Below are 72089 nucleotides of genomic sequence, written 5' to 3'. Positions count from 1 at the left end.
CTATTCACACATTCATGACCAAATTTTTATGTCTTTCCACAATCCAAGTGTTACAACTTTCAACCACTCAAACCATATAAAAGGGTCAAAAATATTACCTTAGATGATGGATGAACAACACTCAAGTGGAGCTTCTCTTCTTGCACCCAAAACCCTAACTCACTTCTCTTGAGTTTTCTTGGCTTGGATGAACTTTTAATGGGTTTCATACACTTGATTTCATGAATTTAGTGTAGTTGACCATGGTTTTCCTTTGATTTCTTGTGGGTGAATGATGGAGAAGGTTCTAGATGGATTTTGGAGATAGGAGAGTGGAAAATGAAATGAAATAAAATGAAGGAGGGGTCCTTATATTAGTTCATGAAATCAGTCCCGACCAAGATGTACGGTGCGATCGACGGAGCGTCGATCCGGCCGTCGAAGTCGTTAAATTTCCAGTGAGCAATCTGTCGTTTCTTTTCATTCGATGGTGAGAAGAACGGTTCGTCGAACTGATCGACGGAGCGTCGACCTGTTCGTCAAATGGTCTTCGCTCCAGCTCCATTTTACGGCACAATCGACGAAGCGTCGACTCGTCCGACAGTACAAAGAACGACCGTCGAACCCCCCTTTCGCAGAACTGCAGTGAAGTTTCATTTAACGAGCTTTTCCCCCTTTCCTTCAACTTCTTTGGAATCTTAATTAGAATTATTAAGTGTCCCTTCTTACTTGTAGGGACATCATGTCCACCTTAACTTACGTTAGTCCCTTCACTGCTCAGCAAACCCAGAGCTTCGAGGTGTAACAGGTGTTAGGCACCCCGGTATTAAGGATTCGCTCAATCGCGGTTTACCTACGGGTTCTAATAATATGTTCATATAGATATAAACTGGTTTGTGATAGAAAATAGTTTTGTTTAATACTTCCGCAAATAAATATTTGTCATTTATGCAAAAAATAGCGAGTTTCAAGAATCAAAAGCGGTAGATTTTTGCCAAAAATTGGGCGTTTGGGGTGTCGGACTAGAACACTTAGGCTAATACCCGAAGGCTCTTAGCCTAAGTAGGACCCTACGTAAGTCCACCCAAAATAGTTTTGAAAAAAGTATTTTAAGTATAAAAAATATTTTTTATGCGAAAAATAGTTTTTGTATATAATATATAATTATACCAAGTCATTTATACTAAATTTTTTATATTAGGTTATCCAATTTTATTCCAGCTTTTATCCCATTTTTTATCCGTTTTATACAAGTTTTTATACAAATCTAAGAATATTGAAATCAGTCCAACAATTCTAAAACGGTCCATGTCAGCCCAAGTCCTTACATTTTTAAAATGTCAATTTCAGTCCTTGGGACTTCTAGATTAAATAGATTCGGTCCTTTAAAAATCAAACAATCCGCTTTTTCCAATTTTTGTACCATGCTTATATTAATTAGTTTATGAAATTCTTTTTAGGCAACTCTAATGTGCGGTTTAATAATATGGGTTCCAATATGAAATTTAAAATGCATGTAATGATAACATAAAGAATGAATTGTAAAGTTTAAGGGAGTTGGGCCTACCAAGCCCAACAGAAAAATGTTCATCAAAATTCTAAGTCCATTCCAAATCCCGCTCCAAATGCTTTGCTCGTCCATGATTCGTGTTTCACTTGATCTATACACATTGGTGGGCCTTGTGGAAACCCACCAAGGGTTTTGAGAGGTATGAAATGCAAAGGGTGTGTTCAACATTAGTATACATCCATAATTTAAACTAAGTAAAAAAATAAAGAGGTATAACAATTATTACAAAGCAAAAATGAATTACAATTTGTTGGGCCTAGCCCACTTAATGATCCATGACGTCAAATAATCGGACGGCCAAAATGTGGAATAGGCCCAAAAATAATAGCAGTGACAAGTCAAGTATGGAAACACAAGTGACAGGCCCAATCAATAAACCCAGGCCCTTCTCTTCCTAAAAAATTTCTAAGTTTTAGGAGGTGGTCTTCATGATATACCACTGATTAGGGGTGTACAAAGTAAACTGACAAACCGCACCAAACCGATAAACCGAATCAAACCGAGAAAAAAACTCGACTAGTGGTTTGGTTTGACTTGGTTTGGTGTTGAAAAAAAAACCGACCATAATTGGTTTGGTTTGGTTTGGTTTTAACTAAAAAAAAAGTCAAACCGAACCAAACCAACCCGACATTACATGTATTCTATTTTTTAAAATATTTTATAGATAAAAATATTTATTTGTAATGTAATTTATAAATATTTCTTAAATTTTTTCGTAGTTTTTTTATCTATTATCATATTATTCAAGCTTGAAATTAGAATTTTGAATGTCAATAAGTTTTATATCATATGGATGTTAGTAACTCAAATAAAGTCCAAACCAAAACCAACTCAACACTAATGCTAACAAAAGAAATTCAATTTACTACTAGGAATGACAATAATGTTGGATATCTATTCTTTAGTTTTGCATAATTGATTTAGATAGTGAGAATATATAACTTAAGTTTTCTTTCTTTATCATGTAATTAATACTTATTAACCATACTATTTTACCATGACTTAGTATTTTTAGATTATGGTCATTTTCTTTATGACTTGTTAATTAGCAATGTTTAATTTAACTGATTTTATTAGCTTTTGTTGAATATTTTAATACAATGTTATCACTCTTCTCACATTTTGTGTTATTTTCATAAGAAACGCCTTAATTATATAGTTGTATCTTACTAGGACTAAAGAAATATTTGAAGTAAAAGTAATATATTTTGTATCAAGACTATTCCAAAAAAAAATCCGAAAAACCTGAGAAAACTCGAGGTTGAAAGCTAGAATTTTATTGGTTTGGTTTGGTGGATAAATTTAAAAACCCGACGCAATTGATTTGGTTTGGTGTTTAAAAAATCTAAACCAACCCGGTACATGTACACCCCTACTACTGATATACTCCCCATTTTTCTCAAAATTTTCTAAGTGTTGAAACTCTAACATACATGAGATACTGCCAATATACCCTTCAATCAAAAGAAATTCTAAGTGTCAAGACTGCGTATACAAGATATACCGTTAGTATACTTCCCAAAAATGAAGAGCAAAACCCTTTGAAGGGCATGCCCTTTATATACACTCGCTAATATACTGTATACTCATTTAAATCACCACACACAAATCACATAAAAGCTTCAAGTTTTTTCCCAGAAATCCCCAATATCTCTAAATTGAGTATGCCACTGCCAATTAAGGCTAAACAAACAGACCAAAGCTCTATAAATATGCAATCTCAAAACAAATTATCAATACACTTAGGACAAAGATGCCACAGGAGGACTTGACTAATGCAAGAGGAAGAGAACCAAGTAGTTTTCAAACAAGGCCTGTCATGTCAAATGCTACAACTTCTGAAAGCAGTCATAAAATAACCAAGAGGGCATAGCACATCTTTTAGGTCATGAAGCAAGTAATGTTAACAGTGGAGGGGATGATGAAGCAAGGTAGCACAAGATTAAGAGATAGGAATAAGGAAGAGAAAGAAACAAAGTACAGGTCATGGTAACCACACTTGGATTTTTAGTTCCTAAATTTTTAGGGGAAATCATCAATTAAGAGGGGATAAAGTGTTGAGCTACCCAATCAAGTGCTCATTTAAGTGAACAGAAAGCTGAACAAATGCTAGAAACTCTTGTTACTGAGCAAAGGGTCACATAAGCAGGTTTTAAAATTCAACGTCATCTTGTGTTAATTTTAACTTAGAACAGTCTAAGTAGTAAGTAAATTCAAGGCATAGATTTACAAATGATCCCCAAATTTCCAAATCCTAGTTTAGATTCAATCACAAGTCATCAAGGGTTTCAGGTAAACATATGGATTATCTCATAGAGGTAGTCACATAGGAAGCATTGCTAGAATTTCAAGATGGTAGTTTGTACTTAGTTTAATTCTCAGAGTTCAACCACATAAACTTCACACAAATGTAAGGTTAGACAGAGAATGCCATGGGTAATCAACAAGTCCACGATAAGATGAAGAGGACATAAGCTATCCTAGGTGTAAGCATGACTCAAATATAATCAATTAAGTCAAAAATGACAAAGAACCCATGTAAGAAAGGTTACAAATCCATGGAAGTCCAAATCATAACTAGAAGAGGTTGATACCACTTATCCTATGTCAAACAAGGGAGTGTCAAGCATGTTTTAGCTCAAACAAGCAAACAAGAGTAGGAATCACAGATAGGAGAAACTCAGAAATTCCCAAGCAAACTATAAGATGGGCACAAGTATGCAAATGCTATATCTGCCTCCTCAAAGCCAATAGTTTCAGTTAGCATTGCACTCAACAAAGTCCAGTTTTAACAAATTCATAGTATGACTTCCAAAGGGAAGTTTTGACCAAGGGTCCAGTTCTTAAGCTAGAATGCAAGTCAGGGCACAAGCTCAAATTATAATGAGTATCAATCACAGACTCTAAACACTTTTAAGTAAAACCATAAAGGAAAGTTTGGTCATGAACCAATTCCCAAAAACTTAGCATGGTTCAATAATTCAAAGCAGGATCGTACAGTCTGTAGCAAGTACACTACCATTGATGAGGCAAAAATGGCTCAGTGCTCATATGGTAAATAAGGAAAGTACATGCTACTTCTCCTAGGTCAAATGATGGTGTATCCAGGAACAATATGAACAAAATAGTGAGTAGAGAACAGTGTATGAAAGTCCCAAGATCAATCACCCCAAAAAAAAAAGGAGGACCTAAGTTATAACATTGCTTAGCCTCAAACACCCTTTTAGGTTCAGTTTTAGTTCTATGCATCTTTAACTTCTATATGATCAAGCAGGCAAGGGTATTTAAAGTCTAATTAATCAAGGCAACCTCAGCAGAGGATGTTACACTATAATCTGGACGAGTGATTGACACACACATATGACTACACCAGACTCAAACCATTCTAAATAGATCTACAAGACAAGTTACAGGTTCATCAAGCCCTATCTTGAACAAATTCCCAATTTTAGAGGCTTCAAATCCGCACTTAACAATTTTCAGGATCCATAAAGCAAACTGAGTGAATGATTTTTACCTTTTCAAGTGCTTAGCAAGGTCTAAAAATGACAAAATGTATACAAGTGAACCCAAACAGTCACATAAACATACAAATCCTTTTCTTGTTGTACTAAAATTCATTTAATGAAGAATAGCAGAATCAGAGGTTTTAAACTTTTTAAAGGTTTATAAGATTTTATAGACAGACTAGTTGGTTTAAGGACTTGAAAACTATTTTTTGCAAATCTTTTGAAGAGAATCAATCTTAAAGGAGTGAGAACAAGTTCAACATAGATAAAGCAAGCAAACCAAAGACCTAAATACCTCCTAGTTCAATATATGTAAACAATACAAGAACAAACATCATGTTGCAGATCTTCAAGATCATTTTAAATCTGAATTGATCATTGGGGGGGGGGGGGGGTCATATAGGTCTAAAACAAGTGACAGACCTCATAACCTTCAAAAATTATACTCCAACAGACCACTTCAAGGGGAAGGCAAATACTTAAACTTATTTTAAATTAAGTATATGTAACCATACAGGGCACATAATATATTTCAAATTTCCAAAATGGTTTTCTAAATCAAAACTGATCTTACAGGATCACACAGAATTCAGACATATAGCATAGATCAACAATCTCAAGAATATACTCAAACAAGCAATTTTAAAGCACAGATGAGGCTCAAGGTCATCTTCAGGGCCAGTTTTAATTTCAAAAGATCATTTACCATTTCTTAAGGTCCTTTTAAGATGTATTTTATACTAAGTCCCCATTATTATCAGTAAGCATGAGAACACAAGCTGGTTTTCAAGATTTCACCAGCTTTTAGATGATAATCAAAGATAACTACCTATAAATCAAATCTAGTGGTCTAGTACTAATCAACAAACTTGAAATGAACTTAATGCAAACAAGACCATGGTTGTACAAGAATCACACAACCAATATCCGAGTAATTCTAAAATGACACTCCAGCCCTCAAAACTACAAATGAAACAGTAAACCAAAACAACCCAACACGGAAAAATAAGAGAAACCAAACTAATTCCTACCCCATTTTCAAACTTCATTTTTCTACATTAAACCCACTAATTAACATTTAAGGGCCCCTCTTATCCTTCCTCATTATAACACAGCAGCTTTAGAACCTCAAAGGAACAATAAACAAAAAAGACTTGCACCAATATATCAAAGAAACAATCACATATGAATAGACACAACATTAAGTTCTTAAAATGAAACCTTAGAAATTTCAAGATCACATAAAGGCAAGCAATGCATTAAACAAATTGAAATAATGATTATAAGAAGGCTAGGATAAGTTAGTACCTTTCTATGGGGCAACCAAAAGATCAAAAGGGAGATTGGGATCCAAAGCTTCAACACCAACCAAAACCTTAAACTTTTTCTTCAATCTTTCCAGAAAATATTGTATTTTTTCAGTAGTGTAGGCTATCTAGTAAAGTATATTAGTATTGTATAATGTATATTATAGTATATCCAGGGTATATTGTAGGAGTATAGTGATGTATAGGCTAGTATACTTGGTATTTTTTTTAGGGTATCTGGAAAAAAATCCCTCTTATAATGAACAAAACTTTCTATTTATAGGCCAATTTGCTCAGCAAGGGGTAGAAAATAGTAGGGAAAAAATATATAAAAACAGAATTTCCCCCCATAGTCCAAGATTTCGAATTTTAGGTTATAGGATCCGGGACTCTCCTTTATCCACTCAACATTGCACACATCATGCAAACAAACAAAAATCCAGCCAATTCGTACTATACACTAATTCAAAATCCCTAAAATTTAGGGGAATAACTGAATAGGACGCCTAGTCATTACATAGGACAAACAAATAACAAAACACAGTACTAAAACAGATAGAAACCCTAAAATAGTACCCCAATTCAAATGGGTTTTTACCTTAGGTCCCTATTTTTAGGGTCTTTGGTGCACAAGATGGCTAAAGGTTTTAAACCTAAACCATGGCAACCAAAAGACCACAAGAACCCGAGCAACAACCCAGTAAATCAACCTAATTTGAACGAAATTAAACCTGGAATGATGATAGAATGAGACGAAGGGTTAAAACCCTCAAAAATCCGACCAAAAAATGGTCGTGAAACAGCCATGGAGGCGGAACCCTAGAGCCGCCTCAAGTCGCCTGAAAACATGAAAGTAGTCGGGTGTCAACCAAATGAAAATGATTTTTTTTGGGGGGGGGGGGGGGGGGGGGGGGGGGGGGCAAGTTTATTAAGTTAAACTTCCCCCCTTTATTTAAATAGATTCTTCCCCCCCCCCCCCCCCCCCAAGATTTAAAAAATAAAATCAAACGCCCTCCTTTAAATATAAACCATATATTAACTAAGTGATATTAAATAAAATAGTTATTTTTAGGCTAATTTAAAATTTAAAAGTCGCAAATTTAGAAAATTAGCTTCAAAACAAGCCTAATATTGATATTGTTCCGGATAATTTTTAGGAATGTGAAAAATGCGATCAAAATTCATTCGTAAAATGAGCCGTAATTCATTCGTCATCTTAATTAACAATGTTTTCGAGTTTGATACAGTGGGATGTGTATTTTCTTTTTGAATTATATTTATGAAAGTAAATAACTCGTAATTTCTTGTAATTGTTAACTTTTATGAAAAATAATAATTAAACGTCAATTTTTGCAATTACCTTTGGATTTTTAAATTCTTAATTTTTTAAGGGACATCCTTACTCCATCTTGGACTCGAGGAATTTGAAAATTAAAATATGCATTTTATGAGGTGAAAATTATGTGTCAACAGTTTCTGGTTGGAGTCTGTAGCATTCTTGGGCCATGTTGTGTTTAAGGACGGGATTATGGTTGATCTACAGAAGATTGAGGTTGTGAGGGGTTGGGCGAGACCCATTACTATTACTGAGATTCGTAGTGGGTTTGGCCAGTTATTACCGTCTCTTTGTGAAGGGTTTTGCTACTATTGCTTTATCCTTGACCAGATTGACTCAGAAGGATGTTCCCTTCCAGTGAGCGGATGATTGTGAGGAGAGCTTTCAAAAGCTCAAGCTTCTTTTGACTACAACCCCGATCTTAGCATTACCTGTGGAGGGTAGGAATTTCGCTGTCTATTGTGATGCCTCTCATATGGTTTTGGGTGCAGTGTTGATACAGGAGGGTAGAGTGATAGCTTATGCTTCCTGTCAGTTGAAGGTTCATAAGAGGAATTACCCTACCCATGGCTTGGAGTTGTTAGCCGCGTTCTTCGCCTTGAAGATTTAGAGGCATTATTTATACGATGTTTGTTGTGAGGTTTTCACCGATCACCATAGTCTTCAGCATATGTTTACCCAGAGAGATCATAATTCCAGGCAGCGCCGATGGATGAAACTCCTGAAGGACTATGACATCTCTATTCTGTACCATCCCGGGAAAGCTAATGTGGTAGTTAATGCCTTGAGTCGCAAGGCAGTGCGTATGGGGAGTTTGGCTCGATTGATTGTTTTCGAGCGTCCGTTGGCCATGGAGGTTCAGACTCTGGCCAACAGTTTCGTTCAACTTGATATGTTAGCCCCGGGAAGGGTTTTGGGTATAGAGGCGAGGTCGTCTTTGTTGGACCAGATCATGACTCATCAGTTTGAGGATGCTCAGTTGAGCAAGATTCGAGATAGAGTTTTGAGAGGTGAGGCCAAGGAGGCCGTGATTGATTCTGAGGGCATTCTGAAGATTAGAGGACGCATGTGAGTTCCTCATGTTGGTGATTTGATTCAGTTGATCTTATCTGAGGCTCATAGCTCTCGCTATTCCATTCATCCGGGGGTGACTAAGATGTATCGTGATTTAAGACAACACTATTGGCAGCGTCATATGAAGAGAGATATAGTGGATTATGTGGTTAAGTGTGGGAGTTGTCAACAGGTATAGTATGAGCACCAGCGACCCGATGGGGTGCTTCAGACGATGCCCATTCCCGAGTGGAAGTGGGAGATGATTTCCATGGATTTTGTCACGGGTTTTCCGAAGATCCTTGGCAAGTTTGATTCTATTTGGGGGATAGTTGATCGGTTGACTAAGTTCGCTCACTTTGTTGCAGTTCAGGTTTCCTATACCGCGGAGAAGTTAGCTAAGATGTACATTCGGGATATTATGAGATTGCATGGGGTCCCTATTTCTGTCCTATCTGATCGGGGTACTATTTTCACTTTCGGTTTCTGCAGGGCATTTTATAAGGAGTTGGACACCCGATTAGATCTTAGTACAACCCTTCATCCCCAAACCGATGGCCAGTCCGAGCGGACCATTCAAGTGCTCGAGGACATATTGAGAGCATGTTTTATTGACTTTGGTGGTCATTGGGATCAACACTTGCCCTTGGTAGAGTTTGCGTACAATAATAGTTATCATTTGAGTATTGGTATTGCGCCGTTTGAGGCTTTGTATGGTATGAGATGTAAATCTCCGATTGGTTGGTTTGATGGGTTCAAGGCTTGGCCATGAAGTACAGATTTGTTGAGAGAGTCCCTTGATAGAGTGCGGGTTATTCAGGTCAAGCTTTTGGCAGCTCAGAGTCGGCAAAAGATCTATGCGGACCGGAAGGTCCGGGATTTGGAGTTCGCTATTGGTGACCATGTTCTATTGAAGGTTTCACCCATGAAGGGTGTTATGAGGTTTAGTAAGAGGGGCAAGTTGAGCCCCAAGTATATTGGCCCGTTTGAGATTGTTTACTATATGGGTGATGTAGCTTATGAGTTGGCATTGCCTCCAGGCTTGGCGGGAGTTCATCCTGTTTTTCATGTTTCGATGCTGAAGAAGTACCATGCCAACGGTACCTACATTGTTCGTTGGGATTCTATATTGCTTGATGAGAATTTGACTTACGAGGAGGAGCCTATTGCAATCTTGGATAGGCAGGTTCGAAAGTTGAGGTCGAAGGAGATTGCTTCTGTGAAGGTGAAATGGAAGCACCGTCCTGTTAAGGAAGCTACATGGGAGATCGAGTCCGACATGCATAGCCGATATCCTCAGTTGTTTACTGATTCAGGCATTTTCCCGTTTCTTTTCTTTTCTTCGCTCGAGGATGAGCGACGGTCTAATTGGTATCTGCGTAACGGCCCATTTCATCATTATAGTCCTTTCGACATTTTTGCCCTTTCCCGAGCATTGATTAGCTTATTTTTGACCCGAGAGGATCGTTGGCACGCTTCTCGAGATGTCTAGACCGAATTTGGACAACATTTGTGAAATATAGGCTCAAAGTGAAAAATAGTTGACCCAAAGTTGACTTTTGGGTAAACGAACCTTTTCAGGGATTTCGTCGATTTCGAGAGGTCCGGATGGTCGTTTAGAACTTGTGTGTGTATTTGGTTCGGTTCCTAATTCACTCAGATGCATTTTGGGACTTGGGTTGGGAAATTGGAAATAAGGCATCGGGGGTCGACTCGGTCAACGAGACCTCCGTTGGGAATTCCGAGGTCACGGGCGCATTCGTAGCGTGTTTTTATGTGTGTCTATATGTATGGAATGTGAGTAGATGGCCTTGGGAATTAGTTGGAAAATAGGATCAATTGGTCAAACTTGGGTAAGTTTCTGGTGCCGCTGGAGCGGTAGCGCTGCTGCTGGAGCGGTCCAAGGCTTTTTGCCTTGATCGCTGAAGCGGCACCGCTGGGGCTGTCCCAGTGCCTCTAAAGCGGGTGACGGTGTTACGACCCGACTAGGGGCCATGACGGGTACCTGGAGTTAACCACCGAGCACCACTCATTCTATTACTCATCATACTCCTCCTGCGTTCATTGATTATTCTCATGCTTATAATCATAGGAAAACCATCTTTACTTTGATACATATTTACCTTTCTATACATAAGCCCTTCGACCATCAAAATAATATTCATATATACAACGAGGAAATCGTGAGACCATACTACCCACACATGCATATCTACGAGCCTCTACTAGAGTGCTAGACATATGGACGGGACAGGGCCCCGCGTGCCCAAAATATATATACTCAAACCACTAATGCCATGGCATCTCCGGAACAATGGAGTGCTCTCAAAGTCTGCTGATAGCTCCTACGAATCTGGATCACCTCCCTGTCTACCTGTGGGCATGAACACAGCGTCCAAAGAAAAGGGATATCAGTACAAACATTGTACTGAGTATGTAAGGCATAAACAATAACAATACATTAATGAAATAAGGAGACATCAAGTGGAGAACAACTTGTAATTGACTATCAATTTTAATAGAAATAATGCATGCTGACTTACTCCACAAACATTATCATATCATGTATGCATATCTACATAAGCTACCCGACCATATAGGTACGGTGTGATCATCATTAGCCCGCATCCAGGCCTCCCGCGTCCGGGGTAACCATCTCATGCCGCCTACTAGTGGTGTCTGCCCATGCCATCTAGACATGGTGTGTACGCTGCCTGCCTTAGCGGTGTCTTCCCGGCCATATAGGCGCGGTGTAATATCATCGTCACATACATCTCATAGGCTTATCATAACTTTATCATAAACTTATCATAATGCATGCATAGGAACTCAAGACAACTATACTTTATCGGGGTGACATAAGGTCGTGAACCCCCAATTCCATTATGGAGTTTCATAAGTATTCTGCCTCACCTTGAAGGAATTAGCATATAAGGTGAGTGTGGCACAAAGAACAACATCAATAAATCATAATTTGGATCATTAGCTTTGTAGAAGCATCACATCATGAACTTTAGAATCTTTAGACTTAAGCTCATCATCGTCATTATTATGCTCGTAACGTATCTCTTACTTTATCTCATATGAGGCTCTTCATGGACATAGACTCATACTTTCCGGAATGTAAGAAGGTCATGAAGAATAAGGAAAAATCATGTCATAAGATTCATGTCTGAGAAAGGAGGGACTAGCCTTACATACCTTTTCGTTTAGCTATTCTATCGCTTGATCGTTCTCCTTCGATGCTCACGCTTCTATCTTCAACATAGTTCGTATTAACATTAGCTATTCGATCACATGAACATGCTCAACTAAAGCTAGAGAAAATTGGGCAGCATTTCCTTTGTTTAACAACTTTCCCCATATCATGTATCAACTCCCAAACGACTATAATAACATTCACAATATTATAACCAACAATCTTCATTCACCTACATTATCCTTATTTCCCAATTTAACTTCAATTCATCCATAATCATGGTCATAGTACGCTATTACGTTCTCTCATATATAATGGTTATCTCATGTTCTTAATATTATTTATAACATATTCATACTCATACATATCAAGAATCATGACTCATTCCAAGCTACTACTCAGAATCTCATTAGTCTCATCTTTGTAACCCATTTTCTATCTGCTTTCATAATCCAGGTCTTTCAACCTCTCAATACTTTAAAAAATATGAAATGATCATAAATCTTACCTTAGATAGTGTGGGAATGAGTTTTCAGTGGAAATACTTCACTTGAGCAAAACCCTAGTTCCACTTCCAATGAGATTTCTTGTCTTGGATGAACCCTAACGAGTTTCTTACACTTAATTCTCTTGGTTTGATGAAGTTGATCATGAATTTCTCTTGAGTTCTTGTGGAAGAAGTGTGTGGAACTCTCTAGAAGCCTTGAGAGAGATGGAGAAGTGTGGGAAATGAAATTAGTGAAGTGGGATCACATTTAAATACTTGAACTTAACTCAGCCCGTCGGGACTTCCACGAACACTTATACGGTCCGTACAACATGATACGGTCCGTATAAGTGACCGTACTTCACCATCAGAGAAACAACATTTCTTTTGGGTGCTATACGGACCCTTATATGGACCGTATAATGTTATACGGACCGTATAAGCGGTCGTATAACCCCATTTTCCTGAAATGATTTCCGTCGTTTCGTTTGATCTCCAATCCTTATGGAGCCTTCTTGACACTTGTTTAACACTTCATTCCCATTCTAAGGATCATTATAACTCTTCCTTAAGACATCATTAAGTCGACATTACCTCTAGTATGGATATATATCAATGTAACACTTAGAAATTATCAAGAAAATCACAATTCATTCCTTTGAGTCAAAAACCCCCATTCGGCCGAACCATAGAAAAAAAAGAAAAGAAAATTTTCCTAGCTTGTGTTGTGATCCAAAAATCTTGGTTTCTACATAATTGTGAAGCACTCAAGACCCTCTTCAACGGGGTATAATTAGTTTGGCACAAGAACGACGTTTTCGACAAGTCGGGTTTTCAAAGAAAGGTAAGAATTTTGCCCTTAATTGATATATAATTGATATGAATATGTTAAGGAGTGGGAGTAGATGGGAATCCCATAGTTTTGATGCAAATAGGAAGTCGTGGGTGTGTGTGTGTAGTGTGTATTAGCCGTGAGTTATGGAAGAAAGAAATGGGTTGAATTGATCTTGTTTAAGTTGGCATAATGTGTTGTTGTGACCCTTAGATCGTAATTGATTGATTGTTGAATTAAATTGGCGGTGGAAAACGAATTCGGATATTATCGGAAAGTGTATATCCTTGGTATCTTTATGTATATCAATGTATATTTTGGGTACTAGAGACTTTAGATATGACTTTTAATGATATGGATGAATTCGGAATGAAACGAAGTTAGTTAGAATGTTCGTCGTGAAATTTTGATATTTTGAAGAACTACGGAAATTTATTGATTTTGGTGCAATTTCGTGTATGACTTAGATTGAATTTGAAATGTGTTTGGCTAGTGTTGGATGGGTAAATGAATACAATTATGTGAATATAGAATTGGGATTTTGAAAGTTTGAATGGAAGTTGCCAACTTTAGAAATCATGTAGAACTTTAAAGCTAGAATGGTTTGATTGTTGTTTGTTTTGGTTGTTGATGTGTGGGCTGTTGTAGTGGATGAAATTGGAGCCGAGCTACGCCTCGGGGGTGTTAGATTTATAGGGGAAATGCTGCCGAAATTTCGGTAGGCAAATATGGAGTTAAAGGCATTTTTGAGCCTAAGAATCTCATTTGGTAACTTTGACCATTTACAGATTTTTGACGAAACGGGACGGGACTCTTGGAGGAGCTTACGACATCTGTGAGGTATGTAAAGCTTCCCAATTATTTATTTGGCATATCTTAGTGTGTTAGTTGAATATAAGACCTCCCGGAGCATTTCTGCTCCTCGAAACCCGATCCACAGGAAAGTTACTATTCATTCAATTCGATTGAAGCCTAAAGGCTCCCTTTTGGCTAGAATGCCATTATTCGTCCGAAACCTATCGAAATGTGGTCGGGTAACCTAGAAATGATTATGTATGACCCTTGGCATATAACTGCTCGTAAAAATATGTTCACCACCTCACTTCGACTCGAGGTGGGTCCGCTACCCCAAAATGCCCGATTTGCCCTTCGGGCCATCTTTGAGAACAGAGTTGAACATACCACTTCTGATCTTTGGAACATCCTTCCACGGGGTATGTTTGGACTATTCGATGCACTAATCCAGGTTTTGAACTATATGGACCATTTTGGAATCGTTTTGCAGAATGAAACCTTATATCGACTAAGTATTCGACTATTTTGTAATAGGATATGATTTATGAGTTTACTTTGTTTTGAAACACTATTTCGAAATACGATTTGCATTTGTTTGCTCACGACTCTGCTCGTGCCTTATTATGACTTCGTTCACCGGTTCCCGGGCCGGTTTTGATTCGTGCGCTGTATGATAAATTCGGCCGTATGCTGTGTTACGGTTCCCGAGGCTTCGCCATAGGGCCCGGTTCCGTTTGGAGTTATGCTGTGATATGGCTCGGGACGCGATATGCTCACCGATGATTATGATTATATTCGGAGATGTACGGAGATTTGAAACCTTCTGGTGTTATGCTGTGTGTGGCGCCAGCGTCGGAGTGGCGACCACGTTCTTAAGCGTTTGCATGATTTTATTTGCATAAAACATATGTATATGATTTTGATACAGATTTTGACATACCAGTTTGTACCCCACTTTGACATTTGATTTGCTTTCGGTTTTGATCCATAATTCTGTACTCCGTGCTTTACATACTCAGTACATATTTCGTACTGACCCCCTCTCTCCGGGGGCTGCGTTTTATGCCCGCAGGTGCAGACATCGGTGATCCTCCGCAGTAGGCTTCACTTCTTGCTTTCGGAGTACTCTTACTGGGTCCGGAGTCCACTCTTGGTACAATCTCCTCTACTCTGTATATCCTTTGTATATTTGACAGTTTGGGTACGGCGGGGCCCTGTCTCGCCATATGTTATGTTTTGAATTCGTAGAGGCCTGTAGTCGTATTTGTGGGGCGAGGGTCCTATGTGTATGTTGTCTGATTTTGCTTTCGGGTCTTAAAGCGGTCTGTTTGATATGATGGCCCCAAATGGCCCTTCTGTATATATTTGTATTTTGACCGACGATGCCTATTCCGCAGCTTTGTTTGAGTTTGATTTGATATGACCGCTTAAGACATATTCTCGATATAAATTATGTTTGATATAACTTCTTGGAAATTCTGAAATAAGTTTGGATTCGGAAATGAATATGCGATTTGGTCTGGGTACCCAGGTAGGGTGCCAGTCGCGGCCCACGGGGCTGGGTCGTGACACCTTTGGTGAGACTTCGTATAGCGAAATACATATTTAGATTATATTGTTGGAGATAGCATGTGAACTTTCGGGTATGAAGTCGGGTTGGATATTGCCTTAGGTTGGGCCCTGTTGTGTGTTGGGGCTAGCCACCCCGTTGTGATTGATTTGATTGTTTATTTGTGCTGGCTTGATGCCATGAGTTGTTGATAGATATTGGATTCTGTTTTATCATCTTGATTATGATATAGTTTGCATACCCACTGTTGGTATTTGTACTCGGATATATTGTTGGCGTACCCATTGTTGGTACTTGTGATTCGGTTATATTGTTGGCGTACCCACTGTTGGTACTTGTGATTCAGATATAATGTTGGCGTACCCACTGTTGGTACTTGTGATGTTAAGCATGATTATTGATGTTGATTCAGGCATTGCACGCACTCTTATTTTCATTATACACTGTTGTGATACTGTTGATACTTGATAAAACTCTTTTACTTAAGTGAAGGAAGATGACTGATGTTCGATATTAGTTCCGGAATCGTTGATGGAGTGAAATTGATACTTGATAAAACTCTTTTACTTGAGTGACGTGAGATGGCTGATGTCTAATGATTAATTCCGGAATCGTTGATTACATGGCCAATATCCGATCTTAGTTCCGGAATAGTTGATAATGCGTGGACTCTGCGAGTCCCCCAGAGTGGTTCAGTGAGAACCCCCGTGGGCAAAGATACGAGGTCCTGTCTGTTTGTTGGGCAAAGATCCGGGACGGGTGGTGCTTAGACTTCGCGAGTCACACTGGGTTGTGCTACCGAGACGTCGATATTTCCGTCTGGAGTACATGTGTACACATCATTCGCATGGCATTGCATTGCATCCATACATTATTGCATTTCATTGCATTATGGCTTGACTTTGAGATGTTTGGTGTTGTATTTGTGGTGTTGGATTCGAACTTGATATATTCAAACTTGACACATTTGGGATTAGAAGCTTTACTTAGGCGATTATGTGTACTTGAATTCGATTACTTATGACTTATAGCTGTTGGTTTATCTGGATTGTGTTAGCTATGTTTAGTCGGCCGATGATGCCTACCAGTACTGTTGTTTTTGTACTGACCTGCACTTGTTGCATTCTTTTATGAATGTAGAGTATCAGGTCGGATCCACTTCCGTGACGCGTGGTTGATAGTCTCTTAAGCTTTCTTTTCGAGTTTCCAGGGTGAGCATGACCATCCGTTGCCTTGAAGACTTTTCTATCTTTATGTCTTATTCTATTCAGAGACATAGACACTTTATGTATTAGTATTCCGGATTGTATTATTCTCCTTTTAGATGCTCTTGTGTTATTCAAACTAGACCCTGGGGTGTTATTATTATTCCGCACTATTCTACTACTTATATATATATATATATATATATATATATATATATATATATTGTAAGACTTACGTATTTATTCTATTTCGTTGCTTAATTTCATTTTTGTATGTATTTATTCATTGTTGGGTTGAGGGTTCGCTTATCGAGGTGGGGAGGTAAGTGCCCGCACGGCTTAGATAAAATAGGTCGTGACAATATAAGTCTATAACCTCATTCACAATGAAATTCTACTTTAATAACGTCACTCGTTATATGTAAAGTTTGTTAATGACTCATTCTTTCCAATATTAAGAGGTGTAGTTTCAAAAATTAGAATAATAACACGATTATACTAAATGAATAAAAAAAAATACAAGCAATTACATGGAACCACAAGAAGTAAAGGTTGAGAATGAGAAGAAAGAAAATGAAAAATAAGTAATATAAAAAGAAAAATACATTTAAAAAAAATAAAAATAATTAAAAAGAAATTTAAATAATAGAAATAAAAAATAAATAAAAAATAAAAATAAATTAAACTAAACAAAAAAAGAAACAAACTAAAAAGTAACTCTATAATTACAGGGTGTAATTACACAATTGAGAATTGGAGAGTGTAATTACACACTCACAATTACACCCAATTCCCACCTAACTATGTAATTACTTGGTCAAACAAACATACCAAACTGTGTAATTACACTAAATTCCAATTTCCCTCCATTTGTTTGTGCGGATTGCCTTCAAAAGCACTGGTCTTTAATTTTTGCCCCTCAAATTGGCGGTCTTTAATTTTTGTCCTTCGCCTAATACCCCAAGGTTTTGGGATCGAATCCCAATTCAGTAAAAAAAAAAAGGAATTTCGCAAGGCAAAGGTTTGGATTCGCAACAGAGTTTTGCATGCAAAACTCTACCTTAGGCAGAATTTTGAATGCAAAACTCTACCTCACATGCAAAACTCTGCCTGCAACTAGAGTTTCGCATTCAGGTATAAGGCAAAACTCTGCCTTAAGGTTGAGTCTTTGCATTCCTGAAGGCAAAACTCTACCGTAAGGTAGAGTTTGTCTCAAAACTCTACCGTAAGGTAGAGTTTGTCTCAAAACTCAACCTGATCAGGCAGATTTTGACTCAAACTCTGCCTGATCAGGGAGAGTTTGACTGCAAACTCTACCTTGCGATTTTTTTTTAATTTTTGACTGAGCAGGGGTTCGAATCCGAAACCAAGGGGTTCTAACGAAGGACAGAAATTAAATACCACCAATTTAATGGGGGAAAATTAAGGACCACCCCAAATTAAGGGCATTCCTGTGAATTGCTCATTTAATTCCTAACTAGACAAGGAAACATTATGTGTTTCTCTAGTATTGTAATCTCAAAACCTTAACGCCAATTTTTTGTTTCGAAAATGAATTTAGCTTTAAACTAAGGGTGCATGACGGGAAAATGGTTTTCCAAGATTACCATGACGACATCAATTAAACCAAAAGAACAACAAGGTGTAGAGCATATCATGCATTTTCATGTGTCGAGTTAGGGATGATTATTAAGAAAAAAAAATGTGGCTCAACCAGTTACCTAGTCTAGAAAAAACATGTAAAATTCATGTATACGGTAAAAATCAGATATATGTTAAACCGGTGAGACCAAAGACCGAAGGAAGAAAGGAACAAGAACGTGCGCGAAGGCTCCCGTTCTGAACCGGAGGAGTGTTTGGATCGAAGCAAAGGAAGGTCATCATTTGGTCCGGTTCCCCCATGACCGGGTTGATCGTTGCCATTGGTCCGTTTGGTCTAGGCCGTTGGTCCGTTTGATCGTAGTCGTTGGTCCGGGAGATCCGTTGCGCGGCTGCCACGCGTCGATAACGTCCTGCCATGTTCAACTGCCAATCGTATGAATGTCAGATCGTACAGTCAACCTAACCCAACCTACTCCAACTCAGAGTTCTCTCTTTAATATTTAATTTTTCATATTATATGAAGCCCATGGGGCAGTACTATAAATAAGGGGCATTGTCTTCCTTTTAGAGGGTTGGCTTCTACATTTTCAAGAACTCTTGTAATAGCAAACACTATATAAAATCTCTTTCAAATAGCTGATTTTGGTCCTTAGTTGCAGCGTTCATCTCTTACACTTCTTAAATCAAATAAAGCTTATATATTAGTGGATATACGAGTTTATAACAAATCATTGGCTATTAGTTGCTTCTTTATAGCATATTCATATATTTCTTTTCTCTATCAAATAAGTTCAAGATATAACCACATACCCTATACCTCACCTACAAATTTAATTGATTATCCAAATCCAGGGTAAACAGTTTGGCGCCCACCGTGGGGCTAGGATAATAGTGGTTTTGATCTCAATCTCTATCTTACATATCAAATTCGAAAATATCTTCTGTTCATCTCCGAAAAAACGGACCAAATGGCTGACAGTGGACAATCTGGTCACGTCAACAATAATGAGATTGTGGCCGAAAATGAAGGCAGCGGGCTACGAGGATTGCCAAATCCCGCTGACCCGAATCCCGCTAATTCGAGGAAGGGCCTCAACCGGCAAAACACCGTGGACCAGGAGAATGCCTCCTTACCGGCCACTGATCCCCTAAATACCCACAATTCTGTTACTTTGTCCCGGACACAGGGCCGGAAAGAGCCGGATGCACCTAATGACAATATTCACTTACGTTTAATCTTTGAAATGTTGCAGGAACAGAGAGCGGCGATTTCCGAACAAGGAGTTGCAATTGCCCAATTGCAAACACGAGGGGATACAACGACCCCGGAAAAGACGAGCGGTGTTGCCGACCCCAGAAGGGATGAGGCACGGGTTATTGAAAGCAATGGATCCGGAGCTGGTTCTTCCACCGAGATTCTAAAAATGCTCGAAACTTTGGCAAAGCAGGTAGACTCGACCGAAAAGAGGGTCAAAACATACAACTCTCGGGTGGATCAAATCCCGGGGGCTCCGCCTTTACTGAAAGGGCTGGATTCGAAGAGGTATGTCCAAAGGCCATTTCCTCCGAGTGCGGCTCCAAAACTAATCCCGAAGAGATTCAAGATGCCGGATATCCAGAAATATGACAGCACAACAGACCCACACGAACACGTGACCTCATACACATGCGCCATAAAAGGCAACGATATGGAGGAGGACGAAATTGAATCGGTATTGCTGAAAAAGTTTGGGGAAACTTTATCAAAAGGAGCATTGACATGGTACGACTATCTACCTGAGCATTCGATCACCTCTTTCGAAATGCTCGCTGATGCCTTCATCAAATCTCAGGCCGGTGCCAAAAAGGTGCAGGCCCGTAAGGCCGACATTTTTCATTAACCCAAAGAGACGACGAGTTACTGCGTGAATTCGTCAATCGATTCCAAAGGGAACGGATATGTTATACCTCGGAAATTTTCTCGTTAGTGTACAGTGAATAGGTTAACAAAAGACATAGCGTGTGCGATGTTTTGATGAGTAATGGCGTCCCTTAGATTGGTATCGAAGTGTTGAATAATTGTTAAGAAGGTCCCATAAGGATCGGAGATTTAACGAAGTAACAAAAATAAGATTCAGTTAACTGGTGGATTATACGGTCGATTATACGGACCGCATAATGGTTTTACGGCCGTATAATGAACCGTAGAAGTGTCACAGAGTGAATTCGAGAAAAGCAGGGTTTTACGGTAGATTATACGGACCGTATAAAATTATACGGCCCGTGAAATGAACCGTCAAGTTGACACAGAGAAGGGAAGCCACTGAAGCAGTTTTACAGTCGATTATACGGACCGTATAAATTTATACGGACCGTATAATGGCATCGGGACAGATTTCAACTTTATAAAAAAGTGACCCAAGTTCATCTTATTCATTTCTCCTTCTCACTCCACGACCCAATCCCTCTCTAGAACATTCCAAACTCTTCCAAACCAAGAACTCAAATGAAGAATTAAGATCAATTTCATCAATCCACCAAAACCAAGTGTAAGAAACACATCAAAGGATCATTTAAGTCAAGAAATTCCATTAAGGGTGGAACTAGGGTTTTGTCCAAGTGAAGCATTTCAACTCAAGACTTGTTCAACTATCATATAAGGTAAGTTTCATGACTTTATCATGTAGTCTAAAGTATTAGAAGACTAAGAAGCTTGAATTGTAGAAAGACATGGGAAATGGGTCTTGAATGGGTGAATAATGTCACCATTGAATGATAGTGGAATTGAATCATGAATGATGATGTGTTGTGATAATGAATATGTTATAAATGATGTTTATATCATGAAACAAGTATTAAATGTGCGAAAACACAAAAATGAGTTATAAGGATAATTATGGGAATATTGGAGGAAAATGGTGGAATGTGATAAACGTATATAAATGATAGTTGTTGATTGTAATATTGTGGATGTTGTTGTGAACGTTGGGGAGTTGATATAGACTATGGGAAAGGTAGTATAAATAAAGGAAGTGCTGCCCAATTTTCTCTAGAAATAGTGACGCGTTTCCTTAAGTCGACTAACTAATGTGAATACGGATTCTCTCGTGAAGGTAGCGACTTGACGCTAAAGGGGAGCAAGTGAACGATAGCTTAGATAAACGACAAAGGTATGAGAGGCTAGTCCTTTCTTTCTAATGGCATGAATCCTATTGCATGAATTCCTTTCCTCTTCATGAGTTCCTATATTCTGGAAAGCTAAAAGCCTATATTTATAAGTGCCCATATAAGATAAAGAGATATGATATGATGATGCCATGTTGATAATGACGTTATTTATTGCTTACACTCACCTTATGTATTATTTCCTTCAAGGTGAGGCAGAATGCTCATATATGTCCATAATGGAATCGAGGGTTCACGACCTTACGTCACCTCGATAGAATGCAGTTGTTCTAGAGTCTTTATGCATGTATGATGATAAGTATATTTTGATAAGCATATTATGATAAGTATTTTATGATGAGCATGTCATGATTGCATTACACCGGGCCTAGTTGGCCGGGCAGTCACCGCTTAGGCGGGCAGCTATACGGATACACCATGGCCAGTTGGCATGGGCAGACACCACTAGTGGGCGGCATGAGATGGTACCCCGGACGCGGGAGGCCTGGACGCGGGCTAATATTATTGATTATCACACCGTTCCGACATGGACGGGCAGCTTACACATTATGTATACATGATATGATAATGAGTATGAGTAAGACAACATGCATTACTTCTTTTATGATGGTCATACGGATCCAGATGTTTCATATTGATGTTTTCATTATATTATTGTTGTCTTTCTTCATTGTTTATGCCTCTCATACTCAGTACTATATTCGTACTGACGTCCGTTTTCTTTGGACGCTGTGTTCATGCCCACAGGTAGACAGGGAGGTGAGCTCGGTCCAGATCCTTAGTAGCTACCAGCTGATTGAGAGCACTCCATTGTTCGAAGGTGCTTGTGATTCTCCTTTTGGTATATATGCATATTTTGGGCACGACGGAGTCTTGTTCCGTCTATGTATACAGTATGTCAGTAGAGGCTCGTAGATACAAAATATGGGTTAGATGGTCTTACAAGATGTTATTGTATGTATATATTATTTTGATAGCCGAGAGGAAAGTATATATAAAGCAATTATGTTGCCATATAAAATATGATTTTTCTACAATTATGTACAAAGTTGATAAAATGGGCATTAAATGAGTAAGATGAGTAGTAGATCAAGCGGTGCTCGGTAGCTAGATCCGGGTACCCGTCGCGGCCCCTAGCTGGGTCGTGACAGAAGTGGTATCAGAGCGGTTCAGTCCTACGAAGTGTCTACGAGCCGTGTCTAGTAGAGTCTTGTTTATGGTGTGTAGCGCGCCACATCGATAAACAAGAGGCTACAGGGCATTTAGGAAAATGACCATCCTTCTTCCTATGAAGTCATGTGATAGAGCCATGCGTAAGATTTTATCCTCCCTAATAGTGTGCTGTGATTTCAGAGAATGCCGCCAAAGGGAAAAGCTACAGCCGCCCAGAAAGGCAAAGCTACAACAAAAAGGCGGGCAGAATAAGAGCTTCCGATGTATGTAGGGGAAGGCGAATCACAAAATGTGGCCTCACCCGACGTAGAGGAGCAAGGAGGGGTTTCAGCCCCAATTCCTCCACCAGTTGCTTCGGGTCAACAAGTTACCGAAGTTATTCATTTATTGATGCAGTTGGTTGCCGCCCAGGCATAGCGGCAGAATGCGGGCCCGAGTGATCGTTCAGCTAGTACGAGAGCCCGTGATTTTATGACCTTAAATCCCCCGGAATTCTTTGGGTCAAAGCCGGATGAAGATCCGCAAAACTTCATTGATGAGATGTTGAGGACCTTAAAGATTATTCATGCCTTTGAGACCGAATCCGTGGAGTTGGCTTCTTATAGATTCCGCGATGTGGCGGTATTATGGTACAACAATTGGATGGCGTCAAGAGGAGAGAATGTGCCTCCTCCGGTATGGAAAGAGTTCGTGGATGCCTTTATTCGTCACTATTTGCCACCCGAGGTCCGCCGAGCTAGATCGGACAGGTTTTTGAATCTAAATCAAGGAAGCATGAGTGCCCGAGAGTATAGTATGAAATTCAATTCCTTGGCTAGGTATGCTCCAACTATGGTGGCCGACATGGGAGACCGGGTCTATAGGTTTGTGAGTGGTTTGGGGCCATATCTATTTAGAGATTGTTTGACGGCATCTTTGCAAGACGAGATGGATATTTCCCGAATACAGGCCCATGCTCAGAATCTTGAGAAACTACAACAACCGCAAAGAAGTGATCGTGATAATGATCGAAGACAAGGTAAGAGGGCTAGATCTATGGGAGCGAGCAGTGAATATAGAGGGGGATCGAGACAGATGCATTCTAGGCACTCAGGTCAGTCAGCGGCCAGTGCGCCTCCCAGATTCTCAGACAGGAGGTTTGATCGTTCTTTTCAGTCAGGACAGGGCCAGAGTTCGAGGGCCTCAGATTCTCAGTTTAGGGGAGATTTTAGTCAGCGGAGACCTCCAGTACCGCGGTGTAGTCAGTGCGGTAGATTGCATTCCGGACAGTGTCGTCAGGGTTCGGACGCTTGCTATGCTTGTGGACAGGTTGGCCATATGATGAGAGACTGCTCGTCAGCGAGAGATAGAGTTGGGACTCAGCCCACAGGTTCAGCAGCAGGTTCTTCTTCGGTACGTCCGACGGCACAGATTTCCCAGACTTCAGCCGGTAGAGGTAGAGGCAGAGGGGAAACATCTACTTCAGGTGCTGTTCAGCCCCGCGTATATGCTTTAGTTGGGCGACAGGATCTTGAGTCCTCCCCAGATGTTGTCACAGGTACATTGACTATATTTTCCCGTGACGTATATGCTCTGATCGATCCGGGTTCTACTTTCTCATATATTACTCTGTATGTTGTTGATTGTATTGGGGTGAGACTCGAGCCAATTAAACCTTTCGAGGTATTTACTCCGGTTGGTGATTCCGTAATAGCAAGACAAGTATATAACAATTGTGTAGTTATTATATGTGATCGTCAGACAAAAGCTCATTTGATTGAACTGAAAATGATAGATTTTAATGTAATCATGGGGATGGATTGGTTGGCATCATGTTACGCTAATGTTTGTTGCCGGACAAAAGTGGTTCGCTTCCAATTTCCTGGAGAGCCCGTGCTTGAGTGGACGGGTAATACAGCTTCTCCAAAAGGTAGGTTTATTTCCTACCTCAAGGTGAGGAAGATGATAGCCAAGGGCTACATTTATCATTTAGTTCGAGTTCATGACACCGAGGCAAGGCCACCAGCTTTTCAATCAGTTCCGGTAGTGAACGAATTCCCAAACGTGTTTCCGGACGAACTTCCAGGTCTTCCTCCAGAAAGAGAGATTGATTTTTCCATCGATGTGTTGCCGGACACCAAGCCTATTTCTATTCCTCCTTCTCGAATGGCTCCGGCATAATTGAAAGAGCTGAAGGCACAGTTGAAGGACTTGCTCGAGAAGGGTTTCATTAGGCCCAGTTCATCACCGTGGGGAGCACCGGTCTTGTTCGTGAGAAAGAAAGACGGGTCGCTACGAATGTGTATTGACTATAGGAAATTGAACAAAGTAATGGTGAAGAACAGATATCCTCTTCCAAGGATTGATGACTTATTCGACCAATTGCAGGGTGCCAAATGGTTTTCCAAATAGATCTTAGGTCGGGTTATCATCAAGTAAGAGTTAGAGAAGCGGATATTCCCAAAACAGCCTTCAGAACGAGGTATGGCCATTATGAGTTCCGCGTGATGTCATTTGGGTTGACAAACGCTCTGGCAGTGTTCATGAATTTAATGAATAACGTGTTTAGGACATTTTTGGATCTCTTCGTGATAGTGTTTATTGATGATATTTTGGTGTATTCTCGCACAGAATCAGAACACGCAGATCATCTAAGTAATGTTCTTGGCGTTCTTCGAGCTCGAGAATTATATGCGAAATTTTCAAAGTGCGAGTTTTTGCTAAACTCTGTAACATTTCTGGGTCATGTTATTTCAGATGATGGCATTCGAGTCGACACACAGAAAATTGAGGCGGTGAAGACTTGGCCAAGGCCTACAACACCCACGGAAGTTCGTAGTTTTCTTGGACTGGCAGGCTACTATAGAAGATTTGTAGAGGGATTTTCATCTATTTCAGCTCCATTGACGAAACTAACTCAAAAGTCGGCTAAGTTCCAGTGGAGTGATGCTTGTGAGCGTAGTTTCCAAGAGTTGAAAGACAGACTGACCTCAGCTCCAGTTTTAACACTTCCAGAAGGGTCAGATGGATATGTGGTATATTGTGACGCTTCCGGTGTCGGATTAGGATGTGTATTGATGCAGCATGGTAAAGCTATTGCATATGTTTCGAGATAATTGCGGAAACATGAAAAGAATTATCCAACTCATGACCTTGAATTGGCCGCAGTTATTCATGCCTTAAAAATGTGGAGACATTATTTGTATGGTGTGCACGTTGATATCTATACAGATCACAAAAGTCTTCAATATATTTTCAAGCAAAAGGAGTTGAACCTGCGGCAGAGGCGGTGATTAGAATTGTTAAAAGATTATGATGTGAATATTTTATACCACCTCGGAAAGGCAAATGTAGTAGCCGACGCGCTTAGCCGCCGAACAACGGGTAGCTTGTGTGAAGTTCCCCTGGAAAGGAAAGAGATGGCTCGTGAGCTCCACCAACTAGCTAATCTTGGAGTACGTGTGATGGATTCAGGTGATGCAGGGATTAGCATTAATGATCCCACGGTTTCATCTCTGAACACAGAAGTGAAAGAACGACAATATGAAGACCCACAATTGCGTCATTACAGAGATACGTCTCATGGAAAAGAGAAGTCTTCATTTGAAGTTGCTATGGATGGGGTTCTTAGGTACCGAAGCAGATTATGTGTGTCGAATGTAGCCGAATTGCGCTGTCGAATATTAGAGGAAGCCCATTATTCCCGGTATTCTATTCATCCAGGTGCAACCAAGATGTATCATAATCTTAAATTGCTATATTGGTGGGATGGCATGAAACGGGACGTAGCAGAATTTGTAGCACAGTGTCCGAATTGCCAGCAAGTGAAGGCCGAACATCAAAATCCAGGAGGCTTGTTGCAAGCAATGGAAATTCCTACATGGAAATGGGAAATAATTAACATGGATTTTATCGTGGGGTTACCCCGTTCACGAGGGAAGTATGATTATATATGGGTGATTGTGGACAGACTCACAAAAGCAGCCCATTTTCTCTTAGTTAGGACTACCTACTCAGCCGAAGATTATGCGAAGTTATATCTCAAGGAAATTTTGTGACTTCATGGCATTCCATTGTCTATTATTACTGATAGAGGAGCACAATTCACAGCCAAGTTTTGGAAATCCTTTCAGGAAGGTCTCGGCACTCAAGTGAAACTTAGCACGACATTTCATCCCCAGACTGATGGACAAGCCAAGCGCACTATTCAGACCTTAGAAGATATGCTGCGAGCATGTGTGCTGGATTTTGGTGGAAGTTGGGACGATCACTTACCGCTAATTGAATTTGCGTACAACAATAGCTATCATTCCAGCATTCAAATGGCTCCATACGAGGCTTTATATGGAAGGAAGTGTAGATCTCCAATTGGATGGTTTGAAACAGGAGAAGCACAATTGATAGGCCCCGAGTTGATTCAGCAAGCGGTGGCAAAAGTTAAGGTGATCCGAGATCGATTGGTAACAGCCCAGAGCCGCCAAAAGTCTTATGCAGACAATCGACGATGAAACTTGGAGATTCAAGTGGGCGATTGGGTGTTTCTAAAAGTATCACCGATGAAAGGGGTGATGAGATTTGGCAAGAAAGGGAAGCTAAGCCCTAGATACATCGGACCTTATGAAATCGTTAGTAAGGCGGGTCAGGTAGCCTATGAATTGAATTTGCCTTCGGAGCTTGAATCAGTCCATCCCGTATTCCATGTTTCGATGCTCCGCAAGTGCATTGGAGACCCCACAAAGATTGTTTCGGTAGAGGATGTGCAAGTGACAGAGAAGCTAACATACGAAGAAGTGTCTATTGCTATTTTAGATAGACAAGTGCGAAGGCTTTGGAATAAAGAGGTAGCATCAGTCAAAGTCCTATGGCGGAACAACAATCGGGACGAAATGACTTGGGAAGCGGAAGAGAAAATGAGATCCAAGTATCCCCATTTGTTCCAACCCCCGGAAGAGATTCAAGAGGAAACACCGACGAGATGAGGTATGTATGCTTTTGGTCGTGTGTGGCCATAGATATGTTGATATTGTGATGAAGCCCTGCGAGGTGATGATATTATGGGTTGTTGTGACAGGTTAGTAGTACCAGATTACAGGGGAAACCCTGGCAAAATTTTTATAAGATCCCGAGTGCTTAACATTCGAGGACGAATGTTGCAAAGGGGGGGGGGGGAGGATGTTATACCTCAAAAATTTTCCCGTTAGCGTACAGTGAATAGGTTAACAAAAGACATAGCGTGTGCGATGTTTTGATGAGTAATGACGTCCCTTAGATTGGTATCGAAGTGTTGAACAATTGTTAAGAAGGTCCCATAAGGATCGGAGATTTAACGAACTAACAAAAATAAGATTCAGTTAACTGGTGGATTATACGATCGATTATACGGACCGCATAATGGTTTTACGGCTGTATAATGAACCGTAGAAGTGTCACAGAGTGAAGTCGAGAAAAGCTGGGTTTTACGGTAGATTATACGGACCGTATAAAATTATACGGCCCGTGAAATGAACAGTCAAGTTGACACAGAGAAGGGAAGCCACTGGAGCAGTTTTACGGTCGATTATATGGACCGTATAATGGCATCGGGACAGATTTCAACTTTATAAAAAAGTTACCCAAGTTCATCTTATTCATTCTTCTTTCTCACTCCACGACCCAATCCCTCTCTAGAACATTCCAAACTCTTCCAAACCAAGAACTCAAATGAAGAATTAAGATCAATTTCATCAATCCACCAAAACCAAGTGTAAGAAACACATCAAAGGATCATTTAAGTCAAGAAATTCCATAAAGGGTGGAACTAGGGTTTTGTCCAAGTGAAGCATTTCAACTCAAGACTTGTTCAACTATCATCTAAGGTAAGTTTCATGACTTTATCATGTTGTTTAAAGTATTAGAAGACTAAGAAGCTTGAATTGTAGAAAGACATGGGAAATGGGTCTTGAATGGGTGAATAGTGTCACCATTGAATGATAGTGGAATTGAATCATGAATGATGATGTGTTGTGATTATGAATACGTTATAAATGATGTTTATATCATGAAACAAGTATTAAATGTGCGAACACACAAAAATGAGTTATAAGGATAAATGTGGAGAAATTGGAGGAAAGTGGTGGAATATGATAAACGTATATAAATGATGGTTGTTGATTGTAATATTGTGGATGTTGTTGTGAACGTTGGGGAGTTGCTATAGACTATGGGAAAGGTAGTATAAATAAAGGAAGTGTTGCCCAATTTTCTCTAGAAATAGTGACGTGTTTCCTTAAGTCGACTAACTAATGTGAATACGGATTCTCTCGTGAAGGTAGCGACGTGACGCTAAAGGGGAGCAAGTGAACGATAGCTTAGCTAAACGACAAAGGTATGTGAGGCTAGTCCTTTCTTTCTAATGGCATGAATCCTATAGCATGAATTCCTTTCCTCTTCATGAGTTCCTATATTCTGGAAAGCTAAAAGCCTATATCCATAAGTGCCCATATAAGATAAAGAGATATGGTATGATGATTCCATGTTGATAATGACGTTATTTATTGCTTACACTCACCTTATGTATTATTTCCTTCAAGGTGAGGCAGAATGCTCATATATGTCCATAATGGAATCGAGGGTTCACGACCTTACGTCACATCGATAGAATGCAGTCGTTCTAGAGTCTTTATGCATGTATGATGATAAGTATATTTTGATAAGCATATTATGATAAGTATTTTATGATGAGCATGTCATGATTGCATTACACCGGGCCTAGTTGGCCGGGCAGTCACCGCCAAGGCGGGCAGCTATACGGATACACCATGGCCAGTTGGCATGGTCAGACACCACTAGTGGGCGGCATGAGATGGTACCCTGGACGCGGGCTAATGTTATTGATTATCACACCGTTCCGACATGGACGGGCAGCTTACACATTATGCATACATGATACGATAATGAGTATGAGTAATACATCATGCATTACTTCTTTTATGATGGTCATACGGATCCAGATGTTTCATATTGATGTTTTCATTATATTATTGTTGTCTTTCTTCATTGTTTATGCCTCTCATACTCAGTACAATATTCGTACTGACGTCCGTTTTCTTTGGACGCTGTGTTCATGCCCACAGGTAGACAGGGAGGTAAGCTCGGTCCAGATCCTTAGTAGCTATCAGCTGATTGAGAGCACTCCATTGTTCGGAGGTGCTTGTGATTCTCCTTGTGGTATATATGCATATTTTGGGCACGACAGAGTCTTGTTCCGTCTATGTATACAGTATGTCAGTTGACGCTCGTAGATACGAAATGTGGGTTAGATGGTCTCACAAGATGTTATTGTATGTATATATTATTTTGATGTGCGAGAGGCAAGTGTATATAAAGCAATTATGTTTCCATATAAAATATGATTTTCTACGATTGTGTACAAAGTTGATAAAAAGGTCATTAAATGAGTAAGATGAGTAGTAGACCAAGCGGTGCTCGGTGGCTAGCTCCGGGTACCCGTCGCGGCCCCTAGCGGGGTCGTGACAGGATGGAACTCCCCTCGGTTCTAGAGGAATGGGCTGTACAAGCTTTCACGAAGGGGCTCAATGTTCAGAGCTCAACGACTTCGTTCAAATTAAAGAAAAGCTTGTTGGAGTACGAGGCTGTGACATAGGCTGATGTCCATAACCGATACGAGTCAAAGATTCGGGTGGAGGATGATCAATTCGAGCTTCCCCCGGGGTCAATAATTATGAATAAAAGTTTTGAAAGACCAAGGAAGGGTTACGGAATGAAGGTTGAATCGTCGAGGGAAAGGTATCGGCCATACTCCCATTCGGAGAAGCAAAGCTTTAGGCCGGAGAAATAGAGGGTTAGCCCAAGCAGTTTCTCCGGTCGGGGTAATAAACTGTTACACCTCGGAAAATTTCCCGTTGGTACGCAAGTAAATGAACTAATGAGGTGTGCGAGGAGTGCGAGTGTATAATGTTTCATGGGAAATGTATGTAAAGGGATGTGGATGATTAGAATGAAAAGTCGAGAAATGAGAAAAATTGAAAGTTGGCAAAACTGCCCAGTGGTCGTATATTGCAAAATACGAACCGTAAAGTGCAATACGGTCCGTAAACTGGCAGTCGTAAACTGCCATGCAAAAGCTTCAGCTTTCTGCCTGTGGTCGTAAAGTGCAAATACGGACCGTAAACTGCCAGGTCGTAAACTGGCATACCAAACTTCAATTTTCTGCCAGCTGAGGAAGAGGTATAATACGACCTGGTGGACGGACAGTAAAGTGATTTACGGCCCGTAAACCATGGTCGTAAATCACCATGCATGCAGGCCAAAGTTTCTGGTTCTGCTTAAGCTTAAAAACGACCACGAGGGACGGTCCCTAAACTGAAATACGGACCGTAAACCTCCATGGACGACCACAGTTCACCCTGCACAGATTTTTCAATTCATTAAATATGAGGATCAAGACTTGTCTTATTTCATTTACAACATTACACCACTTCTCTCTAGAACTTCCCTCTACATTTATTTTATGAGTTTTCAAGGATTATAAGTCATCCATAACATTAAGACAAGTAAATCAAGGATAAGGGAATCATCAAGGATCATCCAAATGGAGAAAAACTAGGGTTTTGCTCAAAGAAGAGTATTATCAACCAAAGCTTGTTCCTACAACTTCTAAGGTAAGATTCATGATTTTTACAAGATGTTTGAGGTATTGGAGAATTAAAATACATGGATTGTAGAAAATGTGGTCAACTAGGTCATGAATGATGAATAGTGACATTTTGAGAAATAGTTTGAATTGAGTTATTGTTACATCCGACATTTTTGCTTATTCGAAAATTCAAGGTAAATTGACTTGCAATGAATAAGGCCACAATTGGACCTTACTTGGCATGAATGTGTAGGTAATGAATACAATGGTGTGGAATTACGAAAGGTGACCAAGGGCAAAATTTGGAATTTTGGAAATTTGCCTTATGGATTGCAATATGTAGCCAACAAGTTGGACTTAAAAAAAAAAATAATAAAACAAGGCCCAAAAGGGGAGGCCCAACCAGCCATGCTATGTAAAAAGAAGGGCCCAAGTCCATGATTTAATTAGGTAATATTATATATGGTTATACATATCCATAGAAGGTTCAAGAAAGCAAGAAAAAAATCAAGAAAAAGGAACAAGACCATTTCGGGTTTGAGAGGAGAAAAAGAAAGAAAAGAAAGAAATATTTTGGAGCCTAATCCTTGAGTTTAAAATTCAATTCTTGTGGGAATACTACTAAGTGCAAAGTCCTCTACAACTTGGTACAATTAGTTTGGCAAGAGGACAAGTTTAGTGCCAAGTGAAGAACTTGAAGAAAGATTTTGGACGAAATTGGGATTGACGCCAAGCGAGCGTAAGGCGCTATCGAGGTATGTGAAGCATTTCCCTTTGTTCCTAGGCATGTTCTGGATGTGATAGGCTCGGCCGCGAGCCTTAAGTACGACTCTGTTCCCCGGAATTCGAGACGGAAAACCGCTCCAATTCCTTCAATTCAATTGAAGCTATTTTCTTACAAATTGCCTTTAAAGTGAGTTTTTGTACAAAATTTCCCTAAACGGAGTCGGAACACTTCCAAACGATTATGGATGACCTTATAAGGTCTATTAGCGATAATTTACATATGTTTCCTCGAGTTGGTCCGAGGCGGGCCCGCAAGGCCCGATATCTTCTGTAATACTTTAAATACTTCCGTTTTGTCTGATTTTCTCAGAAACCATCTGAACTATTATTTTGATCAAGATACAACTATTTTTATGAAATTCTTACAAAATGATTTCTGAACATCTGAGAATCTGATTCTGATAATAATCTGTCGTGCCTTCCCAAGTAGGATATAGGCGCGTACTATGCATACTAACCGTATACTCTGATTTTGACTCGCCGTTTGGCACCCTTCAGTCTGATTGAGTCTGTATGTGAGTCTGTATGTATGTGGTTTCTCATGGATCTGTTCGTGGCTGTCTCAATGCATTCCTTCACTGCGTCCCGGGCCAGGTTCTGTTATCGTGTATATTCCTCTGCATTGTTCACCGCGTCTCTCGGTGTGCGGGCCGGGATCTGTTATATCTATATGATTATGATATATTGATCTGTGTATGGGGATGGCAGCCAGGATGGCATCTGATATGATCTGATCTGATCTGATTCTGTCTGTCCACCGCGTCCCGTACTAAGAGGGCCGGGTTCTGTTTACCGCGCCCCCAGACAGGGCCGGGATCTGTATGTCTGTATGCATGTGCCATCAGTGTTTATATAAGCACGTGCCTCCGTATGATTCTGTATGATTTAGTATGACTCTGCACTACTCTGCATGCATAATTCTGTCTGGTATACTTCTGTCTGTCCGCCTGAATTTCGACTATGTTTGTATGTCCGTATGGATTCTGGTTCTGTACGTCTGTATGGATACTGATTCTGCTCATCTGTCCGGATTATGATTTCGTCTGTCTGTCTGAACCATGATTCTGTTTATCTGTATGGACCACGATTCTGTATGTCGGTCTGCATCATGACTCTGTCCGTCCGTCTGATGTATGGTTCTGTCCGTTATATTTCTGTGACTCTGGTTCGGACTATGATTGTATCTGTTATGTTTCTGCTTTACATACTAGGTACATTTTTCGTACTGACCCCCGTTCTTCGGGGGCTGCGCTACATGCCCGTAGGTACAGACGCACCAGGTGATATGCCGCCAGCGTAGGGTTCTGATTCAGCTGTTTTGAAAAGCTCCTTTGATCCGGAGCATACACTTTTGGTATATATCTTCTGTTTTCCGTATGTTCTGCATGTATGGAAATTCTGGGTACGACGGGGCCCTGTCCCGTCATATGATTCTGTATGTCTGTAGAGGCCTGTAGATAGATGTGTGGGTTACGGGTTTCGTCTGTATGTTAGCCTTATCGGCTTACCTGTAAATGTCTGCATGTTCAGGTATATATATATGTTTGCGCGCGTGTCGTATCTGTATCGGCCTACTTCTGTAATACCCGTTTGAAAAAAAAAACTGTACGATACGAAATTCGATCAGGTAGGTATGTACGGGTACCCAGCTAGGGTGCCAGTCGCGGCCCACGGGGTTGGGTCGTGACAAAAGTGGTATCAGAGCGGTTAGTCCTCGGAATGTCTACAGGCCGTGTCTAGTAGAGTCTTGTTTATCGATGTGTTGTGCACCACATCTATAAACAGGAGGCTACAGGGTATTTAGGATGTTACCCTTCTTTGAATCTTAGATCATGCGATAGAGCCAGCTGCAGGAAATGAACTCCTATCGACTAACTTTTAATTTCAGCCAAAGGATGGCATCGACAGAAGACTATGGCTGATGATATTGGAGGCCGCACAGTACTCAGGTAAGCAATAATATGAAAGTTGTGTGTCGGAGAAGGTGTTTGAAGTGTGGCAGAAATATAAAGGTAAAGATCGAACAGAAAAGTGAACAGGAAAGTGCCTCCGACGCCGTTTGAGTTGGGCACGTATGGAAAGTGTCGATGACGTAATAATTCTTATTTGAAGTTATCAGCCCCGTGTGGCTGCGATACGATATGATATGATATGTATGTGTGTATATATGTGTTGGCCCTGTGCGGCATGGTTGGTATTTCTGGTGTACAGGTTTCGGATAGTAAGAAATACAGAGGAAACTCTGCCCAAATTTTTCCAGGAATATGGAGGTAAATATGTAGATTGAGTACAAAAAGGTTCCGCGATACTCGTCGGAATTTAGTTTTCTTCTGTTGGTGGTTGGAGAGCATCTTACGGTAATATTTTATCAGATTTCGCCGACTATTTGGAGACGGAATTTGTGGGATGAAGACTTAAATCTGTGGGCTGTCTGTAATCATATGTATATGTGTATGAAAGTGAATATTGAAGATTCAGAAAGGCAACAGGGTAATGGTACGACTTAGCCGGGGGTGGGACCCGCTACGAGAATTTTTCGAAAATTTGCTAAGACCCTAATTTGTCCTAAAATTAAGTGACAAAGGTCCGCGGGGCAATTGACGAAATTATATTAGCCCTAACGCGTCAAAATGCATGAAAGGTTCGGAGTTAAGCGTGCTCAAGCCAGAGCAATTCTGGGATGGGTGACCCCCTGGGAAGTGACACAAATTTTTTCACAAGTGTAAGTATGATAAGTATAAATGGAAATTTGGGGTAATCTAAAGGAAAAGAGAATGTGTGGAGTAACTAGTGCCCTTACAGAAGTCGCGCAGACTGATGCGGACTAAATGGGCGGAAATAAAAAGGTGCAATACCGCTCGGGAAATTGAGCGGATTCGAGTAACCGTCAGAGTCGTTCGCCAGTAAGATATTAGTAAAGATATATGTATGTGTGTATGTGTGTGTGTATGATTTTTGTCTGGTACCCATATGGATCACGAGCCGAGTCCCGGCAACTAAAATTGTGATAGACGAAAGGTTTTACTAAGCCGAATACATGAAGCGAAGCAGGGACGACGACCTGAATGTTGTCAAGGGGTAGAAAAGCCCCCGATTACATTATAATTTAGTCTGGTATGACGATGTCTGAACAAGAAAATGAGTATGGATGGTAGGAAAGATGAAAGATAAGAAGTGTGAATAAGCGGAATCTCTGAAAGAGTCGATAAGCGACACGTAAGACGATTTGTACGACAACTTGGCAAACAAGTTTCCAGTGAAGGAAAATTTTTATAAATCACTGGAGCCTTAATAGGAGTGATCTGACTCTCATTCAGATTCTATCTGTTATACTTCTACACTTCCGATTCTGACAAGGCTCCGCCTATTACGCTTCTGTACTTCTGAACTCGATTATGTTCCCATCTGATAAATCTTTGCACATCCGATTCTGAATCTGTTTCTGGTTGACATACCTCTGTATGATTAACTCTGATTGCGAATCTGCCCAACACACCTCTGTATGTATGACTCTGGATATGAATCCGTCTGATATGCCTCTGTACGTCTGATCTTGATCACGCGTTTGTCTGATACATCTCCGTATGTCTGATTTTAATTACGACTCTGTATGATACATTTCTGTACGTCTGATTCTGATTTGGAATCTGTCTGATACCTCTCTGTACGTCTAACTCCGATCTCAGATTTGTCTGACATACTTCTGTACATCTAACTTCGACTACGAATCTGTCCGCCATGGTTTAGTACGTCTGCCTCCGATTACGAATCTGTCTGATATTCTTCTACGCGTCCGGTCCTAGTTCTGAATCTACTGGTATGAAGTGTCTGGTATGAAGAGGGATTACGATAATGTGGTAGGGAACTCAGCAGTGTAACAAGAAATGATATTGACTATGATGTCTGGAAAGCGTTCGTCTATTACAAGAATATAGCTTATAGTTCGATGATTATGTGGGGTATGAGAAAATATATTATGAAGGCATTTGAATCAGTGATGTGAAAAATTACCCCATAATGTTGGTGAAGAAGCCATGTCGGAAGGTCAACAAAGGACAACTATAAAGAGAATCCTCCCGAAGTAGTATGACGCCCCATAAGGTCGATTTAACATTCGAGGACGAATGTTTTTAAAGGGGGGGAGGATGTTACATCCGACATTTTTGCTTATTCGAAAATTCAAGGTAAATTGACTTGCAATGAATAAGGCCACAATTGGACCTTACTTGGCATGAATGTGTAGGTAATGAATACAATGGTGTGGAATTACGAAAGGTGGCCAAGGGCAAAATTTGGAATTTTGGAAATTTGCCTTATGGATTGCAATATGTAGCCAACAAGTTGGACTTAAAAAAAAAAAAAACAAGGCCCAAAAGGGGAGGCCCAACCAGCCATGCTATGTAAAAAGAAGGGCCCCCAGTCCATGATTTAATTAGGTAATATTATATATGGTTATACATATCCATAGAAGGTTCAAGAAAGCAAGAAAAAAATCAAGAAAAAGGAACAAGACCATTTCGGGTTTGAGAGGAGAAAAAGAAAGAAAAGAAAGAAATATTTTGGAGCCTAATCCTTGAGTTTAAAATTCAATTCTTGTGGGAATACTACTAAGTGCAAAGTCCTCTACAACTTGGTAAAATTAGTTTGGCAAGAGGACAAGTTTAGTGCCAAGTGAAGAACTTGAAGAAAGATTTTGGACGAAATTGGGATTGACGCCAAGCGAGCGTAAGGCGCTATCGAGGTATGTGAAGCATTTCCCTTTGTTCCTAGGCATGTTCTGGATGTGATAGGCTCGGCCGCGAGCCTTAAGTACGACTCTGTTCCCCGGAATTCGAGACGGAAAACCACTCCAATTCCTTCAATTCAATTGAAGCTATTTTCTTACAAATTGCCTTTAAAGTGAGTTTTTGTACAAAATTTCCCTAAACGGAGTCGGAACACTTCCAAACGATTATGGATGACCTTATAAGGTCTATTAGCGATAATTTACATATGTTTCCTCGAGTTGGTCCGAGGCGGGCCCGCAAGGCTCGATATCTTCTGTAATACTTTAAATACTTCCGTTTTGTCTGATTTTCTCAGAAACCATCTGAACTATTATTTTGATCAAGATACAACTATTTTTATGAAATTCTTACAAAATGATTTCTGAACATCTGAGAATCTGATTCTGATAATAATCTGTCGTGCCTTCCCAAGTAGGATATAGGCGCGTACTATGCATACTAACCGTATACTCTGATTTTGACTCGCCGTTTGGCACCCTTCAGTCTGATTGAGTCTGTATGTGAGTCTGTATGTATGTGGTTTCTCATGGATCTGTTCGTGGCTGTCTCAATGCATTCCTTCACTGCGTCCCGGGCCAGGTTCTGTTATCGTGCATATTCCTCTGCATTGTTCACCGCGTCTCTCGGTGTGCGGGCCGGGATCTGTTATATCTATATGATTATGATATATTGATCTGTGTATGGGGATGGCGGCCAGGATGGCATCTGATATGATCTGATCTGATCTGATTCTGTCTGTCCACCGCGTCCCGTACTAAGAGGGCCGGGTTCTGTTTACCGCGCCCCCAGACAGGGCCGGGATCTGTATGTCTGTATGCATGTGCCATCAGTGTTTATATAAGCACGTGCCTCCGTATGATTCTGTATGATTTAGTATGACTCTGCACAACTCTGCATGCATAATTCTGTCTGGTATACTTCTGTCTGTCCGCCTGAATTTCGACTATGCCTGTATGTCCGTATGGATTCTGGTTCTGTACGTCTGTATGGGTTCCGATTCTGTACGTCTGTATGGATACTGATCCTGCTCATCTGTCCGGATTATGATTTCGTCTGTCTGTCTGAACCATGATTCTGTTTATCTGTATGGACCACGATTCTGTATGTCGGTCTGCATCATGACTCTGTCCGTCCGTCTGATGTATGGTTCTGTCCGTTATATTTCTGTGACTCCGGTTCGGACTATGATTGTATCTGTTATGTTTCTGCTTTACATACTAGGTACATTTTTCGTACTGACCCCCGTTCTTCGGGGGCTGCGCTACATGCCCGCAGGTACAGACGCACCAGGTGATATGCCGCCAGCGTAGGGTTCTGATTCAGCTGTTTTGAAAAGCTCCTTTGATCCGGAGCATACACTTTTGGTATATATCTTCTGTTTTCCGTATGTTCTGCATGTATGGAAATTCTGGGTACGACGGGGCCCTGTCCCGTCATATGATTCTGTATGTCTGTAGAGGCCTGTAGATAGATGTGTGGGTTACGGGTTTCATCTGTATGTTAGCCTTATCGGCTTACCTATAAATGTCTGCATGTTCAGGTATATATATATGTTTGTGCGCGTGTCGTATCTGTATCGGCCTACTTCTGTAATACCCGTTTGAAAAAAAAAACTGTACGATACGAAATTCGATCAGGTAGGTATGTACGGGTACCCAGCTAGGGTGCCAGTCGCGGCCCACGGGGTTGGGTCGTGACAGTTATGAATGTTGTTGTGTTGTGATATGAATGTGTTATAAATGGTATTAAGATCATGAACTAAACACTTTAGACGAATGGACGAAGATGGGAGTTATAATCATGAATGTGGGTGAATTAGGGGCAAATTGAGGAATTCTAGATAATGTGGATAATGTGAATGACTAATGGCCATTGTTATGATATTAATGAAGGTATAAACGCTAGCATTGGAAGGGAACGTGCAAGCATAGAATATTTCGACGGAAAGGTATGTAAGGCTAACCCTTCTTTCATAAGGCATGGTTCTTGGCCAAATTCCTAAATTCCTCTATATGAGTATGTTGTCTTCACATGGTTGACATTCCGAGCTCATAAGCTCACGACCCTTGATATGTACTATGTTTATACTACGTTCCTCGTATGACGAGTAAGTCTATAATGTAAATGTAACGATAATGATGAGGATAGAAATGATGATGAGAGTAAAATGAGACTAGAGATGCTTACGAGCTACGATATATGTGTATGTGTGCCTATGAAGGGCTATAATAAGACCCCGAGCTTATGATGCCGGGTAAGACTATATGTATATGACTATGTATAAAGTATGTATACGATTACGAAACGCGCGCACACCTCTGCAGAGGGTACGGATAACCCTGATGCCTTGGTAGGGCCAGGTATGTATGACCTTGAGCCTTGGTTGGCCAAGTATGTATAAGACACCGATCCCATGAGGCCGGGTATGCTATGTAAATGCTATGTATATGAAGTGACTATGTATATAATATGAATATGAATGTGAAAAGACTATGTATAGGAATACGGATAAGGACATGTATGCGAATATGAGCACAAGTATGGTACGAGTATTACTATGGGATACGAACGACGATGTATGCAAGTAAGCGACATGATGATGATATTACTGTCTCCCCTCCTATGCTATCTTCATATGCTATCTATTATGCTTCTATATTGATGTTGATCATGCTTTACATACTCAGTACATTCTTCGTACTAACGTTCTTTTGTTTGTGGACGCTGCGTCATGCCCGCAGGTGCGTAGGGAGACAGATTTGATCCTTAGCCGCCTATTCGGAGATTTCATAGAGAGCTCCATTTCCTTCGGAGCCATATATTTTGGGTACTCATTCTTTTGTGTATATAATTATGGGCATAGCGGGGTCCTGTCCCGCTAATGTGATATGTTATACTCTTAGAGGCTCGTAGACGTGTGTGTGTGTGGGTAGATGTGTTTGGCCTTGTCGGCCTATGTTTTGTATATCATTTTATCGGCCACGTTGGCCCATGTATATTGACGTAGCATAAATGCCTATGATGATATAAATGTTCGGTCGTCCATATGGGACTAGTTGACGAATCAATGGAAATGCATGTATAATTATGTGGCTCACCTAGATGTAAGTATAAGAGTAAGCTAAGAGGGTGCTCGGGTAGGTTAGCACCGGGTGCTCGTCGCGGCCCCGAGTCGGGTCGTGACATAAAGTGGTATCAGAGCAGTTCAGTCCTAGGATGTGTCTACGAGCCGTGTCTAGTAGAGTCTTGGTTATGTGTCTATGACCTTCTTTCTTCATAAGAATCGTGCGATAGAGCTATGATGTAAGAAATTCTTGTTCTTAAATCGTGTGTTGTGTATTTCAGAGATGCCTAAAAAGAAAAAGGCTACAGCAGCCCAAAAGGGCAAGACGGTGGCAGAAAAGCGGGCTGAAAGAGCACCGCCACCGGTAGTGGAGGAAGATGAGTCCCAGAGTGCGGCTCAATCTCAGTCCTCCCAGACAGTGCCTATTACTGAGGAGCACGTGGGAGCCTCAGCCCCAGCTCCAGCTCCTCCACCGAATGCTTCAGGCCAAGATGTGAGAGAGGCCATTAATTTATTGACTCTGTTGGTAGCGGCCCAGACTCAGAGGCCAAGCACAGGGCAAGGTGACAGGACTGTTAGTGCAAGGGCCCGTGACTTCATTGCTTTGAAACCCCCGGAATTCTTTGGGTCGAAACTAGAGGAGTGTTACATCCGACATTTTTGCTTATTCGAAAATTCGAGATAATTTGACTTGTAATGAATAAGGCCACAATTGGACCTTACTTGGTGTGGATATATAGGTTATGAATACGATGGTGTGGAATTTCGAAAGGTGGCCAAGAGCAAAAATCGGAATTTTGGAAACTTGCTCCATAAATTACAAAATTAGCCAAGTGGGCTCAAAAGAAAATAAGAGAAAATGAGGCCCATTTGGGGAGAGGCCCAACCGGCCATAAGTAAGTGCCAAGCCCATCATAAATTAATTAAGAGGTTAATTATTTATACATGGATAAGTGTCAAGAAGCTTCAAGAAAAAGGAATCAAGAACAAACAAAAAAACTAAAGAGAGAGAGAGAGGGCATTTCGGGTTTAAGAGAAGAGAAAAGAAAAGGAAAGAAAAAAAAATCCCAAGCTTCAAATCTTGATGCAAAAATCTATAATTTTCTTGAATTCTTACTAAGCACAAAGCCCTCTACAAAGTGGTATAAATATTGAGGCCAAAGGTGACCTTGGTGACAAGTGAAAAAATTGAAGAAAAGGTAAGAATTTTACCATTCCTATGCCATGAAATATATGTATGTATGTTGTAGTATGTGTGAATGAATGAAAAGCATGAAAAATTTGTGTGTTGGAATGAGAGTGGGTTGGCCGAATGTGTGCATGAATTGTAGGTTCAAGTAGGGCTTGAATTCATGTTGTAATTTAGTTGTAGTATGGTGGAAATTGTATTAGAAATGAAAGTGGAATGAATTAGTGAAAATTGGAAAATATAGGAGGTGGCCGTGTGGTATTGCTATATGGTGATGGAGTATGAATTTGATCTTGTTTGTATGCTAAGTGTGTTATGGTGAAGTGAATGGAAAAACAACAATCTTTATTGTCATGGAAAAATGGTTATCAAGTTGTTGTAGGAAAACATGCAACTTTGTTATGATTTATGTAAAAATGGAAATGCAAGTATCAAGAGGCAAATCATGATTATTGTTGATGAATTTGGAAGATGGAAATATATAATGAACTTGTAGGTTGAAGGTTAGGAAAAATTGGAAAAGTAGTGGCTTAATGGAAAGTTTGAATGTTTGCATATCTTATGAATATTGTGTGAAAATGGTATGGATGCCTCCGATGTATGTTGTAATGATTTTGATGGATGATGAATATGAAAATAACAAGTTTGGTTTGGAAATGTAAGTTGGAAACGAAAGATGTTTTGTTATGTCGAAAGATGGCTAGTGATGCCATAGTGTATGTTTTAATGTCTGTTATTATTTTGATGTTGTCTCTGGGTTGTTGTGTTGATGAATTGAGCCGAGCTAAGTCTCGGGGATGTCTTATATACAGAGGAAATGCTGCCGAAATTTCGGTAGGCAAGTATGTGTTAAGTTGAATTATTAAAAAGTTTGAAACTAACAAATGGTAAACTTGACCATTTCTAGATTTTGGACGAAATTGAAGTCGACGCCAAGCGAGCGTAAGGCGCTATCGAGGTATGTGAAGCATTTCCCTTTGTTCCTAGGCATGTTCTGGATGTGATAGGCTCGGCCGCGAGCCTTAAGTACGACTCTGTTCCCCGGAATTCGGGACGGAAAACCGCTCCAATTCCTTCAATCCAATTGAAGCTATTTTCTTACAATTGCCTTTAAAATGAAATTTTGTATGAAACTTCCCTAAACGGAGTCGGAACACTTCCAAACGATTACGGATGACCTCATAAGGTCTATTGTCGGTAAATTACATATGTTGCCTCGAGTTGGTCCGAGGCGGGCCCACAAGGCCCGATATCTTCTGTAATACTTTAAATACATCCATTTTGTCCGATTTTCTTAGAAAACAATTGAACTATTATTTTGATTATGATACAACTATTTTTATGAAATTCTTACAAAATGACTTCTGAACATCTGAGAATTTGATTCTGATAATGATCTGTCGTGCCTTCCCAAGTTGGATGTAGGCGCGTACTATGCATACTATCTGGATACTCTGATATTGGCTCGCCATTTGGCACCCTTCAGTCTGATTGAGTCGGTATGTGAGTCTGTATGTATGTGGTTTCTCATGGATCTGTTCGTGGCTATCTCAATGCATTCCTTCACTGCGTCCCGGGCCAGGTTCTGTTATCGTGCATATTCCTCTGCATTGTTCACCGCATCCCTCGGTGTGCGGGCCGGGATCTGTTATACCTGTATGATTATGATATATTGATCTGTGTATGGGGATGGCGGCCAGGATGGCATTTGATATGATCTGATATGATCTGATCTGATCTGATTCTGTCTGTCCACCGCGTGCCGTACTAAGAGGGCCGGGTTCTGTTACCGCGCCCCCAGACAGGGCCGGAATCTGTATGTTTGTATGCATGTGCCATCAGTATTTATATAAGCACATGCCTCTGTATGATTCTGTATGATTCTGTATGGTTCAGTATGACTCTGCACTACTCTGCATGCATAACTCTGTCTGTCCGTCTGAATTACGACTATGTCTGTATGTCCGTATGGATTCTGATTCTGCTCGTCTGTCCGGATTATGTTTCCGTTGGTCTGTCCGAACCATGATTCTGTTTATCTGAATGGACCACGATTCTGTATGTTTGTCTGGATCATGACTCTGCCCGTCTGTCTGATGTATGGTTCTGTCCGTTATATTTCTGTGACTCCGGTTCGGACTATGATTGTATCTGTTATGTTTCTGCTTTACATACTCCGTACATTTTTCGTACTGACCCCCGTTCTTCGGGGGCTGCGCTACATGCCCGCAGGTACAGACGCACCAGGTGATACGCCGCCAGCGTAGGTTTTTGACTCTGCTGTTCGAAGAGCTCATTTGATCCGGAGCGTACACTTTTGGTATATATCTTCTGTTTTTCGTATGTTCTGTATGTGTGGAAATTCTGGGTACGGCGGGGCCCTGTCCCGTTATCTGATTTTGTATGTCTGTAGAGGCCTGTAGATAGATGTGTGGGTTACGAGTTTCGTCTGTATGTTAGCCTTATCGGCTTATCTGTAAATGTCTGCATGTTCAGGTATATACATATATATGTTTGCGCGCGTGCCGTATCTGTATCGGCTTACTTCTGTAACATCTGTTTTAAAAACAAATATGTATGATACGAAATTCGGTCAGGTAGGTATGTACGGGTACCCAGTTAGGGTACCAGTCGCGGCCCACGGGGTTGGGTCGTGACAGAAGTGGTATCAGAGCGGTTAGTCCTCGGTATGTCTACAGGCCGTGTCTAGTAGAGTCTTGTTTATCGATGTGTTGTGCACCACATCTATAAACATGAAGCTACAGGGCATTTAGGATGTTACCCTTCTTTGGATTCTTAGATCGTGCGATAAAGCTGTATGATTAGGATGATTCTCCCCTACGAATTGTTGTATCTACAGCGAGGCTCCAAAAGAGCAGAAGTGTCGGTATTTGGGGAAAATGTTTCTGACCCTCTTCCTGCAGGTGATTGTAGGCTGATAAAGAATGAAGAGGAGCGCTTCGGATGATGGGGATGGGGGCGCTAAGAAGGCCCCTAGGACGTCACCAGGACCGAGTAGGCAGATCCCCAGCTACTCGATTGAGACAGACCCTTCGGAGGATCCAGAGACAATTCCTCCAGAGTTTTTGATCCCCAGAGCAGAGGCTCCCAAGGAAGACAGTTATGATACCGACCCCTCAGAGGACCCAGCGGCGATACCTCCAGAGTTTCTTATTCCCAGGGAGAAGGATAGCCCCGATGCTGAGCCACTAGAGCATTCCTCTCGGACGCCGGAGGAGGAGGTTCCCGATGGCGTGCCAGCAACTCCTGTAGTGGAGCAGTATGTTAGACAGGCCTCCCCGGAAAGGGTCACGCCCTACCCCAGCCCTTTGTCCTGGCCGTCGGTGAACCAGTAATTGCCGGGCTACTTATACTCCTCCGATTCAGATGCAGGTAATAGTGGGGGCCAGACAGACGACGATGATGAGGGACACAGTTCCCACGGCAGCTCCCCAGGTTAGACCCGAGTTTGATCAGTTATGAGTACATAAGTTTCCTAGAATTTCCGATGTGTGTATGATATCTGTAAAATGTTGTTCAATGACGACGACGGAAATTTAAAAGGATTAGAGACTTAGTGACCAAAGGTAAGGGCGACTGAGATGTCCCCACCGTCAGTGTGAGTCTAGTAATCCCGGATGAAAGTAAACGGGAAAGTGCCTCCGATGCCGTTTGAGTTGGGCACGTGTGGTAAGTGTCGACGACGTTATAATTCTTATTTGAAGTTATCAGCCCCGTGTGGCTGCGATACGATATGATATGATATGTATGTGTGTATATATGTGTTGGCCCTGTGCGGCATGGTTGGTATTTCTGGTGTACAGGTTTTGGATAGTAAGAAAAACAGAGGAACCTCTGCCCAAATTTTCCAGAAATATGGAGGAAAACATGTAGATTATGTACAAAAAGGTCCCGCGATACTTGTCGGACTTTAGTTTTCTTCTGTCGATGGCCGGAGAACACCTTGCGGTGACATTTTATCAGATTCCACCGACTATTTGGAGGCGGAATTCGTGGAACGAAGACTTAAATCCATGGGTTACCCGTAATCATATGTATATGTGTATGAAAGTGAATGTTTAAGATTCAGAAAGGCGACATGGTAATTGTACGACTTAGCCGGGGGTGGGACCCGCTACAAAATCTTTCCGAAAATTTGCTAAGACCCCGATTTGCCCTAAAGTTACGTGACAAAGGTCGTGCGGGGCAATCGACGAAATTATATTAGCCCTAACGCGTCAAAATGCGTGAAAGTTTCGGAGTTAAGCGTGCTCAAGCCAGAGCAATTCTGGGATGGGTGACCCCCTGGGAAGTAATGCAAAGTTTTGCACAAGTGTAAGTATGATAGATATAAATGGAAATTTGGGGTAACCAAAAGGAAAATAGAATGTGTGGAGTAATTAGTGCCCTTACAGGGGTCGTGCAGAATGAGCCGGACTAAATGGGCAAAAAGAAAAAGGTACAACACCGCTCGGGAAATTGAGTGAATTCGAATAACAGTCAGAGACGCTCTCCAGTAAGATACTAGTAAATATATCTGTATGTGTGTATGTGTATGTGTATGATTTCGTTTGGTGCCCATATGGGTCAAGAGCCGAGTTCCAGCAACTAACGTTGTGATAGACGAAAGGTTTTACTAAACCGAATACATGAAAAGAAGCGAGGGTGAGGACACAAATGCTGTCAAGGACTAGAAAAACCCCTATTCCATTATAACTCAGTCTGGTATGACGATGTCTGAAAAAGAAAATGAGTATGGATGGTAGGAAAGATGAAGGATAAGAAGCGTGAATAAGCGGAATCTCTGAAAGAGTCGATAAGCGACACGCGAAACGATTTGTATGACAACTTGGCTAACAAGTTTACCAATAAGGGAATTTTTTCATAAATCACTGGATCCTTACTAAGAGTGATCTGATTCGGATTCAGATTCTATCTGTTATACTTCTGCACTCCCGATTCTGATAAGGCTCTGCCTATTACGCCTCTGTATTTCTGAACTCGATTATGTTTCCGTCTGATAAATCTTTGTATGTCCGATTCTGAATACGTTTCTAGTTGGCATACCTCTGTACGATTGACTCTGATTACGAATCTGTCTGACACACCTTTGTATGTCTGACTCTGGATATGAATCCGTCTGATATGCCTCTGTACGTCTGATTTTGATCACACGTCTGTCTGATACATCTCCGTATGACTGATTCTAATTACGACTCTGTCTGACACATTTCTATCTGTCTGACTTTGATCACGACTCTGTATGATACATTTCTGTACGTCTGCTTCTGATTTCGAACCTGTCTGATACCTCTCTGTACGTCTGACTCCGATCTCAGATTTGTCTGACATACTTCCGTACCTCTGATTTTTCCTATGAATCCGTCCGCCATAGTTTAATACGTCTGCCTCCGATTACGAATCCGTCCGATATGCTTCTACGCGTCCGGTCCTAGTTTCGAATCTGTTTGGTATGAAGTAGGATTTCGATAATGTAGTAAGAAACTCAGAAGTGTAACAAGAAGAGATGATTAATTATAACGTCTGAAAGGCATCCGTCTGTTACGAGAATATAGCTTATGGTTCGATGATTATGTGGGGTATGAGCAAATATATTATGAAGGCGTTTGAATCAGTGATGTGAAAAATTACCCCATAATGTTGGTGAAGAAGCCATGTCGGAAAGTCAACAAAGGACGACTATAAATAGAACCCTCCCGAAGTAGTGTGACGCCCCATAAGGTCGATTCAACATTCGAGGACGAATGTTTTTAAAGGGGGGGAGGATGTTACATCCGACATTTTTGCTTATTCGAAAATTCGAGATAATTTGACTTGTAATGAATAAGGCCACAATTGGACCTTACTTGGTGTGGATATATAGGTTATGAATACGATGGTGTGGAATTTCGAAAGGTGGCCAAGAGCAAAAATCGGAATTTTGGAAACTTGCTCCATAAATTACAAAATTAGCCAAGTGGGCTCAAAAGAAAATAAGAGAAAATGAGGCCCATTTGGGGAGAGGCCCAACCGGCCATAAGTAAGTGCCAAACCCATCATAAATTAATTAAGAGGTTAATCATTTATACATGGATAAGAGTCAAGAAGCTTCAAGAAAAGGGAATCAAGAACAAACAAAAAACCCAAAGAGAGAGAGAGAGGGCATTTCGGGTTTAAGAGAAGAGAAAATAAAAGGAAAGAAAAAAAATCCCAAGCTTCAAATCTTGATGCAAAAATCTATAATTTTCTTGAATTCTTACTAAGCACAAAGCCCTCTACAAAGTGGTATAAATATTGAGGCCAAAGGTGACCTTGGTGACAAGTGAAAAACTTGAAGAAAAGGTAAGAATTTTACCATTCCTATGCCATGAAATATATGTATGTATGTTGTAGTATGTGTGAATGAATGAAAAGCATGAAAAATTTGTGTGTTGGAATGAGAGTGGGTTGGCCGAATGTGTGCATGAATTGTAGGTTCAAGTAGGGCTTGAATTCATGTTGTAATTTAGTTGTAGTATGGTGGAAATTGTATTAGAAATGAAAGTGGAATGAATTAGTGAAAATTGGAAAATATAGGAGGTGGTCGTGTGGTATTGTTATATGGTGATGGAGTATGAATTTGATCTTGTTTGTATACTAAGTGTGTTATGGTGAAGTGAATGGAAAAACAACAATCTTTATTGTCATGGAAAAATGGTTATCAAGTTGTTGTAGGAAAACATGCAACTTTGTTATGATTTATGTAAAAATGGAAATGCAAGTATCAAGAGGCAAATCATGATTATTGTTGAAGAATTTGGAAGATGGAAATATATAATGAACTTGTAGGTTGAAGGTTAGGAAAAATTGGAAAAGTAGTGGCTTAATGGAAAGTTTGAATGTTTGCATATCTTATGAATATTGTGTGAAAATGGTATGGATGCCTCCGATGTATGTTGTAATGATTTTGATGGATGATGAATATGAAAATAACAAGTTTCGTTTGGAAATGTAAGTTGGAAACGAAAGATGTTTTGTTATGTCGAAAGATGGCTAGTGATGTCATAGTGTATGTTTTAATGTCTGTTATTGTTTTGATGTTGTCTCTGGGTTGTTGTGTTGATGAATTGAGCCGAGCTAAGTCTCGGGGATGTCTTATATACAGAGGAAATGCTGCCGAAATTTCGGTAGGCAAGTATGTGTTAAGTTGAATTATTGAAAAGTTTGAAACTAACAAATGGTAAACTTGACCATTTCTAGATTTTGGACGAAATTGAAGTCGACGCCAAGAGAGCGTAAGGCGCTATCGAGGTATGTGAAGCATTTCCCTTTGTTCCTAGGCATGTTCTGGATGTGATAGGCTCGGCCGCGAGCCTTAAGTACGACTCTGTTCCCCGGAATTCGAGACGGAACACCGCTCCAATTCCTTCAATCCAATTGAAGTTATTTTCTTACAATTGCCTTTAAAATGAATTTTTGTATGAAACTTCCCTAAACGGAGTCAGAACACTTCCAAACGATTACGGATGACCTCATAAGGTCTATTGTCGGTAAATTACATATGTTGCCTCGAGTTGGTCCGAGGCGGGCCCACAAGGCCCGATATCTTCTGTAATACTTTAAATACTTCCATTTTGTCCGATTTTCTCAGAAAACAATTGAACTATTATTTTGATTATGATACAACTATTTTTATGAAATTCTTACAAAATGACTTCTGAACATCTGAGAATTTGATTCTGATAATGATCTGTCGTGCCTTCCCAAGTAGGATGTAGGCGCGTACTATGCATACTATCAGGATACTCTGATTTTGGCTTGCCATTTGGCACCCTTCAGTCTGATTGAGTAGGTATGTGAGTCTGTATGTATGTGGTTTCTCATGGATCTGTTCGTGGCTGTCTCAATGCATTCCTTCACTGCGTCCCGGGCCAGGTTTTGTTATCGTGCATATTCCTCTGCATTGTTCACCGCGTCCCTCGGTGTGCGGGCCGGGATCTGTTATACCTGTATGATTATGATATATTGATCTGTGTATGGGGATGGTGGCCAGGATGGCATTTGATATGATCTGATTCTGTCTGTCCACCGCGTGCCGTACTAAGAGGGCCGGGTTCTGTTACCGCGCCCCCAGACAGGGCCGGAATCTGTAGGTCTGTATGCATGTGCCATCAGTATTTATATAAGCACATGCCTCTGTATGATTCTGTATGATTCTGTATGGTTCAGTATGACTCTGCAATACTCTGCATGCATAACTCTGTCTGTCCGTCTGAATTACGACTATGTCTGTATGTCCGTATGGATTCTGATTCTGCTCGTCTGTCCGGATTATGTTTCAGTTGGTCTGTCCGAACCATGATTCTGTTTATCTGAATGGACCACGATTCTGTATGTCTGTCTGGATCATGACTCTGCCCGTCTGTCTGATGTATGGTTCTGTCTGTTATATTTCTGTGACTCCGGTTCGGACTATGATTGTATCTGTTATGTTTCTGCTTTACATACTCGGTACATTTTTCGTACTGACCCCCGTTCTTCGGGGGCTGCGCTACATGCCCGCAGGTACAGACGCACCAGGGGATACGCCGCCAGCGTAGGTTTCTGACTCTGCTGTTCGAAGAGCTCCTTTGATCCGGAGCGTACACTTTTGGTATATATCTTCTGTTTTCCGTATGTTCTGTATGTGTGGAAATTTTGGGTACGGCAGGGCCCTGTCCCGTCATCTGATTCTGTATGTCTGTAGAGGCCTGTAGATAGATGTGTGGGTTACGAGTTTCGTATGTATGTTAGCCTTATCGGCTTATCTGTAAATGTCTGCATGTTCAGGTATATACATATATATGTTTGCGCGCGTGCCGTATCTGTATCGGCTTACTTTTGTAACATCTATTTTAAAAAAAATATATGTATGATACGAAATTCGGTCAGGTAGGTATGTACGGGTACCCAGTTAGGGTACCAGTCGCGGCCCACGGGGTTGGGTCGTGACAAGGAGGATCCCCAGGACTTTATTGATGGTATGCTAAGGACGCTCCGGTTGATACATGCTTCAGACACCGAATCGGTGGAGCTAGCGTCATACAGATTGAGGGATGTCTCAATCCAGTGGTATACGGTTTGGATGGCTTCGCAGGGAGCCAATGCACCTCCGCCGGTATGACAAGAGTTTGTCGATGCTTTGTTCCGTCACTACATGCCTCCAGAAGTTCGGCGAGCTAGGGCCGATAAATTCTTGAATTTGTGGCAAGGTAGCATGAGTGCTACAGAGTATAGTCTCCGCTTCAATTCCTTGGCTAGGTATGCTTCGGCCATGGTAGCGGATATGGGCGATCGGGTGCACCGGTTTGTGAAAGGCCTAGGGCCAAACTTGATGAATAAATGTTTGACTGCGTCCCTTCAGGATGGCATGGATATTGCACGCATTCAGGCACATGCTCAGGAATTAGAGGAACACCTACAGCAGCGGAGAAATGAACGTGAGCAGGATAGGGGCCATAACAAGAGGGCCAGACCTTAGGGTTCGAGGAGCGAGTCCAGGGGCGGACACAGACAGCAGTTTCCCAGCCATTCAGGATATTCTATGACCAGTACACCTCCACAGTTCACGGGGCAGAGATTTGACAGATCTACTCGTTCCGAGCCGAGTCAGGGTTATTCGGGGTCTCAGTTTAGAGGTGATTCGAGCCAGCCAAGGCCACTCGTACCACAATGTTCTCAGTGTAGAAAGTTGCATTGGGGTCAGTGCCGATCAGGTTCAGACGCTTGCTATTCATGTGGTCGGCCAGGCCATATTATGCGTGATTGCCCCTCAGTACATGGTAGAGGTAGGACCCAGCCATCAGGGTCGGTAGCCGGATCTTCGGCATCTGTACGCCCTACGGGGCCAGGCTCACATGCGCCAGTCGGCCATGGTAGAGGTAGAGGCAGAGCTCCCAGTACTAGCGGTCCTCAGCACCGTATTTATGCTTTGGCTGGACGCCAAGATCTTGAGTCTTCTCCTGATGTGGTCACAGGTATATTATCGGTATTCTCTCATGATGTATATGCTTTGATTGATCCGGGCTCCACATTATCATATGTTACTCCATATATTGCGGGTCGATTTATAATTGAGCCGGAGTCTATCAAACCTTTCGAGGTGTCTACACTCGTGGGTGACTTGGTAATAGCTAGCCGAGTATATAGGAATTGTGTGATTGTGATTTGTGATCATCGTACCATGATTGATTTGCATGAGCTAGAAATGGTAGATTTTGACGTTATTATGGGCATGGATTGGTTGGCTTCTTGTTACGCCAATGTTGATTGCCGAATGAAAATGGTTCGTTTCCAGTTTCCGGGAGAACCAGTCTTAGAATGGAAAGGGAATGCGGCATCACCAAAAGGTAGGTTTATTTCCTATCTAAAGGCAAGGAAGATGATCACGAAAGGGTGTATTTATCACCTAGTGCGAGTTCATGATGTAGAAGCTGAGTCGCCGACTCTTCAGTCAGTTCCGGTAGTGAACGAATTTCCGGATGTGTTCCCGGAAGAGCTTCCAGGCCTTCCTCCCGAGCGAGAGATGGATTTTGCGATTGATGTGTTGCCAGACACTAATCCCATATCTATTCCTCCCTGTAGGATGGCACCTGCAGAGTTGAAAGAGTTGAAAGAGCAATTGAAAGGCTTCATTCGGCCTTGTTCATCCCCGTGGGGAGCACCCGTATTGTTCGTCCGGAAGAAGGATGGCTCCTTGAGAATGTGCATTGATTATCGGCAATTGAATAAAGTGACAATTAAGAACAAGTATCCCCTCCCGAGGATTGATGATTTATTTGATCAATTGCAAGGTGCCAAATGGTTTTCAAAGATTGATTTGAGGTCCGGGTATCACCAAGTAAGAGTTAGGGAGAAAGATATCCCTAAGACAGCTTTCAGAACAAGATATGGCCATTTCGAGTTCCGAGTAATGTCGTTTGGGCTAACTAATGCACCGGCAGTGTTTATGGACTTAATGAACAATGTATTCAGGCCTTTTCTGGATCGATTCGTGATTGTATTCATCGATGACATCCTAGTGTATTCTAGATCCAAGGCAGAACATGTGGATCATTTGCGAATTGTCCTTGGAGTTCTTCGAGCTCGAGAGTTATTCGCGAAGTTTTCCAAATGCGAGTTTTGGTTGAACTCAGTGGCATTTCTGGGCCACATTGTTGCAGCTGACGGTATTCGAGTGGATAGCCAAAAGATTGAGGCAGTGAAGACTTGGCCAAGGCCCACGACCCCTACGGAGGTTCGTAGCTTTCTGGGTTTAGCAGGTTATTACAGAAGATTTGTTGAGGATTTCTCTTCTATTTCTGCACCGCTCACCAAGTTGACTCAGAAGTCAGCTAAGTGTCAATGGACAGATGCTTGCGAGCGTAGTTTCCAAGAGTTGAAAGACCGACTGACTTCAGCCCCAGTCTTGACACTTCCAGAAGGATTGGAAGGATATGTTATTTATTGTGATGCTTCAGGCGTCGGGCTAGGCTGTGTATTGATGCAAAATGGTAAGGTGATTGCGTATGCTTCTAGACAATTACGGAAACATGAGTAGAATTATCCTACCCATGACTTAGAATTGGCCGCGGTGGTCCATGCTTTAAAGATATGGAGACATTACTTATATAGTGTCCACGTGGATATTTATACAGATCATAAGAGTCTCCATTAGATCTTCAAGCAGAAAGAGTTGAATTTGCGGCAACGACAATGGCTAGAGTTGCTAAAAGACTATGACGTCGAAATCATGTACCACCCCGGAAAGGCAAATGTTGTGGCTGATGCTCTTAGCCGTAGGTCGATGGGAAGTCTAAGTGATGTACGACCAGAAAAGAAAGAGATGGCCCGTGATCTTCAGCAGTTAGCTAGCCTAGGAGTCCGAGTGGTGGACTCCGGTAGCAGTGGAGCTATTATTCAGAATTCAGCAGTTTCATCGTTAGTAGCGGAAGTAGAAGAGCGACAATATGAGGATCCCATGCTAATGCAGTATAGAGATACACTCCCTCAGAAGGAGGAGTCATCATTTGACATTTCGGAAGACGGAGTTCTTCGATGTCGAGGCAGGTTATGTGTTCCCGATGTGGCAGGTCTACGCCATCAGATTTTGAGAGAAGCTCATTGTTCCCGTTACTCCGTTCACCCTGGAGCGACGAAAATGTATCGTGATCTTAAGACTATATATTGGTGGAATGGGATGAAGAAAGACGTAGCGGAATTCGTAGCTCAGTGTCCTAATTGCCAACAAGTGAAGATAGAACACCAAAAGCCGGGTGGCTTATTGCAAGCTATAGAAATCCCAACTTGGAAGTGGGAAGTGATTAATATGGATTTCATTACAGGGTTACCCCGTTCTCGACGTAAATATGATTCTATATGGGTGATCGTGGATAGGCTCACAAAGTCAGCGCATTTCTTACCGGTCAGAACGACCTATATGGCAGAAGATTATGCCAAGCTTTATCTTAAAGAGATAGTGAGACGTCATGGAGTTCCGGTATCTATCATCTCCGATAGAGGGACTCAGTTTACAGCTAAGTTTTGGGGGTCTTTCCAAGAAGGTTTAGGGACCCAAGTGCACCTAAGCACGGCGTTTCACCCACAGACCGATGGGCAAGCTGAACGTACTATTCAGACTGTTGAAGATATGTTACGGGCATGTATGATAGATTTTGGAGGAAATTGGGATGACCATTTGCCACTCATTGAGTTTGCTTACAATAACAGTTACCATTCTAGCATTCAAATGGCACCGTATGAAGCTCTATATGGGCGAAAGTGTAGATCCCCAATTGGGTGGTTTGAAACCGGAGAAGCTAAGTTGATAGGGCTAGACTTGGTCCAGCAAGCAATAGAGAAAGTTAAGCTCATACAAGATCGGTTGCTAGCGGCTCAAAGTCGTCAGAAGTCCTATGCGGATAATCGTCGAAGAGACTTAGAGTTCGAAGTGAAAGATTGGGTATTCTTGAAAGTGTCACCAATGAAGGGCGTGATGAGATTTGGAAAAAAGGGGAAGCTCAGTCCCCGGTATATTGGGCCATACGAAATTGTGCGCAAAATAGGCAAAATGGCCTATGAACTAGATCTACCTCCAGATTTGGAGTCAGTCCATCCAGTATTTCATGTCTCGATGCTTCGGAAGTGTGTTGGAGATCCTACGAGGATCGTCCCAGTGAATGATATTCAAGTGACAGAAAAGTTAACTTATGATGAAATACCCATTGCCATATTAGATAGGCAAGTACGGAGGCTTAGAAACAAAGAAGTTGCCTCAATTAAAGTTCTGTGGAGAAATAACAATCGAGAGGAAATGACATGGGAAGCAGAAGAGAATATGCGATCCAAATACCCACATTTATTTCAGCCCTTGGAAGAAGTCCAAGATGAGACGTCAAAATCATAAGGTATGCATGTTTTCCTTTTATACATTCAGGTCGTGTGTGGCCAAATTTCTAGTGCTGTTGTATTATTGCCCTGTGAGGCATTGTTATTGTGGGTTGTTGTGACAGGGTGGTAGTGCCACATTACAGAGGAAACTCTGGCGAAATTTTTATAGAATTCCCCAAGCCTTTAACATTCAAGGACAAATGTTCCTAAGGGGGGTAGAATGTTACACCTCGGAAAATTTCCCATTGGTACACAAGTAAATGCACTAATGAGGTGTGCGAGGAGTGCGAGTGTATAATGTTTCATGGGAAATGTATGTAAAGGGATGTGGATGATTAGAATGAAAAGTCGAGAAATGAGAAAAATTGAAAGTTGGCAAAACTGCCCAGTGGTCGTATATTGCAAAATACGGATCGTAAAGTGCAATACGGTCCGTAAACTGGCAGTCGTAAACTGCCATGCAAAAGCTTCAGCTTTCTGCCAGTGGTCGTAAAGTGCAAATACGGACCGTAAACTGGTATACGGTCCGTAAACTGCCAGGTCATAAACTGGCATACCAAACTTCAACTTTCTGCCAGCTGAGGAAGAGGTATAATACGACCTGGTGGACGGACCGTAAAGTGATTTACGGCCCGTAAACCATGGTCGTAAATCACCATGCATGCAGGCCAAAGTTTCTGGTTCTGCTTAAGCTTAAAAACGACCACGAGGGACGGTCCGTAAACTGAAATACGGACCGTAAACCTCCATGGACGACCACTGTTCACCCAGCACAGATTTTTCAATTCATTAAATATGAGGATCAAGACTTGTCTTATTTCATTTACAACATTACACCACTTCTCTCTAGAACTTCCCTCTACATTTATTTTATGAGTTTTCAAGGATTATAAGTCATCCATAACATTAAGACAAGTAAATCAAGGATAAGGGAATCATCAAGGATCATCCAAATGGAGAAAAACTAGGGTTTTGCTCAAAGAAGAGTATTATCAACCAAAGCTTGTTCATACAACTTCTAAGGTAAGATTCATGATTTTTACAAGATGTTTGAGGTATTGGAGAATTAAAATACATGGATTGTAGAAAATGTGGTCAACTAGGTCATGAAAGATGAATAGTGACATTTTGAGAAATAGTTTGAATTGAGTTATGAATGTTGTTGTGTTGTGATATGAATGTGTTATAAATGGTATTAAGATCATGAACTAAACACTTTAGACGAATGGACGAAGATGGGAGTTATAATCATGAATGTGGGTGAATTAGAGGCAAATTGAGGAATTCTAGATAATGTGGATAATGTGAATGACTAATGGCCATTGTTATGATATTAATGAAGGTATAAACGCTAGCATTGGAAGGGAACGTGCAAGCATAGAATAGTTCGACGGAAAGGTATGTAAGGCTAACCCTTCTTTCATAAGGCATGGTTCTTGGCCAAATTCCTAAATTCCTCTATATGAGTATGTTGTCTTCACATGGTTGACATTCTGAGCTCATAAGCTCACGACCCTTGATATGTACTATGCTTATACTACGTTCCTCGTATGACGAGTAAGTCTATAATGTAAATGTAACGATAATGATGAGGATAGAAATGATGATGAGAGTAAAATGAGACTAGAGATGCTTACGAGCTACGATATATGTGTATGTGTGCCTATGAAGGGCTATAATAAGACCCCGAGCTTATGATGTCGGGTAAGACTATATGTATATGACTATGTATGAAGTATGTATACAATTACGAAACGCGCGCACACCTCTGCAGAGGGTACAGATAACCCTGATGCCTTGGTAGGGCCAGGTATGTATGACCTTGAGCCTTGGTTGGCCAAGTATGTATAAGACACCGATCCCATGAGGCCGGGTATGCTATGTAAATGCTATGTATATGAAGTGACTATGTATATAATATGAATATGAATGTGAAAAGACTATGTATAGGAATACGGATAAGGACATGTATGCGAATATGAGCACAAGTATGGTACGAGTATTACTATGGGATACGAACGACGATGTATGCAAGTAAGCGACATGATGATGATATTACTGTCTCCCCTCCTATGCTATCTTCATATGATATCTATTATGCTTCTATATTGATGTTGATCATGCTTTACATACTCAGTACATTCTTCGTACTGACGTCCTTTTGTTTGTGGACGCTGCGTCATGCCCGCAGGTGCGCAGGGAGACAGATTTGATCCTTAGCCGCCTATTCGGAGATTTCATAGAGAGCTCCATTTCCTTCGGAGCCATATCTTTTGGGTACTCATTCTTTTGTGTATATAATTATGGGCATAGCGGGGTCCTGTCCCGCTAATGTGATATGTTATACTCTTAGAGGCTCGTAGACGTGTGTGTGTGTGGGTAGATGTGTTTGGCCTTGTCGGCCTATGTTTTGTATATCATTTTGTCGGCCACGTTGGCCCATGTATATTGACGTAGCATAAATGCCTATGATGATATAAATGTACGGTCGTCCATATGGGACTAGTTGACGAATCAATGGAAATGCATGTATAATTATGTGGCTCACCTAGATGTAAGTATAAGAGTAAGCTAAGAGGGTGCTCGGGTGGGTTAGCACCGGGTGCTCGTCGCGGCCCCGAGTCGGGTCGTGACATAAACAGGTCGAGCGCCCGTCGAATAGTCGGGGTATCTCATTCAGGAGCGATGCCGGAAGCTCTGCCGGCAACAAGGACTTACCAAAGATATCAGAGTACAACTTCAACGTTAGTACCTCGGGCCTCGTCTCGGCTATTGGTCGTGTTCCGGATATAAGATGGCCAAGACCTCTAAGTTCGGATCTGGGACAACGGGACTCGAGCATGGTGTGTGAGTACCATGGAACCCACGGACACAGATCCGAGGATTGTCACCAGCTAAGAGGGGAGGTAGCCCGATTATTGAAGAATGGTCACCTCCAAGAATTGCTGAGTGAACGAGCCAAAAGTCACTACAAGGAAAGGGAGGCTCACCGAAGGGCCGAGCCAGTAGAACCCCAGCATATAATCAACATGATAGTTGGAGGTACCGATGCCCCTCGAGGGCCGGTGATGAAACGGGCCAAGGTTTCTGTTGTTCGCGAAAAGCGCAGCCGGGATTATTTACCCGAGGGCTCTATCTCTTTCAGCAATGAGGATGCAGAGGGCATCATTCAACCGCACAATGATGCATTGGTAATTTCTCTACTTATCTTTAAAACTCAGGTTAAACGTATTTTGATTGACCCAGGTAGCTCGGCCAACATCATCCGGTGGAGAGTGCTCGAACAACTAGGGCTGCTCGATCAGATCGTGCCAGTAGCCCAGGTACTCAGCGGGTTCAACATGGCGAGCGAAACCACAAAGGGGGAGATCTCGTTTCCTGTGAAAATCAATGGCACTATCCAACAAATGGTGTTCTATGTAATTGAAGGGGACATGAAGTATAATGCATTGCTGGGTAGACCTTGGATACATAGCATGAGGGCCGTGCCCTCAAAATTGCATCAGCTACTGAAATTCCCAACCCCGGAAGGGATAAAAACCATCCGAGGTGAACAACCCGCTGCAAGGGAGATGTTCGCGGTCGAGGAAGCGACGCCTCGGCTTAAAGAATCGGTTCACAAGGAAGAAGATCTAACCGGAAAAACGGACACCAAATAGCAATGAAAGTACACCGAGTCGGATCCGGGGTATGAAGGGGGTGATTTCGATGTACCCAGATCATTTGTCATGCCAGATGACTCGGATGCAACCAAGTCGACTGTCGAGGAGCTGGAGCAGATCATCTTGTTCGAGTACCTACCGGACAGAAAGGTATACCTGGGCACGGGGTTAACCCCGAAGCTCAGGAACAAGTTAACGCAGATTGCTTCGCATGGTGCCATATAGATATGACAGGTATATCACCAGAAGTAGCATCTCACAAGCTTAGCTTGGACGGGAAGTTTCCCCCAGTGAAGCAGAAGAGAAGGCCCATGGCGGAAGCAAAACACGCCTTCGTAAAAGACGAGGTAACAAAGCTTTTAAAAATAGGTTCTATTCGGGAGGTAAAGTACCCGGATTGGCTAGCTAACGTGGTAGTGGTTCCCAAGAAAGGTAATAAATTTCGAATGTGTGTTGATTACAAGGATTTAAATAAAGCATGCCCGAAGGATTCATTTCCGTTGCCTCACATCGATAGAATGATCGATGCAACGGCCGGGCATGAGATGTTAAGTTTTCTTGATGCTTACTCCGAGTATAACCAAATTCGGATGCACCCGGAGGATCAAGAGAAAACATCCTTCATTACCCGGTATGAGACTTACTTTATAATGTCATGCCTTTTGGATTAAAAAATGCCGGTGCAACTTATCAACGCCTAGTTAATGAGATGTTCGAAGAACAAATAGGAAAAACAATTGAAGTTTATATGGACGACATGGTAGTCAAGTCCCTGGAAACAGAGGACCATTTAAAACATTTGCAGGAAACCTTCGACGTGCTCCGCAAGTATAACATGAAGCTCAACCCGGAAAAATGTGCCTTCGGGGTAAGGTCCGACAAATTTTTGGGTTTCATGGTGTCAAACCGGGGGATCAAAATCAACTCGGACAAGATCAAGGCCATTGAGGATATCGAGGTGGTGAATAACGTCAAAGGAGTACAGAGGCTCACCAGAAGGATAGCGGCGTTGAGTCGCTTCATATCGAGGTCCTCAGACAAGAGTCATCATTTCTTCTCCTTACTAAGGAAGAAGAACGACTTCGTTTGGACACCGGAGTGCCAAAGAGCTTTGCAAGAGTTGAAGAGATACTTGTCCAGCCTACCGTTGTTACACACACCAAAAGCGGACGAGCAGCTTTTTCTCTACCTCGCTGTCTCCGAGGTAGCGGTAAGTGGTGTTTTGGTTCGAGAAGAATCAGGTACGCAATTCCCTATCTATTACGTAAGTAGAACTTTGGGGTATGCGGAGACCCGTTATCTCCACTTGGAAAAATTGGCATTGGCACTGGTAAGTGCTTCTAGAAAGATCAAGCCCTATTTTCAATGCCATCCAATATGTGTAGTAACTACTTACCCCCTGAAAACATCATGCATAAACCAGAATTATCGGGTAGACTAACTAAGTGGGCCGTCAAGATTAGCGGGTATGATATCGAGTACAAACCTCGAACGGCCATAAAGTCCTAGATTTTACCCGACTTCGTGGCAGATTTCACCCCGGCTATGGTCCCTGAGGTCGAGAAAGAACTTATGCTGACCTCGAAGAAGGCCTCGGGTATTTGGTCGCTACATACGGACGGGGCCTCGAACCTCAAAGGTTCTGGGCTAGGAATCGTCCTCAGAACCCCGGCCGGGGACGCCGTTCGACAGTGTATTAGAACTGCTAAATTGACTAACAATGAAGTCGAGTATGAAACTATGATTGCAGGTTTGGAATTGACCCGAAGTATGGGGGCCAAAATAATCGAGGCAAAGTGCGACTCGCTCTTGGTCGTAAACCAGGTGAACGGCGTCTTCGAGGTCAAGGACGAACAGATGCAGAGGTATCTCGAAAAAATCCAAGTGATACTACATCGATTTAAAGAATGGACCACGTAGCACATACCGAGGGAGCAGAACAGCGAAGCCGATGCATTGGCAAATTTGGGATCCTTGGTCGAAGGGGAAGAAATCAACCCCGGGATTACGGTGCACTTGTTGAACACGGTGATAGAAAACGGACATGCCGAAATAAACACCATGGGTTTAACTTGGGATTGGCGCAACAAGTACATCGACTACTTGCGTGATGGGAAGCTCCCGAATGACCTGAAAGAATCACGATCTTTAAGGACCAAAGCTGCGCGTTTCTGCTTGATAGACGGACAATTGTATCGACGCTCTTTCGTCGGGCCCCTGGCTAAGTGTTTGGGTCCCGGAGAGAGAGAATATGTGATGAGAGAGGTGCACGAAGGAACCTGCGGCAATCACTCCGGTGCTGATGCTCTGGTCTGAAAGATTATCAGGGCCGGTTATTATTGGAACCGGATGGAGGAAGACTCAAGGAATTTTGTCTGAAAATGTGACGGGTGTCAGAGAAATGATCCGATGATTCATCAGCCCGGGGAGTTATTGCATTCGGTGGTGTAACCCTGGCCTTTCATGAAGTGGGGAATGGACATTGTCGGTCTGCTACCATGGGCACTAGGTAAAGCCCATTTTATTTTGTTTATGACTGATTATTTCTTCAAATGGGTTGAAGCGCAGGCCTTTGAAAAAATCAGAGAGAAGGAAGTCATCGACTTCATATGGGACCACATCATCTGTCGTTTCGGCATCCCTGTTGAGATAACTTGTGATAACGGACCCCAGTTCGTGGGTGGCAAAGTCAACAATTTCCTCGAAGGGTTGAAGATCAAGAAAATTGTATCAACTCCGTATCACCCGTGTGTGAACGGACAGGCGGAATCCACGAACAAGACGATAATACAAAATCTGAGGAAAAGACTTGAAGCATCGAAGTATGATTGGAGAGAAATATTACCGGAGGTACTATGGGCTTACAGAACCACATCAAAATCGAGCACGGGGGAAACTCCTTTCTCGTTGGTCTACGGGGCTGAAGCCCTTATTCCCGTGGAATTTGGTGAACCGACCCTCCAGTTCCGATATACGACCGAGGAATCAAACCAGGAGACCATGGCCGTAAAGCTCGACCTCACGGATGAACTTCGCGAAAACGCGTTAGTCCGTATTGTGGCCCAGAAACAGAGGGTGGAATGGTACTACAATCGGAGAGCCAATTTTTGTCATTTCCAAGTTGGGGACTTGGTGCTTCGAAAAGTTACCTTGAACACCAAGAATCCCAACGAAGGAAAACTGGGTTTGAACTGGGAAGGACCGTACAAGGTAACCAAGGTAACGGGTAAAGGATCATACCAGCTAGAGTCCATGGACGGGCAACGGTTGCGCAATAATTGGAATGTGGCTCATCTGAAATGATACTACTGCTAAGGTATGAACTCCCCATGTTTTTCTATTTTGACCTTTTATTTTTTGCAGGAAGCCGAGTACCGGGCAAAGAAAAGAATCTAAATCTGAAAACATGTGTTGCACTCTTTTCCTTAGTGCGGTTTTGTCCCAAAAAGGGTTTTCCGACAAGGTTTTTAATGAAGCAACAAGTACAACGTGTTACTCGGGGTCGCACAATGCGAGTGGGGACTCAATAGCACTCACCCGACCTTGCAGCTCGGATAAGCGCTAGGGGACTATAATACCCACTTCGAAGTTTTCCCCGGTTAGTGGAAATCGGAGGAACACTCAAACAGACCCAGACCTAAAATATTAGGTTCCGATGTAAGGACCAAACGATCAAAATGAATCGTGTCCATGCAATATTTGCTACGGCAAAACAAAGAACCAGACCTTCTGCACTAGGTTCCAATGTAAGGACCAAACGATCAGAATGAATCGTGTCCATTTAGTATTTGCTACGGCAAAGGCACGAGGAAAGTTCAAGTTCATTCTCATATATATAAATACTTGCAATACAAAAGTTATCGAAAGGTTGGATAACATTATCTCGAGATGTCTTACAAGTAAAGCACTCTACCTCGACCATTACTGCCGTATTTCGGCACCACTTCATTCATATACCCGATACCGGGCGCTACGGTCGAAATTCGACAAAGGCAACAAGGTCATAGCGAATCGAGCCAAAATTGTTAACCCCACAAATGGGGACTTTTACATCAAAAATCGGCTAAGGCTGAGACTCAGGTGTCCGAAATATACTGGCCCTAAAAGATAAAAATAGCCGAGAAATTCCGGCCCTAAAATGCCCGTCGTGATTCGGAGACGTCCGAATTCACGAAGCATAAGATAAGTCCCACTGTCAAAAACTCAATAGATTCTCGGAGAAAATGCACCGGATGAAGTAAGAAGGCGATATTCAGGCATAGTCAGCAATAATGATTCTATAAGGCAGACTCGCAATCCGGAAGGAAATCACAACAAACTTTAGAACAAAGGCAAAGAGTCAAGGAAAACACATGTTATATTCATACGAAGGATTTTACATCAGGGATTCTTACAAAGGCAAAAAGAAAAAACAAAAAGGCCAAATACAGGCCCTAATCTATCCAGCATGACTGGATCCTGAGGCTTCGGACACTGTCCGCTCGGAGTTGTCAGACTCAGACCCGAGGGCACCCTTGGCCTCTTCCTCAACTCTTCTAGCCTCAAGAATTAGGGCCGGAAGATCCGCAAATCCGTGCTCGGCTTGCTCGAGGGTGATCCTCCGAGATTTCCATTTCTCGTATTCAACGACAATGGTAGCATGAGCCTCGGCGGCCTCCATGCTCTTCAAAGCCTCATTCAAATCGGCCTCGGCCTGGGCTAAATTTGCCTCCAGAGCATCCCGAGCCTCTCCGAGGACATTCTACATTTGGATGGCCGACTCGAGCTCGGCCTTGAGGGCGTCATTAGCATCGGCCGTATCCTGGAGCTCGGTTCTCAGAGCATCGCATATTTGGCCCCTTTTCTCCGCTTTCTCCTCGAGCACCCTCAGACGCTCTTTATCCCGGGCACTTTCAGATTCAAGTAGCCGATGCCTCTCGGCCATGCTTGAAGCCTCAGACTTGGCAGTGTCTAACTCCTCCCGGAGTTGAGAAATGGTGGTTTCGAGCTCGCCAAGTTTTGAAGTGAGGCGAGTGTTGTCTCGGCTAAGGCCTATCTTGTCTGCTTCAAGGCTTCGGTTACATTCGGCCATTGCGGCCAGCTCACCCTTTAACTGTCGGTTTTCGGCCTTTGTCGAATCGAGCTCGGTTCGGAGGTTGGAAAGAGCAACTGCTTGGTTCAACTCCTCCTTCTTTTCCCGAAGAAGGTGCAAATATTTCTCCGTTTCCCGGCCCTGGGCATCCAGCTGGCCTTTGAGATCGTCTACCTCTTGCAGGGCACGGACGAAGGCTTCGTTAACCAACACTACACTCTGCAAATGAAGCAAGTTAAAAACTTGAACAAGGCTAAAATTCTCAATGGAATTATGCAAAGATAGCTAGTAAACTTACCCGGTTGCCCGTATGCATACCCTCGTTAATGAGGCATTGTCAAGAGACCCCGTTCATCTTTTGCTTGTCCGAATCCGAGACAAGAGGCCTCAGATACCTGGCCACACCTACCGGGCGAGAAAGAAAGCTGCAATCCTCGGGGATGGTGACCGTAGCCGATCTTGTCCTCCTCGGCTCCACACTTGGGGCCGGAAAGATACGCACCAAGCTGTCCCTGGGACCGGATTCGGATGACCGGCTAGCCGTACTCGTGGCCCGAGGGATCTGGAGATGCCCAAAACCCGTGGCTTCGCCGGTTGCAGGAGGACTGCTCGAGAACATGTCCTCAAACTCATGCGGCCTCGGAGCCGGAGTTGGAGAACTTATAGCAATCTCAGCAGCTTCAGCAAAAGCAGGGATCTCCGAAGACGCAGCCGGCTCGGGCACCGGATGAACGACAAAGGGGACTTCGGTCTCCACGACCGGTTCGGTCGTTTGACCGACTTCGGCAGCAACCGCCTCCCTGGATCTTCTTGTCCTTTGTAGGGGGTCTCCTCGGAAGAAGCGTCTCCTGAAATATCGATGAATTCAATCGACCTTAGAGGAGTTGGGAAATGAATTTCTTCCTCACCTTTGTATAATACGGGAGTCGAGGCTCCCTCCCCGACTGAAGGTAGGGGTGAAACAGTGACCACCGCTTCCAAAATAGGGGCCTCACTGATCCTCCGAACGAGGAGCTCGGGCTCTGCTTCGTCCCTTAAGGTCCTAACGACGCTCCTCGCCCGTTTCTTTGGTTTCTGCCGTTTGTCCGAGGGCCTTTTTCTCTTGGAACTAGCAGCAGCGAGGATGCGAGATGCACCTGCTGAATCAAACTCCGGTGGCGACGTTATAGGTTCGGCTGCCGACTCTGGTCTGGGATCAACTGAGCCCTTGGGCAAACCTGAAAAGCAAAGACGCAATGAGTACGGGTAATGGAAGGCGCAGTGAACACGGGTAGAAGCGAAGTATTACCGTGGTTCTGGGCGACCCATCGGCCGCGTGACAGGTGGCTCCACGTCCGGTTGTCGTGGACATGCTGGCTAAGGAGTGCAGTGACCCACTCGTTCAGATTCCGGACGACCGGAGGAATCCATCCGTTGGCTATTATAAATAAGAAACTCAATGAGAAAGTAAGACCGAAGTGTGACAAACATACAAAGGCAATTACTTAGAGTTCGGGCTTACATTTGTTGTTCCACGTTTCCGGAAAAGGCATGTAATCGTCTGGAATGATGTCTGAGGTCCGCACCCGGACGTATCACTCCAACCAGCCCCGGTCTCTGTCTTCATCCATTTTTGAGAAAAATGGATTCCGGCTAAGCTTTGTGAGTTTTATTATGCCACCCTGGAACAACCTCGGGGAATATAAGCTTATCAGGTGGGCCAGCGTGAACTCCTTCTCGGCATTGTTGGCCAGCAACAGGAGGCATGCCACGACCCTCCAAACGATCAGACCAATCTGTGCCAAGGTCACGCCATAGTTCCGGCACATGTCCAGGATGACCGGATCGATCGGAGGGTCGAGCTTGAGAGTGAAAGGCTACGTATAGACATACGAGAAGCCCTCCGGATGGTCGGTGACTGACTCGTTCGGCCCGGGGGAAAAAACATGGACTGAGAGAGTGTCCCATCCACAGTCAGACCGAACCAGGTCAAGTTTATCCTCGGTAATGGAGGAGGGATATCGTCTCACGTCATACCCTCTGTCGGATACCGAGGAAGGTTTTCGACCTCAAAATCTTTGTTGAAGTTAGGCTTGGCCGGTATAATATCCGAGGCAGTGGGCTCGAGGGTGCTCTTTGCTTTAGTTGGAGAAGCAGGTTCGGTTCCTTGAGATGAAACCGAGGGAACATCATGGGAAGTGGTTTCAGACATTTGGAGATTACGAAGAAAGACTTGGCAAAATTCGAAAGGAGAGTTAACAAATGGAGTAGGAGAGCAGATAGTTCAAGAAATGACAGAATGAGAAGCAGCAACACTCAAACAAGAGCAGCTAGTGAAGATGTTGGCAAAGTTGTTTCCTTTCACGCGGCATATACGATGAATCAGCAAACAAACTTGATATAGAGGATAACCAGATGTGGTGAAGATGAAGAAATGCAGTAGAGAGTGAAAATGAAAAGAAATGAGTCGTAAAAATGGGAGAATGAAGAAGTTGAAGACGTTTTATAGGTGTGGGCTTCAGGCGATTACGGTTTCCGGCCATCTGAGGTGCGCCACGTGTCCCCATAATTAATGAGGAATGACTTGAAACGACGTGTGTGCGGCGGTTGTCAGAATGGACCATCCGGGATAGGACACGTGGCCAGTGACAGAAGAACGTGGCGCAACTGTTCCCGCCAAAAATGAAAAGATGGCAACGGGCAAATGGAGTCACCGGTTTCGAGATTCATCCACTCCCCGCCACTCCGACAAATCTACGATCCGGGAAGTGTGGGGACTCTCTGTATACGGTAAAAATCAGATATATGTTAAACCGGTGAGACCAAAGATCGAAGGAAGAAAGGAACAAGAACGTGCGCGAAGGCTCCCGTTCTTAACCGGAAGAGTGTTTGGACCGAAGCAAAGGAAGGGTATCATTTGGTCCGGTTCCCCCATGACCGGGTTGATTGTTGCCATTGGTCCGTTTGGTCTAGGCCGTTGGTCCGTTTGATCGTGGTCGTTGGTCCGGGAGATCCGTTGCGCGGCTGCCACACGTCGATAACGTCTTGCCATGTTCAACTGCCAATCGTACGAATGTCAGATCGTACAGTCAACCTAACCCAACCTACTCCAACTCAGAGCTCTCTCTTTATTATTTTATTTTTCATATTGTATGAAGCTCATAGGGCAGTACTATAAATAAGGGACATTGTCTTCCTTTTAGAGGGTTGACTTCTACATTTTCAAGAACTCTTGTAATAGCAAAAACTATGTAAAATCTCTTTCAAATAGATGATTTTGGTCCTCAGTTGCAACGTTCATCTCTTACACTTCTTAAATCAAATAACGCTTATATATTAGTGGATATACGAGCTTATAACAAACCATTGGCTATTAGTTGCTTCTTGATAGCATATTCATATATTTCTTTTCTCTATCAAATAAGTTCAAGATATAACCTCATACCCTATACCTTACCTACAAATTTAATTGATTATCCAAATCCGGGGTAAACAATACATTAGAAAGAGGCGATTGTATTTCCTAGTCTAGTTAATCAAGTGCATCCATATGTAAAACATTTATTTAAAATACATTACTATTGCATTACCTAGAGTAGTAAGCCAAGTGCATCCATCTATAAAATAAGCAAAATACATTAGAAACAGACAATTGGAAAACAAAAACAAAAACAATGTCCAGAACAAAACTGTCGTATTATACAGAATCATTGGCCTCTCCAAACTCATAAATTGTTTTCGAGGATGCAAATGGCACCACAGGATAGTGATAGAACGAGAATTCAAGTGGAAGCTCTGAAACTGGTTCTTGTTTGTCCGTTCCAAAAATAAACAAGCAGGGGAAAAAATAAGGGGAAACACAACTTTTATAGCATTTGGGGTCCGTTTGGGCATAATTGTTTTAGAAATATTTTCTTCAAATATCTATTTTGTTATATATTATGTAAAATTTTCACTCCAAACTTGAAAGAAAAGTAAATTTGAAAACCTGGTTTCAAGCAAAAGAATTTTTTTCACAAAACTTTAACATTGTTTCAAGTAAATACATGCTCAACCTATTTCAACTTTTAAATATTTTTTCAAAATAACTATAATTTTAATGTCCAATGGCCACTTTGTTAAAACCATCCGAGCTGAGCACCATTATATGGACTTTAAAATTTTGTTACCTGATTTGTAGGGGTGGACATGGTACGGTAGCTACCGATTACTATGCCGAAATAGAAAATTTTGATACAGCCATTTTGATAATATGGTATTAGGTATGGATTTTTAAAAAATTTGGTATTCGATATGGTATTCGTTATCTATAAGAAAATACCGGAATAACGAATACCGTACCGAAATATATAATTACATATACAATTCATATATCTTATTATAATACTAAACAAATATATAATTAGCATTAATTCAAAACTAAATGTTTAGCCGTTGGAATTGCTTGTACTTCCTTTTGAATATTTTTACACGTGTAAGGTGTTTGTATGATATAATTGATTGAAATATCCTTTTTATGTACCAAAGTATCTTGTTTGAACATCGGGGGTAAATGGGTCTGTGTCGAAGTTTCATCGTTTCCATTAGCTCCGGAATGTGATTTATAACTTAGTCGAGTCATTGGTTCGGGTCCAGAGGGGTTGAGGTGTGATTTGAGTCTTTGGTTGACTTAACTAGTTTCCCAACTTAACTAGTTTCCCATTTTGTGTAATTGATTAACGAAGAGAATTGCTCGTATTTTGTTTTGATATTTTACATGTCTAAGGTATTAATATAATATAATTGGGACGTTTCTTGAATAGTCAAACCATAATTCTCTATTATATGAGTATTATGTAAGTCGAAATCAAACAAATCACGATTACTGATTTACCATACCATAAAATATCAAATTAATTTGACATGATAATGATATACTTTAAAAATCGAATACCAAAATTACCAAACCCTAATTTTCAATACCTACCGTACCTTACCATGCACACTCCTGCTCATTTGGGTTAACTTGCCTCTCGTAGTGAACAACCACCTTTTGTGCTCTCTGTGGATCTGTGCTTTTCTTGGGAAGTGAAAACAAATTGCATCCACCAACCCCAACATCTTTCAGAAAGAATTCCCTATTGTTTTTACTTTTAAGTACACCCTTCTTGCTTCACTCTGACATGTTTATCAGTCTGCCACACATCCGCATCTACTTTTGTTATATGATTTCTTATTGGCAAGTTTTAACCTCGGTAATGAAGGTTTTACTCAGGTCTCATTTTACATTATACTCCCTCCGTTCCATAATAAATGTCACCTTAATCAAAAAAAATTATCCCATAATAAGTGTCACTTTAGGAAATCAAGACATAAATTGATTAATTTTTTTCAATTCTACCCTTAGACAATAAAGTAACATCTAAATGATGATTGAAAAAGCCATATAATAACTTGGTATTGTTGGATTCCCAATGTCAAAAGGTTACTTCTTGTGCATGATCTAATCAAAAAGTAAAAGTAATTTGTTTTTATTATATAGGGATAATTTAGTAAACTTAACAATGCATTATTGGTTTCTTAATATGCGTGTTTTTGGCTAAGGTAACACTTATTATGGGACGGAGGGAGTATTTGATTAGATAGGAAATTTGAGAAAAAAGAATAATTTTTAATAGTAAGTTAAAATATATCATAATTATTTTTAGGCTATAAGTTAATAATCATTTTTAATATATAAAAATATTACTATTTGAAAAGATTTTTTTTTTTAAATGTCACATAAAATAAAGTAAAAGAAATACATATTAGAGCATGATGGGCAAGACTCAAAATACAATACACAATTTAGAAGATGCTGGATCCAAATTTTGAATTGTATAATCAACAATGTATTCAAAAAGAAAAAAATGGAATGCCACAGCAGAGACATAGAGAAAAGATACCTAATACTCCCTCTGTTTCAATTTATGTAAACCCACTTGACTGAGCATGACAATTAAGAAAGAGTAAATACTTTTGAAACTTGTGGTTCAAAGCAAGTCTTGAATATTTGTGTGACTGTAAATCATTTCATAAAGTGAATTTGTTTTCAAATTAGAAAAAAGGTCATTCATTTTGACACAGACTAAAAAGAAATAGGTTCACATAAATTGAAATAGAGGGAGTAATTTTTTTAGTCACCTTTTGTTACTTCATTAGAGAAAAGATACCATGGGACTTGGTCAAAACACAACATCTAGCAACAAAGGAGTCCTATATAGACATTACTCTCTCCGGATAAAAAAGAGTATCCACATAACAATTTACACATTCCTTTAGAAAATACTGAATTCTAGAAAAAAAATAGGTAATTTGACTAAACTGCCCTTAATTAAATAGGTTTTGGGATTTAATCACATAACACTTAATAGGGTAAATATGAAAAAATAAGGTTAATTCTTTCTTAATTTGATAAGTGGACACTCTTTTTAACCCTAGAACAAAAAGGTTAAGTGGACACTCTTTTTTATCCGAAGGGAGTATGACCAAACGGTTGATCAGGTCATAACATGAGTTTTCAGTTTCTCAGTTTGGTGTTTTTTTAAGTTCACACTTACCGGTTTGATGAAGATCAACGAGAATAGTGTTATGTCCAGGGGCTGATGTATCTTATGTGGTAAGCGTATCAAATCATCCGCACGCTTCGGCAAGACTTCCGAGTATGTATGTAAATATCTGTGAGAAAAAAGTATAAATATATAAAATGGCATGCACAAAACACAAAGCAGCTCTTGGTGCTGATGGTTCATGCAGGCCGCAAAAGTTCGACTCGACGTGCAGGCATTCTGCTAGATTTTTCTTCCCCTAGCACCTCATCTCACTTTCCTCCTTTTCTTTTCCTCTTATTTCTTTTTATTCTTCATTGTTGCTGAAAAAAATACTCTATCCCCCTTCTTCGTCATCATTTTTTTTATTTACAACAACAACATATCTAGTGAAATCCCACAATATGGAGTCTGGGGAGGGTGAATTATATGCAAACCTTACAAGGTAGGGAGATTGTTTCCGAAAGACCTCTGGTCAAGAGAAAGAATGACAAAGAAAAGGTTAGATAAGGACAAACAATTCAAAGCAATATGAGAATGAAAATAATGAAAGCGAAAAAAATCATGATAAAATAGTCTGAAAAAAAAAAAGGAACAGTACCTACAACAGATAAATAAGATAAGTGAAGTACAAGAAACAACAGATAGTAGCACAAATCAAAGGACAAGAAATTATAGGGCAAAACTGCGACTACTAGTACAAAAGGATAAGCGGGACTATCTTCTATCCTAATCTGCATCCTCCATAACCTCCTATCTATGGTCATGTCCTCAGTAAGCTAGAACTGCGCCTACTTCTACCTCCCCTGAAACCGTCCACAGCCAACCTCTCACACCTCCACACTGGGGCATCGATGTCTCTCCTCTTCACATGCCCAAACCATCTCAGCCTCGCTTACCGTATCTTGTCCTCCATCGAGGCAGACGAAGCCAATATGTATAGGATTTCCTGCTCGTACTCTGTCAAATTCTAGTATAGTTTATGATATCGTCCCACAGAGATTGAAAAATCTATGCTACAGACTTATAATATTTTGACTACTATTTGAGAGAATCAAATCGATAAAAGGTGAGTTTGGAATTATAAACTACTTAAATTAAAACAAATCACTTCCAATAGATTTATATTTAAAAGGAGTTGGGAATAGTTGAATTCACTTGATAATATTATATAATAAATCTCAATTTTCACACATGTTTTTCTAAAGAATAATTGCTTATTGCTAATACAATTATGTTTTGCTCACGAAGAAATAAGTAAGTAACTAACACTCCGTGAGGTTATGTTAAGTAATTGATTTATTACGAGTGACGATTAAACCAAAATATTTTTCTTGCTTGAATTGTGCTAAAATGAGTAAAGACATCTTGCGATTAGCCTTTAAATAAATTGTTACACCTCGTACTTTTGTACGTTGAGTTTCTTCGTGAATTGGTTGTTAAAAAATTTTGAGAGACAAATTATCTTTGAGGTTTGATGAGATTAGACGTGTTCATCTTGAGTATACGAGGGTTTAAGTTCATGCTTAATATGTGTTGGAAGGATTAGAGGTTACACGAATCGACGAGAATGTGTTTCGACAAAAGTTGAGCTTTACAGTTGGGTTGACAGACCATATATAGAATACGGACTGTATATCTGGTTGACCCCCATCGTATTTTGATAATAGTGGGGGTGATCCACTGTTGGCATTTTACGGTCCAATTATAAGGACCCTATATTTTTACGGTCCGTAAATATGGACCTTAAATTGAAGTCGGTGGCAACCCTTTTTAATATATATTTGATACTCTCCTGATTTTATCTCGATTTGCTTCATTTCCCCAGACCCCTAACACCCCTAAAAACCCCCTCGAACATATGTAACCAATCCTCAAGTGAAGTTATGACACGACTTGATAGGTTGTTATGGGCATTTTGACCATTTTACCCCTCCTAGTTCCTTTCCGAGACTAGGAGCAAGTCTAATGATAACTTAAGGAGCTAGAATTCTAAAATAAAGGTCTTTGGTTGTATTTGTGCACTTGTTTGAAAACTTGACTTATTTTCGTTAGGGGGTGACTTAGTAAATTTGACCTCCGTTGGGAATTTCGAGGCTACGGGTGAGTCCGTAGCATATTTTTACATTGATGTGCATATTTGGTTTGCGTCTGTGGGGCCTCGGTTTGATGTTGGGACTTGTGGTGGAAAACTGGTGAAAAA

This window comes from Lycium barbarum, chromosome 3, assembly GCF_019175385.1.
Source record: "Lycium barbarum isolate Lr01 chromosome 3, ASM1917538v2, whole genome shotgun sequence".
Taxonomy (NCBI): Eukaryota; Viridiplantae; Streptophyta; class Magnoliopsida; order Solanales; family Solanaceae; genus Lycium; species Lycium barbarum.
Note: the sequence above shows the minus strand (reverse complement) of the source record.